We start from the raw sequence: 62,894 nt of genomic DNA on the forward strand, positions 1-62,894 counted from the left end.
GAGGCTCGACGAGGCCCTGGGCAACCTGGTCTAGTTGGGGGTGTCCCTGCTGACTGCGGGGGGGTTGGACTAGATGACCTTTGGAGGTCCCTTCCTGCCTAGACAATTCTATGATTCTAGTGCTTGACAACCCTTTTGGTGAAGGAATTTCTCCTAACATCCAATCTGAACCTTCCCTGGGGCAACTTGAGGCTCCTCAGACCCTCCTCATGTCTGCTGCCACCTCAGGAGAGAGTGAGCTGTGTCGCACCAGGCCCTGCTCCCAGCTGCTTGTCTCCACAGCCCCTGCTGGCTTCTCTCCCAGCAGGAGAGCAATGGGACGGGCAGGGAAGTTGTGTTTTGACTGGCAGAAGAAAAGACACTTTGCATCCATGTTCCTGTGGGAAACAGCTTGGTCAGGAAGGTTCTATGAAATGACCGAAGCCCCGAAGCCCTGAGAAGACTGATACCAGCTCCAAGACAAAGCAGAACGGCCCAGGATTTCTAGGAGAAGAATCCATGTAGCACAATTTATAAGTAGCATAATACAGGATTTAGAATACAACCTGTGGTTTCTAATCACCCAGACCCTCTGCAGATCGGGTCAGATCTTAATACACAGCTTGCAGTATTAATATAACAATCATAATTTAAAGTCATAAATGATGTAAAAGACGATGAGTGGCTCTGTCCTCAGAGGAAGCAGATCCTCAAACCAGGACACTGAAAATGCAGGATGGTTATGCCCACTATAAACTGAATAACTGGAAATATAACCAAAATAATTAGGAAATGTTGTCTTTGTTCTGTGTCACTCTCATACAGTGAAAGAGGAGTGGTATGCCAGAATCACCAAACTCAGAAAGATGGTAGACCAACTCTTCTGTAAAAAGTTTGGTGAGTACAGTATTATTATTTTCTTTTCTTTTATGGCTTCATATTTCTTGAAGGTTGCTTTCATTATTTCCTTTGAACATCTACATGAATGAGACCTTTGATCAGTTTGTTCAAATGTTGAAAATCATAGTAGTTGAGATGTACTGCTTATACAACAAGGTAAATTCAGAGTTAAAAAAATTTATAAATCTTATACGTACAGCTCTTCTAATTGTTCAGTTCCTTCCTATTTGGATTTCTTTTCTTTGATGCTGAATAAAACCATTTACTTATTTATATCCATTGCAGTATTATTAAAATTAGTATTATAACATTTCTGAGTGAATTTTTATGTTCTCCCCAATATTAAAAAAGAAAAGTTAACTTCATAAGAGCTAGAATAAAATGTTGCATGATGCTCTATTAAAAGCTTTGTATAAAATCACTGTATTATGCCCCAGTGAGGAACCCAGCAATCTTCAGTCAAGCATCGTGGCTGCTCGGTAGCACCGTGATACCATGTGGTGAATGTTTGTTGTTTTGATGTGCTGAGACTGGGAATCCGTTGGGTTTAGTTGCCCTGCATTGTCCCAGGTCCAAAGATCATGACTGCAACTGTCTGAAGATGTGGTAGCTTAGTTGGATTTTAGTTAAGGTTGATGGCCAAGTGGTTTGATGTGCAGTCTCTGGATGTGTTTTGTTCTATCAGCCGAGGCCATGGGGAGCACCGAGCCCAAAGCTGTTCCCTACCAGACGTTTGAGGCCCATCCTACTGACCTCTATGTTGAAGGGCTGCCAGAGAACATCCCCTTTAGGAGTCCCTCCTGGTATGGGATCCCTCGCCTTGAAAAAATCATTCAAGTGGGCAACAGAATAAAATTTGTAATCAAAAGGTAAGTGTTTGGTCTTAATGCCTAAAGTTGGTATTTGGTTGGGTTTGTTTTGTTTTGTTTTTTTTTAAAAAACTGGTATTTGGTTGGGTTGGGTTTGTTTTGTTTTTTTTTAAAAAAAAGGCCAAACACTGTCTAATCAAGCACTTGGTTTCACCAAACAAACACTGTCTAATCAAGCACTTGGTTTCATTAAGACATGAAGCTTTCGCTCTCTAGTTACCAAATAAGCAGATTAAATATTCTGCATTATGAAGTGGTTATTTGCAAGCCAGACAAGTCTTCTAAAAGATCTTTGTAGTATTTTCACAAGTGTCATTAAGACATGAAGCTTTCGCTCTCTAGTTACCAAATAAGCAGATTAAATATTCTGCATTATAAAGTGGTTATTTGCAATACAGATGAGTCTTTTAAAAGATCTTTGTAGTATTTTCACAAGTGTGAAATACAGAATAGAAAAATCCAGACTTTTCTAATTCATGTCATAAGTATGTAGTTCTTAATTTGTGTCAAGAATGGGTACATTTTTCGTTTTCTGGTTGCAGACCGGAGCTGCTCACTCTGACTTCACCCGAAGTGATTCAGCCCACGTCGAACACCCCAGGTAAGATGGGTGCTGTCTCCAGGTGGGAAGGGAAGGGCTTGGTGGGGACACAGATTTGGATCAATGTGACATTTTTCAAGGAGTAGTCACCCTTCCATGATGAGCGTGCCCACACGCTCTTCGTGAGGTCTGAAAAGGAGTAATTGATGATGAAGGTGGACGGCTCTCTGGGCTGTGGTGCAGTCCAGCTTTCTTTGGATCACCTGCACAGCCCGGGAGAACAGGAATTACTTTCCTGGCCAGAATCAAAGCTCTGGAGCCCCTCAGCCTTTCACAGCTGACTCTGGTGGGCTTTTTTCAGGCCTCTGGTGGGCTTTTTTCAGGCCTCTGGTGGTAAGGAATTGTAATGACTTCTTGGGAGCTTGAAGTGCCTTCAACACAGCAAGAGAATCCAGATTATTTTTTTTATTTCCTGAGACAATCAGATGTTCTAAATTGGTGTTAGATGCTTTCTTGCTATGGCAGTGTATGGTCCAGAGCATGAAGCTGCTGGTAGTAATAACACAAACCCAACCCAGGGCTTGCCAGGGTTTTTCCCCACACGCATTTCACCAGATAAATAAGCTGCAGCTTCAGGAAATAATTGTGTTGAGCTCTCAGCAGGAAAAAAAAAAGGAAAGAATATGATTTAATGGTCATGTAATCTTATGTCATCACAACGTACAGTGGGTTTTGCTTGGATATTAGGAAAATACTTGTATTCAGCAAGAGGGTAGCTCACTAGAAAAGGCTGTGTTCTATGTGGAGTGGAAAGAAAAGACAGGTGATTGGTTTGGTTTGTTACCAAAACTCCAGTTGTTGGGAAATTTGACAAAATAACTGACAATTTGACCATGAAGTAATGACAGCAGGTGCCAGTGACAGCAACAGTAGTAAAAACCCAGCTAATAAAATCCTCTTTCTGAAAGAACTGCCATGCAGTGGCCTTGATTCTTAAAACTCAGAGTATTTGAACCTTCAGAATAACTTTTTTTTTTTTTTTTTTTTTCCACTAGTTATATTCTTCAGTGGCTTTTAGGTGAGTCTGGTATTACCAGCACCCACAAAGCTCACCCAGGGTTTGGTGTCAATCAGGGAAACGCAACAAATGTCCTCTAAACCTCCCAATTTTAGAGCTCCGGGAAAACCATTTTCCCAGGCAAAGGCTGACTATCTCTTACTGCAGGTGCAGTACTTTATGGTGCTAGGGAATATTAGCAAACTTTAGATTTTAAGCAAAATGTCACTTGCAAAGGAATAATTCGGTGATCTCAACAGATAGCCTGCAAACAACGCTTTAATTTTTTAAACTATATTAGTCAGTCTAATTCCTTGCTAACGAGACTACAGCCTGTGAGTAAGTATGGACATACGTGGGTGTTAAATACCTGTGAAATCTATCAAATTAGTAAGCCAGATTGCAAAAATACGAACGCATCTTGCCTTGACAGTATAAGAAGCTAGAAATAAAGAAGGTCAGGTAATTTGTTAGTCAAAAAGATTATTTGGAAACAAAAACAATCTGTATAGTTTCCATCATGCATGCTTTCCATAACCCTGAATGGTATTAGCTCAGTAGCAGTTAATTGTTATTTGTGGGTTATGATGAAAAGTAATTGAGTTATGCTGTTTGTCAGAAAAGGAATGCTTTTTATTGCTGACAGTGTCCTTTGCTTTCTTCTCCACCTGAGCTACAAATTGTCTGCTCTGGCTGGCACTCCTATAATTTACTTTTATTTGTAATAGAGAAGAAGATTGAAGATGATTTTTTTTATGCTAATCAAAATGTTTAGCAAAGCACCCTCTACATTCCCATCTTCTGTTCTAAGGACTATTGTTCTTATGCATTATGGTTAATTAATTTCAACTTTGTGAGAGCCACTAGAAAAATTCCTTCCTGCTTCTAAAGGTTCTGAAGAACAGGTTCTCCCTCTTGGGGCAATGTTTGAAATTTGTAACTACATTTAAACAGATTTTCCATTATGCAGAGGGAATTACGTGTATCATTTCAGATGCCATTAATAATCGTTACTCGTTGTGTGTCCTTGTCTACTCAGATGTGATTTTGTTCATAGTTTACAAGTTCTTGTGTTGAAAAAAAAAATGTGTTTAAATGTACCTCTTTATCTAGAACTGCGTAATACTCTGACATACCCGTTTCTGCCTTTTGTGTTTGAATGTACCTCTTTATCTACAACTGGGTAATACTCTGACATACCCGTTTCTGCCTTTCAGTCAAAGAAGATTGGAACATCAGGATCACAAAGCTAAGAAAGCAGGTAGAAGAGATATTTAATACAAAGTTTGGTAAGTTACATGTTAAATGGAACTGTTTTATAACGTTGCTGTGTTTTAAAACATGTCTGAAAAAAGAATTTTAAATTTTACTATGCTTATTTAAACATCAGAAACGTGCTAGGTCAGATGTGGAAATGTTGGCTTCTCTCACTTACTTTTTACTGACTCTTCCCTGACATGAATGACTTTATAACAACATCCTTAGCTGGAGTTTTTCCAGCTGTGGGCCAGATGGTATATGCACAAAAGGCTTCTGGGTGAAGACAGTTCTTAGAAGAAAATATTAGGCATTGCAGACTTATGTGTTATCTGTAACAAGATGGACAGAGTTGCCATTTGCAATTATTCTACAGAAAATAATAGAAAATCTATTTAAATACTTCTCTTGGGCTTTTTAATTATCTCTGAGTAGCAGAGCTTCTGTCAGCCAAGCTTCTTAAAATCACTTGAGAGAAAAATACCACCCATTTGAGTGTATAAAATATCATTAAATCTCTTTTTTCAGCCCAAGCTCTGGGGCTTTCAGAGGCAGTGAAAGTTCCCTATCCTGTATTTGAGTCGAACCCTGAGTACTTGTACGTCGAGGGCTTGCCAGAAGGAATCCCCTTCCGTAGTCCCACCTGGTTTGGAATTCCACGCCTTGAAAGGATTGTCCGAGGGAGTGGCAAAATCAAGTTTGTTGTTAAAAAGTAGGTTTATAATTCAGTTATTTTTACCCTCAATTTTACGTGATTTTCTTCCCAACAACTATAGATTTTAAATGCTACTTAAATTCTGTTTCCGTGAAACAAGAAGAACATTTTGCACGTATGTTTTATCTCATAAAAGGATATGCCTTCTTTATTAGATTTATAGAGTTATATAAATTGTGTGTCTCATGCATCAAGGATCACGGGGGAAAATGGTTTTGTACCTGGAAGGGTTTTTTCCTTTTTTTTCCTCCTTTTTGTTTTCTTTTTGCTTGAAATAAACGCAGACGAAAATTAGAGTAGAAAATGTAGTTATATTTTCTAACTCTCTGTGGTTATAGTAGATGCAGAATCACACCAGATGCTTCTAGAAGAATTTTATTACAGAGATCTCATGTTTTGGGAATTTGAACTCTGCTGAATTCCAAGAAACTTGTAACATTTTGCTGTATTTTTTCTTACATGTGTAATTGATTGGATTTTATTCTCATCTTTTAGGCCTGAGCTTGTCACTTCCTATTTGCCCCCAGGACTGGCGAGTAAAATAAACACAAGAGGTAAACAATTAAGTATTATTTGCTGGTATCAATTGGTAATACTTGCTTTCTGCTCCCTTAGCAGACTGAGAGGTCTTTGTGGTTTAAAAATACAGGTGTTACAAACAAAGGGCATTACTTAAGATGAGCTAGCTTATGTAGCCTCTAAATCTGCTATTATTTGAAAGTTACTCAAAACATAAATTTACCTACTTTTTTTTTACTTAAGACTATTCCAATATAGAAAATGGAATTTACCCAATTTCTACAACTTTTATTTTGCTGTTAATGGCCTAAAATATATTTAACTTATAGCAGTGAACTAAATAAATTAACAATGAAATTTCTGAAGAAAATAATAAAAAAGGAAGTCATTTAAGTTTTAAGATGTCTATAATAAATTCAGAAGTTAATAGTTTTGTTATTTATTTACCAAAGCTTTTCCTCACACTTAGAGAGGACAAAGGCTTCTCTTCTGAGTTAGTGGAGTGAAAGTTTAAGTGAGATACCTGCCTGGTTTGAGAGTGTTCAACCTGCTTTTTAAGGCTGTGAGCATCACTGTGTTGCTCAGCATTTACAAAGCAGACTGTACTTAGTATAACTGACACAAGTGATTCAGGCTGTTGGAATTTTCAGAATCCAGCTGGTTCTTTTCCTTAGCTGTGTAGAATATACATTATAGAGGGTTTGTGCATTACAGCTTGTGTTATATTGACTTCCAGCAATGAGTCCAAAGAGTTCAAAAAGGTCACAAAGTCCTGCAGGCAATTCAAATGTTCCAGAGATTGAAGTTACTGTTGAAGAAGGTATGGAAGAAATATCATTAAATATTCTTCTACTGCTCTTCTGTTCTATTCTTCTAGTGTTTTCTTCTGTTCTTCTCAGTTTTCATAGCCCATAATTAACATATGCATGCACCTCATGTACCAAACTTGGTTTCATTTCAGAGCTCAGATACGTTTCAATATAGAAACAGTTTTATTTTTGTTTCTGTAGGTGATGGTTATGTAGAATGTGAGTGTTTGACAGTTTACTTGGGCCTCTTATTCCAGGCAGATGTGTGGGAACTGGTGTAGTCCTGACCAGAGAAATGACAGATGTGAGCAGTAGTTTCAAATGCTTAAATACAACCTTAGAAGAACTTCTTTAGGGGTTTTTTATTCTAGTCTCGATTGAGAATTTAAGTTTTCTCTGGTAATCAATTTTGAGGTGTTGTTTGTTTCATATGATGCCTTGCTTCTGCTCTCTGCATGTCCATATGTAATCTCTTTTTACAGGTCCTAATAAGTCACAAACAACAGATGTGCGAACTAATTCTCAAACCAATGGGTCCAATATAACTTTCAAGCCACGAGGAAGAGAGTTCTCTTTTGGTAAATATTGTGGGAATAAGCACACATGCAATTTACTAATGATGGTATTGAAATCTCTGATGGTTACATATCAGAGACATTTTGAGTTCGTGTTTTATTCTACAGTTAGTGAATGGCTGAAGTTGTTGTTTTCATGTACGTTCGGTTCTTCATCATGTAGAATAATCCTCATTGGAGAAATCCTGGATGCTGTGTGGAGGATGCTGTACAAATGCAGCACAGGTCCATTGCAGCTTATTAACTTGGATTCAGAATCTATCCCTTTAGTCTTTTGCCATGATGATATTTCATGGTGCTGCAGATCCTTGAAGGACTTCTCTGGTGCCCAGTACCACCAGAGTGCACGAACCCAGCTGAGATCTGATACTGGGCACGAGCTTAATAAGGGCTCCACAAACTTGAGATGCTGAGCATCACCCTGCAGAGGTGCCCGAGTGGAACAGAGGGACTAGGAAGGATCCGAACAAATATCACTAAGGAATGATTTACTGGAGAGAAGTTTGCAAGATCACCATTATAGACCTCACCAGTTCTAGAAAACCAGTAAAGGAAAAGCCAGACAGGACTGGAAGCCATGGAGCTGTGTTCATGAGCATTGGGCTGGAGCTTTTTAGCCGTGGAGGACCGGGCCTGTCTGTGCAGTGCTGCAGCACAGGAATCTCTGCATTGAAAGCTGGGTCAAATTTGCCACCCAAATTCCTCGTAGTCAGGGGAGATGAATGACTGTATTCAGAGTAACTGTGAGCAGTAACTGTGAGCAGTTCCTGAATCTCATGAAACCTTTTTTTCAGCATCCTTACAACTGTATTCAGAGTAACTGTGGGCAGTAACTGTAAGCAGTTCCTGAATCTCATGAAACCTTTTTTTCTGCATCCTTACATTCTGAGATTATTTGTTTATATTTATATAGGAGTTTGTTGTTACTTGCTTTTTTAGCATCCTTACATTCTGATATTATTTGCTTATATTTATATTGGAGTTTGTTGTTACTTGCTTTTTTGCATTTATCCCCCATGCTTGCTTTTTAGTGATGTGGTCATAAGAGATGAAACAAAGGAATTCTTTACTCCTACTGATGATATGGTCATAAGAAATGAAACAAAGGAATTCTTTACTCCTACTGAGCCAGTTTAGAATGAATATAAGATACTGATTTATAGAGTCATAGAATGGTAAGAGTTGGAAGGGACCTTGAAGATCATCTAGTTCCACCCCCCTGCCCTGGGCAGGGACACCTCCCACCAGACCAGGTTGCTCCAAACCCCCTCCAACCTGCCCTTGAACCCCTCCAGGGATGGGGCAGCCACAGCTTCTCTGGGCAACCTGGGCCAGGCTCTCACCACCCTCAGAATGAAAAATCTCTTCAAATATCTAATGTAAATCTCCCCTCTTTCAGTTTAAAATTTGGTATGACTGCTCCTTTTGGCTTGGGCAGTATTCGCATTCACAGTTGTGTACAGTTTTATTGCACTTGCTTGTTATTACTGGAGGTAGGCTTTTTTTAAGCTTTAGTTTGCACATTTTTTAAACTTTCAACTGAGTTTTTAGTTTTGTAAACCAGCTACAGACCACTCACTGCAGCCACAAGTAAACTGGTTTAAGAATTGCCACTGATCACTTTCAGACACAAAATAATTAGCTCGGTGGGTGTTTAATCTTACCCAGTGAAGCTGAAATCCTCCCAGAGCTTGTAGCTCTCGAGAGAGAGGTGGGTGTCCCAGGGCTACGTCACTGAACATAGGAAGAACTTTCTGCCTCTATTTTGGGTGCTGGTTCAGATGAGTCAATTTTATGTTGCCTGATATAGTAAATTTGGATCACTCTTGGATTAACTTCAGTTTTAATCACCCGTGCTTTATCTAGTAGCAGTATCTTTCAAAGCTTTAGGAAAATGAGGGTTGATGGGGACGTGTTCAGACTGCAGCCCAACGTTGCAGGGCTGTTTGCAGAGTGAAAGCCATTTTGCTCTACTGTCGTAGTAAATCGGTTATCAAGCATAATAATTTATTAAACATTTATTAGAATAGTCTTCGAGGACTGATTTATTATGCATGTCTTGATTTAATTCTTCCAATTTCTTCCTGGCAGAGGCGTGGAATGCCAAAATTACTGACTTAAAACAGAAAGTCGAAAATCTTTTTAATGAAAAATGCGGTAAGTTTATTAGTTCTTTTTTATTACGAAGTCTTTCTTAGGAACATGCAGTTAGATGTATAATAGATATATATGTTTATTCCAAAAGTCCTGCAGTCCTTGAGTACTCTAGAAATTCCTCGTTTGAGTTCATTCTCACGTCGGTTGCTTGCAATTCTGTGTCACGTTTCCACTAGTTATTTTATTTGGGTTGGGAAATGGAGAAGTTGTGGTTGGGTTACCGCTTCTTTAATGACTCGGAGACATAGTGACCCCACAGCCTGGCACAGTTTTTTGGGTTTTCTTAACTCTGCTTATGAATGGGAGTTTTTATGAATTCAGCCCCTGGCTGGCTCGATATGGTATGGGTGGTGTCTGGAGAGATGTTCTCCCAGCACCATGTTCTCCCTTCTGGTGCAGGCTGTTGGGAAGTTAATGAGCTTCTTCTGGTGCAGGCTGTTGGGAAGTTAATGACTTTTGGAAGTGGTGACTTCTTATTACTCTTCTGAGTGCAGTTTTTGGAACAAGAACACTAATGTCACCCACCCTCAGTGCTACTCTCTGGCAGAGACAGAGACAGAATACGGTGCCTGTGACAAAGCGGAGTACGAATGGGACAGCCTTGTGTGCAGACCAAGCTGGTGGCATGAGCTGGCTGCAAATTATTAATTTTCAACTGCGAATTATGATCAGATTTAGTGCAACAGAATGAGTTATGTTTGAGACTGTTAATTTTCTTCCTGCCTACTCACAGCTGTCACCAAAAAAGGCAAAGCCTGCTGGTTCCACCTAATCTACTATGTATGTGCCAGCTATTATATACTGTTTATCCCTGAGGTTTTCCTTTTTATATACACAACCGTTATGTAGCTGGGAGCTTATTTGTTTTGTTGTCTTTTCAGGGGAAGCTCTGGGGCTGACGAAACCAGTGAAGGTGCCATTTGCATTGTTTGAATCCTTCCCGGAGGTGTTCTACGTGGAGGGACTCCCCGACGGGGTGCCGTTCCGCCGACCTTCCACGTTTGGAATTCCAAGGCTAGAGAAGATCCTGAGAAACAAAGCTAAGATAAAATTCATTATTAAGAAGTAAGGCTTCCATATGTCTTTGATAATCTACTCTATGAGGGTTGAAAGGCAGACCAAAAAATGAAATTGTGTGGCCCAGTTGCTAGATTAATGTATAAAATACACACTATTTTTATTAAATGAGGTTATGGTTGGAAAGCTCTTGTAGAGGTGGAGCAAGATATGGTAATCTCTTTGTTCTGAAGGACACTCACAACCGTATTTGCGGGGAAGAGCAAGACCCAGTTTCTTACCCCATTTCAGTTATGACATCACTGGTTTAGTCCCTACTGCATGGAGCAGTTATGGGTTACTCATAAAACTTGCTGGCAGTGTACTAAGAGCTGAGAACTGGGGATTTATATATTTGGGGTTATAAGAATTTATTTTTCTCCTCTAGAATAGGTTTAGATACCTGTGTACCAGTGTAGAAACAGTGACAAGAGAAGTTGTGGAGCCTCTCAGCTGTTGCATTCCTGAATGACTGTTTGGCTGAGAGGATATCACTTAGTTCCTGTCTTTTAACAAATTAATATTAGAAAACTGCATTTTTTTTAATATTGATGAATGTGATTTTATTACTGTACATGAAATGTTCTAATCTGTTTGCAGGCCTGAGATGTTTGAGGCAGCTGTTAAGGAAAGTTCTGCTATGAGCCCCCAAAGTGAGTTTTGCAACTGCTTAACGTTCTAGATACCAGGATGAAATGTAAATCAGGAGAGCTGCATGGTGCTAATGAATTCCTGAAAGATTCATTCTACGTTGTGGTTTGTCTGTTTGTCTGCTTGTTTGCTTTTAAGTTGGGAAAAGTACTTGCCAGTTACAGTTTATATAGCTTTAGCAAAGGACTATTACATTTTTTAACTTACTCACAATAATCATGCCTCTAACATACTCTTTACTACCTTTTATCCAAGTGTAACAAGTAATGTGTGAGTCACAGAAGTAATTCAGGTAAATTATTTGCTCCTAATATGTAGCTCATCTAAATGACAAGTGCTCCACAGATCGGAGTGCAGATAGCCAGGAGAAAATTGTCACAGATTAAATGTTTTGAGTCATATTATTATCTGTGACTATGGGTTGGCAAAACTCTTCTGAGTTACTTGAACTCTGCTAGTTTGTGCCACTGGCCAGTGTGGCTCACAAATCCAACTGTAAGGGATTTCTTTTGTGAATGCACACAGTGAACACACGGATCAGTGGGTGTGACTGAATTAACTGCAAGTGCTGTCATTTATCTGTTAATAAAAATGCCAAAATACATGCTTCACATACTCTTTTTTGCCTTTTCATAACACCCTTTTTAGAAAACCAGCTAGGTAAAGATGAAGCTTGTCTTTAACCCAGCTCTCTTTCTCCTCTGGGGTTGGAAAGACAGAGTGGTGTGTACCCTCAATAAATATGTCTCATTGGAAGCTGCTCCTGTTTTCAATATGGAACTGGTTCTGCTTCGAAAACTTTGCAAATATCTGTTATTTTGAAATATTTTCTGTATATATGACATTCAGGATTTTCAGCTCTCTACAAATGTTTGTTTAAATTCATTCTCTTACTTTTAGGAAAGAATAATTCATCTAATATAGCCAATACAGCAAGCACCACAACAAACACAGTGGTGAACACAGCTGCAGGTGTTGAAGATCTTAACATCATTCAAGTAACTATACCAGGTGCGTATACTCTCTGCTTTCATCTCATTTTTGTGCCTATATTCTTCATTTTATTTGTTTGGTCTGATGTATTTTTTTCCTATCAGTCACACTGGTTCACTGAAATGGTTGTCACGCTGGTTGTACAGTCAACAAAGAGCATAAGTTAGCATGATAGTGAATCTTACGTTGGTCATGTAAATATTTTGAAGCTTCTCACTGACTTCTTAACAACCATCTCTTTTTGTATATTTGTACAATATTGTGTTGCTTCTAAAACTAGGAACAAAGTGCCATTTCAAAGCAGTCAGATATACCTACTAAAGATGCAGGGATAAGCAAGCTTGGGGGAGGATCTGTTTAATTCTGATGCTATTCTAACAATTTCTTCCAGATGATGAAAGCGAGCGACTGTCAAAAGTAGAAAAGGCCAGACAATTGAGAGAGCAAGTAAACGATCTTTTTAGCCGGAAATTTGGTAATTGCTTCTTACTCCCCATTTTTCCATGGGTGTGAATGCAAGTAATGTTGCTCATAGTGAAGTTACAGAATCATCACAGTGGGTGGGTGATATGTATGATCATTAAAATGACCAAGTTTGAGAATTATATATGAATGTTGTACTTTGACTTCAAAAAGAATCTTTCATAAGTGATGGAGGTTGTTTGGTGTTTTAAACAAAAAATCCCAAGAGTATAGGCTGCTTTAAGTTTTCCCTTCCTGTTTCTTTCTGGGTAAACACATATAAAATATTTATTTTGCTGGCAAACCATGATTCTTCTTAGGGCTTCATAGTCCTCACCTCTTGAAACCTGGGGCTAGAGTAATTCTTGAAATACAACTTAAAACTATATACAGCAAAAAGGTTCTTTACTTTTACTTTGTAATTGCGTTGTACAGCAATAGCAACCTGGGTTTCTGTACCTGGAAGTGCTTCACTGGTGCTGTGTTAAATTGTCTTTCGTGCACATTGCAGGAAATGCTTTCTTTTCCTTCATGTAGCTATTCTTTTAGATATCTGTTTTGAACCTTTTTTAGTGAAACAGGCTTTGGGTTCTTTATTTGATGAGCTGTCAGAGGCAGAGACTTGTATCTAACACTCTTGTAGTAACGTTCATGAGTGTAATCCATAACATCTAACACTATAATGGTTTACTTGTCAAGTGGATTTTCGTAGTTTCAGATCTTACAATTTGAGAACTTTTTCTTCAGTGTCATCATAAGTATGTAGACTTGAAAATAAACACGACCTCTCTCGTAGGTGAGGCCATTGGTATGAATTTCCCCGTGAAAGTGCCGTACAGGAAGATCACCATCAACCCCGGCTGCGTGGTGGTGGACGGGATGCCCCCCGGCGTGGCGTTCAAAGCTCCCAGTTACCTGGAAATCAGCTCAATGAGGAAGATTTTGGAATCGGCAGAGTTCATCAAATTTACTGTCATTCGGTAGGTGGATTAGATCGTGCAGTTGCAGTGAGGACAGCCCTGTAGCTCCAGTAAATTGAGATGCAAAAGGATATCTTGAGATAGTGGAAGATGTTGGCTCCTTTGGAAACCATATGTCAGGCCAAATGAAGCCCAGATGTTCATGGCACAACTAAAGATGGTACCCCTTTGGAGGACCTGACCAATTTAGTATGACAGAGGATGTATTATTAATACTACATATTACAGCAAGCTGTCTTTTGAGAGCCCTAAAGTCTTATGGGCCTTGCTCTCCATTTATCAGATCAAGCTTTGAGGCAGGTCCAGAGCTTGTTGGGTCTTGACAGTAACTAGTATGTTTATATTTATATTATAGTATTAAAATTAATATTTTTAAAGTACTTCAGTTGTGTTAAAATCCCTGAGTTAAGGTAAGCTCTTTGATAAATGGGGATTTTTCTGTAAAATGAGTTTATCAACAATATATAAAAATACAGTATTGTTTAGTTACAATAAAAGTGAATTTTATTTGTATGTGTATGTTTGCATAGATGTATATACACACACGTACATACAAAGTGTATTTGTATGCATGGAGCAGAATAGAATCATAGAATCATAGAATCATTCAGGTTGGAAGAGACCCTTGGGATCATCGAGTCCAACCATCTACCCTACTCCACATAGTCCTCCCCTACACTATGTCCCTCAGTACCCCATCTAAATGTCCCTTAAACACATCCAGGAATGGTGACTCAAACACCTCCCTGGGCAGCCTATTACTTTGGAATCATACTCAGGAGGAGTTCAGAAATTGAAAATAAAAATCTCAGTTTGTGTAGTTTCTCAAATCATAGACTGCTTCATAGGACTCTAAAAGCTTCAATTTATATTTAGATAAATTTTTAAAAATCTATTTTACTAAGGGGTCTGAATTCTCAACCCTTAATCATGAAGAGTTCTAACTGAGAGGACTTCTGCTTGATAGTTTTGCTTAATTGAGCTCTGAAGAAGAGGTTACACCCTTGTTAATTAGCTGTGACTGAGGGAAGGATTTAGATCTCTCTGTGTCTGTGTGAATTTTCAGGATGCTAGCGGAGAAACCACAGTGCCCAAGAGCTGCTGTGGTGGTTCCTTCTGGTTTCTTTGACTTTCTGTTTGTTTTATAGCATAAATTCTGTTATGAACCACTAGGTGAGGCTGCCTTGGGAGGGAGACCCCATGCTGTACAGTTTAGAATCAGTAATTTTTTTTTTATTTTTTTTTTTTTTTTTACAGACCATTTCCAGGACTTGTGATTAACAATCGTAAGTACTTATGAAACACTGATGGCAAATGTGTCTTTGTAACTTACCAAGATTCTTTTTCTACATTTTAGCTTAGTGGCAGAGGCGCCACAGTGGTTACATTCTGTCTATAACTGTCTCATTAAAATTCCCTGACTAAACATGCACGTGCAATTAAATTGAGAGCAGTGTGATAAATGTATGGAACACTATAAGATTAGCATTAACTTTGATGTGAAAATGCAAGATATTAATTCTGTATTTTTCAGCTGCAGAGTCCCAAAGAGATTTAGGACTGTGACTGAGCAGCAGACTTAGGTGGGGGTGCCTACATTTTAGGTTCAGATCCACCTCAGTAGCAGTTAATAAGCTAGAGCTTCCCAGTAGCTTCACAACCCTGTTCCTGTGAAAAAATCTGCGTCCTGCTGAAACTCTAACAGTTTAGAGAGGCTCCAGGACTTGTGATTAACAATCGTAAGTACTTATGAAACACTGATGGCAAATGTGTCTTTGTAACTTACCAAGATTCTTTTTCTACATTTTAGCTTAGTGGCAGAGGCGCCACAGTGGTTACATTCTGTCTATAACTGTCTCATTAAAATTCCCTGACTAAACATGCACGTGCAATTAAATTGAGAGCAGTGTGATAAATGTATGGAACACTATAAGATTAGCATTAACTTTGATGTGAAAATGCAAGATATTAATTCTGTATTTTTCAGCTGCAGAGTCCCAAAGAGATTTAGGACTGTGACTGAGCAGCAGACTTAGGTGGGGGTGCCTACATTTTAGGTTCAGATCCACCTCAGTAGCAGTTAATAAGCTAGAGCTTCCCAGTAGCTTCACAACCCTGTTCCTGTGAAAAAATCTGCGTCCTGCTGAAACTCTAACAGTTTAGAGAGGCAGAGTGTAATTACCTGAAGTGCCGTGGCCAATTTGGCCGTGTTAATGACATTGTTTGGGGAAGAAAAAAAAAAAAAAGTCTTAGTATTTTCAGTGCCTAAAATAATTGTGCCTTGGTTTTTTGGATCTTCTGTATAAGAGGAAAAACAAACTGCAGAACACTGTCATTAGTGTCCCTTGTGTCATGTTCTTTCTGAGCCAGTGTCAGATCAGAAATTCAGAGGCCAAATAACCTGCTGTTGTTGGTTTGGCCTTACACCCCTGAGCCGGAGCGACCCCGTGTTCATTCATTCACACCCAGCCACCAGTATGTTCCAGTTAACGTGCTGAGGTCTATCAACTGCCAGTGTGAAGTCTTCTCAGGAAGATATTAGAGCTGGTAACTCACGCTGACCTGCTCAGGAAAAACAAACTGCAGAACACTGTCATTAGTGTCCCTTGTGTCATGTTCTTTCTGAGCCAGTGTCAGATCAGAAATTCAGAGGCCAAATAACCTGCTGTTGTTGGTTTGGCCTTACACCCCTGAGCCGGAGCGACCCCGTGTTCATTCATTCACACCCAGCCACCAGTATGTTCCAGTTAACGTGCTGAGGTCTATCAACTGCCAGTGTGAAGTCTTCTCAGGAAGATATTAGAGCTGGTAACTCACGCTGACCTGCTCAGCAGTCCTAGGGCCACCTTCTTCGGTGGGAAAGAGATCCCTTTGTAAGAGGGATCCTTCCAGGCAGATAAATGTGTAGTAGCATTTCCAGAGAACAGAATTTGAAATGGAAGAACCTATTAAACTGTTGTCTGTCCAGCATAACCATCAACACGTGCTGGGACTGAGGCCAGCTAATACCCTCAGTAAGAACAGCACAGGTATCCCATCATCTTCCATCACTGGAGAGCAGATTGGTCATGGAATAGGTGGATTTTATGCAGTATCCACATCCATTAGTTATTATCAGAATGATCTGATATTGATAGATTGCAAGGTGAATGATTGGAAGGCTCTGAGCTTATTAGGTATGATGCTTTATTCTTGCTCTGAGGAACACAGGAGAGCTTGCAAGGAAATTTTTGGTGCTCGCAGCCAAGACAGGGCATGGTTTTTTCTCTAATAAAAGTATCGAACTGCAGCTGAGTCACAAGTTCATGAGACAAGTTCCAGGGTTTTCAGAGTCAGGAGGTAAGATTGCCCTTGTGTTACGTGTCGGGACCCTTTTCATTGTGAAGTTAAACAGCCATGGTGTCTCATCTTAGAGCTGATGGAGAAAACAGAAGCAGAGGCACCACCAGCAGCTCCAGCAGCAGCACCAGTGCTCCCAGGTGAGGCACGTGTCCTTGCAGAAGGGGCAGGGTGTGGAGTCCCCCACCTTGTTGGCAGCTGATATTAGTGGTCCCGTCCTGGGAACGCACTGCTCACGACGAGCCGTTTGATTTTGACAGATGGTGCACGACGCTGACTTTTCTATTAATTTATTAAATATTAATAAATTAATAGAAAGAGCCGCTGCTTCCTTCAGGCTGTGTCACTGGCGTGTTCCTTCATTTGAGTTTTTACAGATGATGAGCGAGCTGAAAAGAAGGATTAGTAGAGGCAATATATAAAGGCAATTCAGTATCCATCTATTGATGTCTGCTTAACTCACAGTGTGTGTGTGTGTCTGGGCCAGGTTCAGGCACCGTAGGTTTGCCCAGGTAACACATAAGGACCCAGAATGGGGTCCTGCTGGAATTTCTGCCCCCTGCACAGCTCCGTAACCCCAGCTAGGCTGGGTTCTGAAGGCAGAACTGAGCTTTTATGCTATGAGCAATTAAAGTAAGTGTAGTTGAGCAACTTCCTTTTGACCCAATACAGTTACCAAATGTTCCCAGACCTCTTAAAAATGCACGTCCCGAGTTGGTGTAGTGCAGGAAACGCTTTTGCAATTGACTGAATAAACTGTTACTCAAATAAACTGGGGAACTAAGGGAAAGCCCTTGATAAACATTTAAAGCGTAAGAGGCACTTTTATGATAGACATAAAGGAAACTATTGGCTCCTCTGTTTACATGGGAGGGGAGAAAAATGGTTGTTGATGGTCAATGACCTTACTTTAGTCTGTCTGTCCTTAACTTAAAAGGTTAAATGCCTTTCCCAGCATATGTCTGTCTATAATCCATCAGTAATGATAATACAAAAATCATTACGGAAATAAAACATACCTTTGCAATACCTTTGCCCTCTATTCTGCATCTTCCCATTCTCCCCCAAAATACACACGCTCACCATTGATGGTAGTACTAACCAGAAGTGGTGACTCCTTTTGAAATCCAGTTTTATATTTCATTGTTTTCAGTGGAGCTGGTCCAAACTTGGTATATTCTGTGCAAGTGCACGTTACGTTCTGCTTGGACTTGGTGATGTCTCCACAGGGAACCGTATTCGGAAGGGAAAGTGTTAGGTAGTGTAATACAATAAATGTTTGGGTATTTTTTATATTTTGCTGCAGACTCAATAAAAAGTTATGCACATTTATCTCACCCAAAGAAATTTGAGTCTGAACATAAGAGAAAAAAGAAGATGCCTTTTTCAGGGAAAACTTAATTCCCCTAATTTTTCTAAGATACTTATCTGATTGATATAATTGAAGCTATGCTCATATTCATTTGACTATGTTTTTTTCATTTAAGATCCAGCTGAACCAAGCCAAATAGAAGTATCTGCAGGAGGTAAGTGTTTTGTCTTAATTTATTATCAACAAATACTTTTAAGTCATTTTGAACAAAGTTGTATATTTTTTTTTGAAGGATGCGGGTCAATCAAAACAAAAAAAAGGGGCTCTTACTGGTTCCTGAGAAAATTTTCTGTGGGTATTAATATCATGCTGCATCATGTGAAAACTACTCTGCAGCAGAAGTTATTCAAATACATTTACAAAGGAGTTTTAGGAATTGTTGTTCTTGGTTGGTGAGTCATGACTATATATAGGCTTTTGAGTGATTGCTCATATCCTGAGCGATGCATCTAGTTTTTCAGCGCAGTGGTTTCCACAATTTATGCAAATGAGTGATTGCCATCATCAGGAAATTTAAATGCCATAGTGGCCTGAGTGTACTGTGAGGGTGTGTTGGGGCAGGGCAGTGTTGTTGCTCTTCCAAAACTTCAAGACAGGGAACTACTGGAGCGGGTCCAGCAGAGGCTATGAAGGTGATGAGGGCCTGGAGCATCTCTCTGCTGAGGAAAGGCTGAGAGTCCTGGGGATGTTCAGCCTGGAGAAAAATAGACTGAGGAGAGGATCCCATCAATGCTTGTCAATACCTAAAGGGCAGGTGGCAAGAGGATGGGGCCAGACTCTTCTCAGTGGTGCCCAGTGACAGGACAAGGGGCAATGGGCACAAACTGGAACATGGGAAATTCCATCTCAACTTGAGGAAAAACTTTATTTTGAGGGTGGCAGAGCCCTGGAACAGGCTGCCCAGAGAGGGTGTGGAGTCTCCTTCTCTGGAGACATTCAAACCCACCTGGACGTGTTCCTGTCCAACCTGCTCTGGGTGACCCTGCTCCAGCAGGGGGTTGCACGGGATGATCTCCAGAGGTCCCTTCCAACCTGACCATTCTGTGAACTTAAGCTCTGAAAGGCATCCAACTTTCCTACTGCCCAAGAATATACTTGAGTTGTATCTTTTTTCACATGTTGATGTCTGTGAGACCAGGGGGGCTGTAGGTCTTCTACCCCCCTGTACCTTTTACATTTGTTCTTGGAGTGTTAGGAGTTCTGAACTGACCCGAGAGTGGGGACCTGGTGTCTGCTCTGTGTCCCATAAGCCTGCCCCTGCTGAAGCCCAGCTGGGCAGTGTGGCCCTGGACGGGGCTGGGACAGGGGACCTGAGTGACTGGGACAGCTTGGTGGGTGCTGCCTTTGTGCCAGGTGGCCCTGAGAGGAGCTCCTTGATGTGGCAGTAGCAGCTTGATGGCACCATAGCCAACAGCACTGGGATGGAGGCTGCTGAGCATCAGCACTTGCCAGCTTAAAACGCTCAACTTGAGTTCTTTCCCTAATCCTGCTTAGATTCCCCCAAGAGAGAAAGGAACAGATCTCAGTGCTCCCGTTCTCCCATGTCCCTCTTCCAGGGCATTGCCTTTTCCAGTCTCCATTGCTTCCATTTCCCTGGCACGGAGACACGTCAGCTCAACCACAACTACTGTTGCAAGCTCAGTTACAGGTTCTTTCTCAGACTATGGATTAATCCCTGTTGCAATAAACTGTTGGAACAGTCAAGACGAAAAGAAAGCAAGTTTCAGAGTCACAGAAGGGCTGAGCTGCAAAGTGTAAGCTCACAGTTATTGAAAGCTGAAACGTCTTTCTGATACCAAAACCATGGGGAATCACCAGAATTGTTAGATGATGGAGGAGCGACAGTTGTTCCTGAATGCCTTCCTGTGGAGGAAATCTAGCTATGGGCCTTCAAAGTGATGGCTTTAAAGAAACAGAGAAATGTGGGTTTGTCATCCCAAACTGGATTCAGACCTAGTTACCGGAGGGCTGATCTCGAGAAAAGGCCTGCAATTGCTAAAGAACTCAAAATAGCTTCAGAATTAAGCTGGAAGGTATAAAACGATCGTGTGGTGAAGTGGCTTGGCTTTGCAGTGGTGAATTATCCTGGCCCCGAACCTCCCAAACAACTTCAGTGCAAAACCAATTTCCTTTCAACGTCATATTCTCTATTTATAAAAAGAACAAAATCAGGCTTCAGGTCATACAGGTAGTGCTGTACAGGCACGAGGTTTCTTTGATTTGCCTCCAAGCGTCCCTGCGAACAAGAAAAAGCCAAGTTTTGAAGTAATGAAGTCTCCTGGAAATGAAAAAAAACCCTATCAAAAGATGATGAATGCTTCAGCCAACAAGATACGATTTCTCTTTTTAAGCGTATTTTAATGGCTTTCTCTGCAATAGAGGGTACTGAAGAAAAAAAATTAGCTAAGGTCAAAATTTGTTTTGGACAGATTGAAATATAATAATGCAAAAGCCCTTCTACAGATGCAGAAGCAGTTCTACAGGTGGAAAATAAACATATCGGTGGCAGTTGCAAATGATAAATGAATACTTGTCATATTTTCATATTTTTTTACTGATTAAGTAAAACAATAACAACAAAATTGGTTGAGAAGTTTCCTTTTTCTTCATTCATTACTGCTTTTTCAACAGATATTAAAGAAACAGAAGAAAATTCTCAAATAAAGCAGGAACCAGACCCAACGTGGTAGACCTCATCGACACTGGGTAAAAGAGTTTAGTGTTTCTTTAAGTCAACACCTGTCAAGGAATAATATTTTTATATTTTCGGGTGGGGAGAAGAGGGCTGAGATACAGGAGGGAATGCCAGAAGGCGCCAGTCCTTTCCTTGTGAGTTATTTTATTTGTCTCAGTTCTCACCTAATAAAACACAGGGTGTTTTCACTACCTTATCCAAATACAAGGTAAAGCACCGTGTTCAAACTTGCAGTCCTAGGAAAATGTGGCCTATAAATAAAAATGGGTGATGGTAATTACATACCTCAGGGGCAGAGTAAACGAAAGCTTCGGGAATTAGTGTTTATGAAGAGCTCTGCCATGGTTGTGTGAAAGAACAACATTATTCTGGGTAAAAACCTCTGTATTTCCAGATTGTAATTGGGCCGGAAAGCTCTTCACTATGATTGCAATATTGTCTAAGCTTGGGAGGGATGCTTGGTAAAGTGATGACAGACCAACTTCCTTTACAAGTTTGTTGGTTTTTTTCTTTTCTGTTAACTTGTAATAAAAGCTTAGTTCAATTTACAATGCAAAAATGTCCACATTTTTCTCTTGTACTATTTTTGACTTCACTCGTTCCTACAATTGGTATTTTGGGGGAGGTGCAGAGCAGTGTTTAGAGATGCTGTCACGTGCCCAGATGTAAAAGGCTGACCCACACGGTCATGACTCTGTTTCATACAGAGAAAATGGCAATTTTAAGCTCTCACAGCTCTGTAGCACTTTTCACCGTTTCAGTTTTTTGACAATACTGTGAATATTTTCCTCATTGTGTAGTGTTTGATACTTCAGTGATTTGATTTGATTTCATTTGATTTGATTTCGTTGATATCAAGTCAGATTCATTTGTTTAGCGCACGCCAGCTGTCACCTCTCTAGCTTTAGTAAGAAAAAGACATGGTATTCATCCCAGAGAAGAAAACCATTCCAGTTCTGAGGGTGCAGACGGGAATTGGCCAACCCAAGCTCTGGATGTTCATTTCTGCTGGCCTGAGCAGCCCAGAGCGACGATGCCTTTGCCCCTCACATCAAGCAGTGGCCAGGGGCTCCCGGAGCCTGTGGGTCTCACCCTTGGCACCATCTGGCTTCCTGGGGACAAGGACAGCCTTGGTGGCCCTTTGTCCAGGCAGCATAAACTTTACCCAGGGCACAGAGGGCTTTCAGGGGCATCAGGATGGGACATTGAAGGGACAAATCCAGATATAATTTGGTGGAAGCCAACAGAGACTGATCTATCAACATCCCAGAATCTAAAGTACAAGCCATACCCATCCTAATAAATTGGTGATGTCTGCTTTGGAAATATTTGTCATAAAACTGAACGTGGCAGGAGAAAATAAAGCAAATGAAAAGGTTTGATTTGTCATAGGAAGCACTTTGGCCAGTGGAGGTACAAAAAGCCACAGCACTTGTCCATTGGAGGTCACAGAAATTTTGTCTGAGCAGTGGCTGTGCAATTTGGGGCTGCAGCAGTTGGGATTACTGGATGCTCTAGGCCATCCACTGAATTTATATTAAAGCCAATATTTGATCTAACTTCTCACAGACGCCGCATTTCATCTCATATTTATTGAGAGAAATATTCAGCTTCTGTGTGCTTTCTGAATCTAGGCCTAAAGAACTCAAAAAAGTGACGCAAACTGCTCCTGTTTGTAACAAGATACAGAGCTGCCATGAAACTAACTCACTTTTTAAATTTTTCTTATCTAGTCAGAAGCTTCCAGTTGAGAGAAGAGCCTGCCGGGACTGTCTTGAGCTGTGTAATATAACTGTATAAGAGAAGTACCTTCTATACAAATCCTTTTTGTACTTTTAGATAGAAATGTCTACTTTTTCAGCAGTTCTGTGAATTGACTTAAAGCAAAGAATGACTGTAGATTTGGAATGGCTGGTTTTACTTCGGAATATATTATAAGGACGAAATTGGATGCAGCAATGCCGGGGAGATGACAGGGATGAATATCCACAAAGACTTACCAGAGGCTGTCAACATTTCCCAAGAAAGCTGAATTTCACTGCACCTGAACGCGTCGCAGCTTCTGTAATGAAGAAAAATTCCTGCAGGTAGTTCAGTTTGTTAGTTTTACTTTGGGGGGGAGGGAGGGAGTGGAAATCATTGATTTTTGGTTCTTACTCCTTTAATGGCTTACTGGACAATAGTATCTGTATATTTGAACTAATTTTTCCGAGGATATCTATCACAATTCCTACGTTTTTCATAAATAAAAGATAAACTGGCTCACATGACCGTTAGTACGCGTTAATGAGATGGACTGTGAAATGGTCAGTATTTCGGTGTGTGGATTAGGAAACCAAACTCAATTAAACCCTGTTATAGTTTGTTCCGTTAATTCAATGTAGTTTAAGTGCATGTTTTACCGGAATATCACGTGGTTTATAACCGGTGGGTCTGGTCTTGCAGTCCTAACGCAGCCAAAACTCACATGGACCTCTGAGAGCTCTGCTCTTCCCTTCGTCTAGAACTAGTTGTGAAACGTACACTACGAGCTGCTGTGAGTCCTACTATGTCCAAAGTTACATCCTCTCTAGTCCTGGTGATGCCCCACATCATGTAAGAGACTCATGTACGCGTTTTTTTTTCCGAGTTTCACAAACTGTAAGAGCTGTGAAGTTCTGGCTTTATGGGAATGGCTATAGAGAAGATCCAGGTGATTGACTGTAAAGGCTTCTCTTTTATTGGCATGAGTTTGGGATGACAGCATCATGCACAAATGGGAAACCCGATTGCCTGATTAACAAATAAAGACTTTTCTGGTGGTTTTCATGACTGTCCATGCAGTATATGTTGACATGTTTTACAACAGATTGAGTCATAGCAGTAATTCTGCAGGCGGGTAGGACGTGCTGTAGCTGAGTTACTCCTTCCAGCGAAGGAAGGAAGTTCCTTCAGACAGGAATCCAGCTCTGGGTGAGTGAGGTTGTTGTATCTTCAAGGAAAATTGTTGAAGCCTTCAGTTGAGTTCCTTGGGAGCAACTTGAAATTCAGGAGGTGAATTGAGAGCAGCTCACACTCTGCCATCCCGGAGGCGAGGGGGAGCGGGAGGATGGGTGTCTGCCTTTTCACAATAGCTCCATGCAGTTCTGGGTGCTCCCACTTAAATATTGAGCCCTGGTGCTGTCGGTGTCAACAGGAGCAGGGTTAGCTCCACACGGAGTCGTTTTGAAAAGGCTCATCCCAGTTGTACCTCCCAGCTCTCCAGAGGGACACTGGTGGTGGCCGATGTAGAGCTGCCCTCCTGCCTCAGCCCCACGGGAAGGAGCCCCGTGACTTTACTTACCTGTTAACTCTCAGCTGTGCAGGGACTGTCCCAAATCATAACCACTGGTGTATTTCACTGCTGAGTCCTTCAACAGTCGTGCTCAGTCCCCCCATAAACACCTCCATAAATGGGTTGTTATCAGGGCAACAGCCCGTCTCGCGATTCCCGCTAGAACTGGTGAAATGGGGAAATGACTTAATGCAGCTTTTCCTGGCTTTTCAGCTGGCTCTTGACTTCCCCTTTTGAAAAAGCAGAAGGGTGGTCCATCCCTTCCTCGCCCTCAGATGGCTTTAGGAGGCACTTTTTGCCCAGCTGCCTGCCCAGCAAGGCCGTGTGTTGCTGATGGGAGTCGTTAGCGCTCTCATTTAATGAGGGTGAGGCATCATAGCAAAAGAACTCTGAAAACAAGTAATACCAGTCAAGTTTATAACAGCAGAGTGTGGACACCCTGAAGGGAAAACCAGTACAGTGGTTTTTACTGGAAGGACTGGGGTTAAGGTGGTGGTGTGTGACGTGTCCCTCCCACTGCTGGGCTGGCCGTGGGGCTCTTCTTGGTCTCAGAAGTTTTGAGTTGTAGCAGGTAGAGAGAAATTAAACTGACAAAATAATTGCACCGGTATTTATACCTTCCAAATATCGATTTTTATATTGAAAAGTTATCTATCTCTCTCTATAGTCCTAACAGGTAGCAGACTTTTAAGATGTTGACCTTGTATGAAAATTTCACTCATTTCCAAACTAGTAATAAATGAGGTGTGTCACTCTTCGGGTGTTTAGTGATAATGCCCTAAAAAGCCTTGTTGTACTAATAAACAAGTAAATAAATAAAATTGCAACAACTTATTGGAGCTCTGAATGCTTCTTTTTCGTTCCAGCAGAGCAGCTTTGTGGTGATGGAGCAGCAGAGCGGTGTCTATTCCCTGGGTGTTACTGAACTTTAAAGGCCCATCCTGCTCCTTTGGGCACTTCCTTTCCCTAAAACAGGAATTTTTGATGCCAGTGGTGCAGGATCCGGGGTGTCCATGGTGGAGCTGGGCGTTCCTGGGGTCTGGCTCTTCTCCAGTGGGTACCACTAGATGTCAGGTGAGGTCCAGCACCTCTCCTGCAGCTGCCAGCCAGTGGTTTTCCCTTGGGATTTGAAGTTTGCCACGTAACAAAGCTTGAATCCTTTCTCCTTCCTTTCTTCTCCCATCTGTGCCGTCAGCGGCAGGCGGCTAAGGAGGAGGGCAGGGTTTCAGGTTGGGGATTTTGCAACAGCTGTTGGAGCAGGTAGTGCTGTTCACTTGGCTCTGGATTGAGTTAAACTTAAATTTAAACTAAAAAATATATATATATAATTATACTTTGAACAGCATTAGGGTGGCATTTCTTTCCTCAGCTTTTGATTTCTAGGTTTTGGTACTGGTGTTGGGTGGAGCACCACAGAAAAGAGGGTAGTCCATTCGCCTGAGAACCTCCAGACCTCCAGCGCTTCCCCTTCAATAACCTCGACTGAAACCTGTCACCACAAGTCCCCTACGTGCCGGTCTCACCCCACAGCCATGGGGTGAGAAAGCAAGGTGTGCGTGGGTGCAAAGCATCACTGCCAGCTCTGGGGCTGGAGGCCAGCAGAAGGTCTCCATCTCACTCCAAAACCTGGTCCTGCATTCAGGTGTCAGCCTCGTCTCCTAAAACATGGATCAGCTCATGAATTCCATAAACTCCGCTTACTTAGCAGCTGGGTCTTTACTCCTCCAAGAGTTTTCTTCTAAAATTATGCTTCTTGCCACCCCGTTGGTGGCAATGCTGAGTGGTGGATCACCCCGAGCTACAGGTTGCATCCCTCTGAGGTGCCCCATGGCCAGCAGCGAGAGCTGAAAGCTCCGTTTCGTTTCTCGCATCACAAGATGAAGAATGAGGAAACGGGAAGAAACATGTGAATTGAGTGGTTTCCAGCAAGGCGCTGCTTTTCCTGCAGCAAGCTTTGAGTTCAGCACAAACATTCGTAATTATAAAATTAGCTTTCATGAGAAATCTCGTGGTGGTTCTGCAGAAGCAGCAGCGACGTGGTTATTAACGGAGCGGAATCCGGGCAGCCCTGGAGGAGTCTTTTTAATATTAACTGGTTGTGTCAGTTTGCCTTGCATACAGGGAAGTCCCCGTCTTAAAATGATAAGAAACCAAATTTAAATGACTGTGTTTCTGATCTCAGCACCTGCAAAGCACCGTGCCTGAGGTTCAGGAGGAAAGCTGTACTTGGTGTTTGAGTTTTTTGAATGCAGCCAGAGCGAGCTCTTGTCTCTGCAGCTGACAGGGACACGGGGGGCAGACCCTGTGTCACGTTTTGCTGGTGGTGGTCGGTGGGGAGAGCCTGTGGTAGCTCTGCTGGTGGTTTGGGGGTGCTGCCTGCCAGGAACGGGGGGACACAGGTGCTGTGAGGTGATGTCCTGCTGGGGACACCAGCCACACTGAGCACGGCCTGTTGGAGGGGACGTCATGGAGGGAGACGGGGATGAGGCTGAAGGCTCATGGCCGGCTCCTGCCGAGCATCCCATCAGGGGACAGCCCAGCACTGACACCCCTTGTAATCGAGGGTGCCCCTGGGGATCAGGGTGCTGCCAGGTGGCCCCTTTGCCTGCCAGCAGCGTGGGTTTGACACCCACAACCCCTCGTGTCCCTCAGCCCCTTGCGCTCAGCACTGGGGGTGGAGGAGGAGGAGGATGCCATTGCAGAGGGGCTTTGCAAGGGACCCTCCTGCTCTCCCAGTAGGAGGCAGAGGTTTATCTCCAGCCCACCTTGGGGTGTCCCCATGCCTGGTGTGCCCCATGGCCACCAGGTTCTGTGCCCGGGTGAGGCGGGGAGCAGAGCTGCGGTGCTGGGGCTGGCTCAGGTCCTTGGGCTGCTTTTGGTGGCAGATTTTGGGGAAGCTGCAGGTGACCAAAAGGAAACGGTGACGCAAGGGCAGGAGCTCTTGCACATGGAGCCTTTGGGCTGCTTTTGGTGGCAGATTTTGGGGAAGCTACAGGTAACCGAAAGGAAATGGTGATGCAAGGGCAGGAGCTCTTGCACATGGAGCCTGTGGCTGCCCCATCCTGCCTGGGACGTGTCCCCAGCTTCCCCACCTGCCCCGGGAGCGCAGGACGGTCCCCAGCCATGCAGAGGATGGTGCTGCCATCCCTGTGCTTCGTTCAGCCCATCCAGCTCTGCTCAGAGGGTGGAGACCCCTCTGGGTGCCATTGCCAAGGCACTTTGTCCTCGTCCCTCTGCAGAACGGGTGCTCCTGTTCCCCTGTGCCATCACGGGGGCAACCTCAGTGGTCAGAGGGGCCACTTGGCTATCGGGGCAACCGACCTGGCCGTGGTCCTTCACTGTCCTCTGATTTCAGAGGTGCCTCCGGAGCAGCCTCCCTGCTGCCCTCCTCCTCCTCCTCCTCCTCCCCAGCCCTGTGGCAACTGGAGGGGCCGGGCTGGAGACTCCCCAGCGGGAAACACCGACTCAATATAAACCACAGCGGGTAAACAATTAGGGGTGTGATTGCAGCGGGGCTTCCGCTTTCCCAGGGGCTTTAACGGGGAAGCGGAGCGGTGCGAGGGCAGAGGGGAGGAGAGGACACTGAGACACCCTCGGGGTGGCAGGAGAAGGGGCTGGAGGGGGACACCGGGGCCAGGAGCAGCCATGGGGGACGCCTTCATCCGGCACATCGAGCTGCTGGGCTACGAGAAGAGGTTTTTCCCCAGCCAGCACTACGTGAGTATGCAGAGACCTTCCCACAAGCTGAGTAGCAAGGGCTGGACGGGGTAAAAAGCCTGGCCAGCAAATTTCTGTAGATAAATGTGACCGAGGGCCCAAGAGCATCCTTTTTTGGGGAGATCATGGCTGGTGGCATGAGCTGGAGGCAGCCAGAGGCTGTGTGTCCTGAACACACAAGATTTTGGGGCACCTCCTTTACAGCCTGTTGGTTACTTTGCAGGCTTGGAAAGGGCTTTTCCCTCTTTGATTCCCACCCGTCTGCACGTTTCCATCCCCTCTCCATCCCTGATGAGCATCCCTGGTGCCCAGCTCGCTCACAGCCTGGGCAGAACTACTCACCTTGGGGTGTTGGAAGAAAAAAAAGGCAATTTATCTGGAACTGAAGCATCCAGGGGGCTCCTTGGGGGCTTCAGCTGCAGCAGGGTTGGGGGTCCCACTTGCCCAACCTTTGCTTTGCCCCTCAGGTCTACATGTTCCTGGTGAAGTGGAATGACCTCTCCGAAAAGCTCGTCTACCGCCGGTTTACTGAGATATATGAGTTTCACGTGAGTGCTCCCAGGGCAGGCACCGACCCCCAGCTCCAGGGCTCGGGGTGGGGAAAAAGAAGAGGGCGAATTCCAGCTGAAATTGCCCCAAAACAAACCCAGCTCAAAAGAGGTTCCTGGATTCCAGTGCTTCGATCTCCTTCACCCCGTGGTGGGGGCAGCCATGGGCTCTGTGCTCCCCTGGCAGATTTCTCCCAGTGTCGAGGCACGGAGTCCAGCCAACGTGTGCCGGTGGCAACGGGGCGAGTGCCAGGAAGGGGGGGGCAAGCCACGGGCAGGGCTGTGGGTGCCACGGGGGAACCCCCACCCCTCCATTGCCATCCTCATGGCCGTGCCTGGCTCTGCTCTGCAGAAAGCCCTGAAGGAGATGTTCCCCATTGAATCCGGCGACATCAACACGGAGAACCGGATCATCCCGCACTTGCCAGGTGAGGGGCAGGTGGTGAAAGAGAAGGTGGGGAGGGGGTGAAAGAGAAATTGCAGCTGGTTGGGAAATTCCCCGCCGGGGCCGAGCTCTGCCGCCTGCCCCCTCCGCAGGTGCTCGATGAGATTTCTGTTCCTTCCCCTCTGGGCTGGAAATCAAAACCCCAGAAAGGGCTGAGCAGCCGCCGTGGTTTCTTCCAACCCTCACCAGCCCCACAGACCCCATCCCTCCTCCCCAAAGGAGACACACGTCCAGCAGCATCACCTATAACTCCTGGCTGGTGCAGAGGGTCTGGCTTTGGGGACCCCAAGCTGATCTGACCCCTCCTTCGGTGACACCGTCACTGGGATTGGTTTTAGTGCCCTTATGGCAGCACAGATGCCATGTAAGAGGAGGTGATGCAATATGTCTTCAACGACAGAGAAATGAACTCCCGATCCCACGAGCTGACGGTTTGTCCCCAAGCAAGGTGCAGGTCAGCAAAATTCCCCTTTTTATTTAATTTCCTGCTTTAAAGGAGGCGGGAAGGAGCAAGGGAAGCGGCTGGGGGTTGGGGTCGGCACCTCTGGAGGGGGAATAGACCTGCACCACGCACCACTGCGGGTGCCATGGGGAGGGGGGGCTCCTCTTGGGGCCGGACTGACATGGGGGGGCCATGCCAGGACCCTTCCCACATGCTGCCACCCCCATGTTGGGGCTGTCTGAGGCATCCTGAGCCCGTTTGGGGAACTGAAATTGCTGGGGAGGAAGGAGGCAGGTGTCGGGCTGCCCTGGGGTGTGGGGGTGTCACTGGCTGCACACATGCACCCAATGTGGGGGTCAACACTGCTGTGGGGCTGGGCTGCCGGCAGCATTTTGGGGCCCTGGGGTATCCTGGACGTGTGCCATGGCCGGTGGGACGAGGGATGTGCCCATCTCCCCTGGGCACAGGGTAGTCCCCCCCAAACCCTCCCCCCTCTTCTCACAGCCCAGCAGCCGGGCTTAGGCTGAGCAGGGATGTGGGGGTTACCCCGTAACTGAAACGGGGTCAAAAGGGGTCTGTTCTGGACTTGCCCAAGCCAGGTGAGGGTCTGCAGGGGGACAAGTCTGGTGGCACTGGGCACCCGTGGCACCCGGGCTGGGCACTGAGCCACGCTGGCCTCCCCAGCCCCTCTGCTCTAACCAGGAACCCAGGGCTGCAGAATTTCTTCTGCAAAACAGCCATGGTCCCGCCAGCAGCTTCTCCCCAGCCTTTTCAGCAGCGTGCGTGGCCCCCCAAGTGCCTGCCAAGGCTTTGGGGGGAGCAGAGAGGGAAGAGAAGGGGCCATCATCCTGCAGAGCTTCGCCTTACAGGCACCATGCAGCACCCCGGAGGCAAATCTGCTTGATTTCGGGGCAAATTAATAATCCAGAGCAGCCTGCTTGGGAAAGTCGTAAAGCAAGGGCTCTCTCTCTGCTTTTTCTGAGTCCTTGCCCATCTCCCCCAGCCCCGAAGTGGTTTGACGGGCAGCGCTCGACCCAGAACAGGCAGGGCACGCTGGCCGAGTACTGCTACACCCTGGTCAACCTGCCCCACAAGATCTCCCGGTGCCTTCACGTGGTCAACTTCTTCAAGGTCCGTCCCGACGACACGAACCCCATCACGGACAGCCAGTGAGTCCCGCTGCCCATTTTTGGGGGAAAATCCTGCATCCCTGGCCCCTGGGCGCTGGCAGCAGCCCCCAGGGAAGCGGGGTGAGGGGTGGTCGGCATCGAGACACCTTCACTCTCACCCATCTAGGATCAGGAAGCCCGAGGTCTTCCTCCTGCCAAAGGATGCCAAGAAAAGCTCCACCGGTAAGATGCCTCAGAGGGATGCAAGTGGGTGGCTTTGTGGTGGCAAAAACTGGGGGGAGAGGGACAGGCATCCCACAGCAGATGCCCTGATGGAGAGCATGGTCTCTGTGCCAGAGCTACAGCTGGGAGGAAACCACAGCCTCGGGGGGAATGAGTCCCTGCCCTGGGATCCAGCTGGTTTGGGACCACAAGAGGCTGGGAGAGCACTTTGGGCTGTCCTGGGCTGCTCTTGGTCTGCCCTGAAATAGGGCATTTGTGTCCTGGGGGCCAGAAGCAGGAACATCTCTCCCTTCTCCCACGCAGACATCACAGGCCCCATCGTCCTGCAAACGTACCGAGCCATCGCCGACTACGAGAAGAGCTCCAGATCTGAGATGGCTCTAAATACTGGGGACTTGGTGGACGTCGTGGAGAAGAGCGAGACTGGTACGTGTCCATCCCTCTAGAGAGCCCCTGAGGGCCAGCACCCTCCTGGCCACTGTTTCAGCAGGGACAAGGGCTGCCCTTGCATCTCCCATGAGATGCAGCGTGGAGGTAGTTCTCCTGAAGGAGAGGAGAGGCTCAGAGCAAACGCAACCAGCAGCACCCACCCCCTCAGAGCTTCCTGCCCCCTTGGGACATGTTTCACATTCACATGGAGCCACATGACGGTCGCTTTTGGCCGGGGAGGGTGTGGGGCAATCCTAGAAAACCCTGCGAGCTCCCCGCCTGCCTCAGCCTGGGAGGTTTCCTGCCCTGGGGAGGAAGCAGCATGGACTGGCCGAGCTCCCTGGTTGCACCATGTGAGCAGAGACCAGCCCCGGCGCCATCCCTTCCCTCCGTGGACGCCTGTGCCTGCCCCAGCTGGGGGGGACAGACCCATGGTGTCCCCCAGGGTGGCCCCATGACACCTTCTGCTCTCACCCACGGCTGCTTTCCTTGCAGGCTGGTGGTTTTGCCAGTTGAGGAATAAACGGGGTTGGGTGCCAGCCGCCTACCTGGAGCCCATGGATGGTCCCGATGAGTCTGAAGAGCAGGAGCCCAACTACGCAGGTAAAATGTTGGGGTAATCTGGGGGGGCAGAGCACACAGCCGGCCACAGCTCCCCGCTGGGTTGGTCCACTGAGAGGCCCCCATCGGGCAGTCCACGCTGAGCAGGACCGCTGGGCAGGGAGATGTTGCTGTAGGAGCCGCAGCTCCCCGCTGGGTTGGTCCATTGAGAGGCCCCCATCAGGCAGTCCACGCTGAGCAGGACCGCTGGGCAGGGAGATGTTGCTGCAGGAGCTGCCAGGAGGGACAAATCTCATGGTTCAGTGCCTTACCCTCAACCTCAGGAGCTTCCCGTGACCTGCAACTCAGCATCAGCCTTGTTCTGGCTGATCAAACCTGGACATCTTTCATTCAGGGAGATGTTGCTGTAGGAGCTGCCAGGAGGGACAAATCTCATGGTTCAGTGCCTTACCCTCAACCTCAGGAGCTTCCCGTGACCTGCAACTCAGCATCAGCCTTGTTCTGGCTGATCAAACCTGGACATCTTTCATTCAGTGGGCATCCTGATCCAGCTGGGTCCATGCCAATCGCTGGGTTGGCAAAGGAGCTTTGTGCAGCTTCTGACCCAAGGCGCAGGCTTTCCCTCACGCTTGGCTTCTGCATTCTCTTTATCAGCCCCCCCATTTCGGTCATCACCCCACCATGAGAGCAGGGCCTTACCACAGGGAGCAAAGAAAGGACCCTGCAGATCTTCCCCCTGTACTGGGCACTGGTGAGGCCCCACCTTGAGGGCTGTGTCCAGTTTTGGGCCCCTCACCACAAAAAGGACATTGAGGTGCTGGAGTGGGTCCAGAGAAGGGCAACGGAGCTGGTGAGGGGTCTGGAGCACAAGTCTTGTGAGGAGAGGCTGAGGGAGCTGGGGGTGTTCAGCCTGGAGAAAAGGAGGCTGAGGGGAGACCTTATCGCTCTCTCCAACTCCCTGAAAGGAGGGTGTAGCCAGGGGGGGTCGGTCTCTTCTCCCAAGGAACAGGTGATGGGACAAGAGGAAACGGCCTCAAGTTGCCCCAGGAACGGTTCAGTTTGGAGATCAGGAACAATTTTTACACAGAAAGGGTTATCAAGCCTTGGAATGGGCTGCCCAGGGAAGGGGTTGAGGCACCATCCCTGGAGGTATTCAAAAAATGGGTTGACATAGTGCTTAGAGACACGGTTTGGTGATGGTTTTATCAGAGTTAGGTTGATGGTTGGGCTCAATGATCTTAAAGGTCCGTTCCAACCCGGACAGTTCAATGACTCTATGATTCTATTTGTGCAGATTTTTCTCCAGGCTTCATCTTTGTGGTTTTCAAAACACTGCAACAGACTTTCTTAGCACAACACTTCCTTCTTCCTCATTTAATCACTCAAATCATAAACATGCTCTTCACCAGAGATTGAAGCACTTCCAGTACTTCCACTGCTTGCTTCCACCAGCTTTCTCCTGGAGAGGGGTTGGGATGAGCCACAGGCACTGACAAGGATGGGGGAAGTCTGAATCCAGACTTGGAGACCTGAAGCACCCTAGGTCTTGCCTGAAATGTAGGATAGATGCTCTGGTGTGGCTGACCCCCATCCCTGGGGTGGTAGCATATGACCTGCTGTCCCAATTTTGTGTGCAGGTGAGAAATACATTGTCCAGAAAAGCTACACAGCTGTGGAGGAGGACGAGCTGACCCTCAAGGAGGGTGATACCATCGAAGTCATCCACAAGCTCCTTGATGGCTGGTGGGTCATCAGGTGAGAGATGCCAAGAACGGATGAGGCTGGTGGGACTCGGGCAGAGGGAAGGGATGGACCAGCGGTTCTCCACCCTGGGGCTGTGAAAGCCACGGGCTGCTTGGTGCTTCTGCCCAGCACTTCCTTCCGCAGGGCTGCAGATGTGAAACACTGCAGCTGGGGCTTCCTCTGCTGGGGCCTTCAGAGGCATCCAAGGAGGAGGCAATGGAAAAAAAAAATAAAAATCTGTTATTTAGCACTGCCCTTAAGTATTTGGCACATTTCGTTTTGCAAAGCCTCAACTTTCATCCCAACCTGGACCTGCCACGCAAACTCGGGCTTTCCCGAGGGGAACCCCAGCTGAGTGCACCCTCAGGAGAGTCATGGATTGTGTCCTCGCAGTGGGACACAACGTGGCTACAAACCCCGGGGGTCCTCCTGCCCCAGCCTTGCCCAGGCGAGCGGCACCGGGAGGATCTCCGGATGTTTGCAGGGGTGCAGGGCTGGAGGGGGGAACAGGAGAGGGACCAGGGAGTGTTTCTTGAGTGCATGGCGGGGTGTCCAGCAGAAGACCCTAAGACATCTTTCAGGAGCTCATCAACCCCCCCAAGGGAGATAATACAAGCTGGTGAGACCCTGAAAGCTGTGAGCCATTGCTGCCTGCTACCTACTTGCTTTTGGGACTCAAGCTACACTTTCAGGGAGAGCCACAGGCACGTAAGGTGCGGGGTGGGGGGACACAACTGAAGCCCCCATCGCTGCAAACCTCATGAGATGAAATAGCCCAGCCAGCAGCAGCCATCCTGCTGGGGACAGGGGTGAGGAGGTGGTGGTCACAGAGCCAAGACTGTGAGCCTCGTTGCTTTGTGTCTCATTGCAGGAAGGATGAAACCACGGGTTATTACCCCTCCATGTACCTGCAGAAAGCCGGGGAGGAGAACACCTCTGTGAAGAGTCAGCTGAGGAACCGGAGCGCTCCTCCACGAAGGTAGGAAAAGCCCCGGGGCAGGGCGGGGGGAAAGGAGGACTAAAGCTCTTCCATGAGGTAGGTGAAATGAAACCAGACAGTGCTTTGCTGTGTCCCTTGCTCACCCCGGGCGATCTTCACACCACCATGAGGTGGGTGAAATGAAACCAGACAGTGGTTTGCTGTGTCCCTTGCTCACCCCGGGCGATGGGGAACTGCCCAGGAAGGATGTGAGCAGGGCAAAGAGAGACCAGGAGGCAGATCCTGCAGCAAAAATAGCTCTGTGCTCCCCAACTTCCAGGGATGGAGAGGCACCCCAGCGTTTCTGACGCAGGGATGGATGGTCCTTGCTCCAGCAGGTCCCCCAGCCAGGCACAATTCCCCTTGTCCTTCTGCGAAGTTTCTTTTCTGGGCTAATCTCATTTAATTTTCAAATTGGCCTTTTTCTTATTTCCTAAGTGCGTCCACTGAATCTATGAGAGGCGAGGAGAGATTTGACTAATCAGAGCTGCCAAATGGCCTAATCTGATGGGAGGATTTGAGCTAATGGAAGGGATTTTATTTTGATTAAAAAGATAAAAAGCAATAATAACTCATTAATTCTGATGCAAAAAAAACTGCTGGGGAGGGCAGAGCTTGCCGCTATCTTTTCTTCCCTACAAGAAAACACGGCAGCCTTGCTCTAAAATCTCTCAAAATCCAGCTCTGCTGGAGCACAGATTGAGTCTGAGACAGTGTAAAATGACCCAAATCCACCTATTTGAGCGCTGTGATGCCTGCTGGTGAGTAGGAACTTCTAGGTGGAACATGAGGAGGAAATTCCTTTATTTTGAGGGTGGCAGAGCCCTGGAAGAGGCTGCCCAGGGAGGTGGTGGAGTCTCCTTCTTTGGAGACATTCAAACCCACCTGGACATGTTCCTGTGCGACCTGCTCTGGGTGAACCTGCTCTGGCAGGGGCAGTGAGGGGGGTGAGGTGGCCTATTTCAAGGACAGTGACCTGCCCCACCATGGTGGATGCTGTCCCTAGGCTGAGTCCTCCTGCAAGGGTGGTGACCTGCTGTTGTGGGCAAGAGCTTTACTTCGTGATGGACACGTGCTCAAACCAGTGAGACGCTGAAAGGTGGGTGGGCAAGGCAAGGGGCCAATGCCTTGAGCAGAGCAGGAGGACAATGCCATGGGATGGATGTCAGGAGCCACGCCGCTCAAGCCCTGGTAGTGAAAATGAAGTGGTGGCCTCTGTCTGCCTGCCTGGGGACGGTCCCTGATGCTGGGGGTTCCCCTGCAGCAGCGTCCCACCGCACAGCCCCAGGCTGCTCAGCCTTTCACTTCTCTCAGCAGTTCCTCTGCTGTGGGTTCCACACCGCACATCCAGGTGCACACCAGCACGTACCCAACTCCATTCCCCTGGCCCAGGAACTGATCCTTGGGCATTGTAGGGCCAAGCCAAACACCACACCAGGGATCTCAGTGTTGCAGCCAGCACAGATGTTGTATGTCCATCCATCCAAGAGCTATAGATCACTTCCAGGGCTTGCCTGAACTCTGTTGGATAAACCTCATGCCCATCTCGTGCTTCCAGCCTTATGCCCATCCACGTCGCCTTCCCCATCATGACTTTCCAGGCTTGTGCTCAGGCTTCCATATTTGCTTCCAAAGCACTGCTCCAACTGCCCCCATCACATCCCACCTTCAGCTGCTCTCGCTGGCCTGCATTGAGCTGCTGTCCTCCACTGGACAAAACCACAAAGCAGATACTGGGGTTTGGGTGAGGCAGAGGAGGAAGTGTAGGGTCCGGCTGCAGCAGGTCCATGACAGGCAGGGCTGGGGAAATCCTTGTCGGGAAAGTGTGAGGCGTGAGAGCTGCCGTCCCGGAAACCAAAAGTTTTGCTTCTGACTCACTGCAGATCCACCGTCCGAAACGCCAAGAGCATCCACAAGCAGGGCCGGAAGCAGATCAGCCAGGAGACCTACAGGAGGAACAGCAAGAGGTACCTCCAGAGCCGGAGGAACATGAAGGAAAAAATCCACAACAAGGCCAATGCCATCAGTAAGTCTCAGCAGGTCCTTTGTCCTAGACACAGGCTGAAGTTCTGCAGGGACGGCCCGTGCCCTCCAACACTGGTTGCTAGAGCAGGACAGCACATGGAGGTCACACCTTGCCCTTCCACTCTTTTTCTGTGGGGAAAACATGTGCAGGGAGATGTTTCTTTTCATTGAGGTTCCTTACCTCTGGTTAGAGGTTTGACAGAGAAGGAGCAGAATATGGTCCTGGTGGGAGGTCAACCCACATTTAGGACCCGTGCTTTCCTTAGTGCACCTAACCTCACCTGTGCTGCTGTTACCATTATCGTGTACTCTAGCTGTCAGCAAAGCACCTAGAGGGAAGTGTTGCTTGAAGAAGGAAGTTGTTATTGAGGTAGATACTTTAGATGTGGTAATCCCCATGCAGGACCCATGCCATTCCTGATGGAGAGCAGGTCCTCATGCAGACATAGAGCTGGGCTCCCACCTGAGAAGAGCTCCCAGCTGGGCACTGGTGGGCTTATCCCATCACTCCAACCTCTGGGAAGACCATCACATGCAGCTGAGACAGGAGGAGAAGCAGGAGCTTTGGTGGCCATTACATAGGAAGCTTTTGAATGTTCACATGAAGGTGTTAGGACCCATCTGTACATCTACTTTACCCACAGTTGAGAAAAATGAGCAAGAGGAGAACAAGCCCAAGGCTCAGCCCGCTGTTCCTCCCCGTCCCAGCAAAGACCTCATCCTGAACCGCTGCACCGAGAGCACCCGGAGAAAGATCCTGTGATGCCTCAGCCCCCCAGACCATCCAGCCCATGCTTTATCTCCACTAGCTCCTGTGCAGCCGGGGCTCAGAGACAGACTGTGGGATCCAGGTGGCTCTGGCAGCCATCACAGGCCCCAGGGGGCTGCTGGCCAGATTGGCACAACGCAGCGTCTATCTTCATCCACTGGCACCAGGAACCTGAGATGTTCTAATGACGCCATGAAGGGACCCAGCCCCGTTCTACCAGCTCTGGGGGGCGCTGAGGCCTCCACAGCCATTGGGGACCTCTCACCACTAGACTCCATTTTATCCCCTATTTGTATTTTGAATGATGTTCCGTTTTTCACCAATAAAGGAGAGACACTTTGTAGACATATTTTAAGGTCCACCTGGAGGGCTGGTCAGAGCAGACACCGGGGAACGACACGGCGGCAGGAAAGGCGTTTCTCCCTGGTGAAGGATTGGGCAAGGGTTTCTTGCGAAAGATGCCGGGGGGGAGGAAATTTTGTTGGGGGGGAAGAAAGGATGGCAACTTCCTCCTGGGAGGCAGCTGTGTCACTGCCTCTAGTGGAAAGTGAGAGCCAGGGTGTGGGGAGATGGTGTTTGCTGGGGTGGGATAGGAGCCATGAGGCAAGGTGGCCACCCCAAATGGCAGCAGAGTGTGAGGGGCATGGGGTGGGCGGCCCAGGGCCCATGGGGCTGCCAGGGCATGAGGGGTGAGCAGCCCTCCAAGGCTGTGGGTGCTGGTCCCTCCTGATGCCTCATGGGAAGCCAGTGGCCATCAAAGCAAGGCTGATGACTGACCATCACAGCATGGCCACTGACCATCACAGCATGGCCCATGGCCATGACAGTATGGCCGGTGGCCATCACGGTACTGCTGGTGGCCATCATGGCATGTCTAATGGTAATCACAGCATGGCTGATGGCCATCACAGTATGTCTAATGGTAATCACAGCATGGCTGATGGCCATCACAGTATGTCTGGTGGCCATCACAGCACAGCTGGTGCCTCTGGGACAGGGCTGCTTTTCAACAGGGAGAGTGATGTGCGGACTGTGCTTGGGTGCCACCACAGCCCTGGCACTGCCACGCCAGGTGGGTCCAGGTTCAGGCTGGAGACTTGGTCTGGGTCTAGGTCTGAGCTTGTGCTTGGGGCTAGGTCGGGGTCTGGGTTTGTGTCTGGGTGTAGTTGTGGGTATAGAATCATAGAACCATAGAATCCTTTTGGTTGGAAGAGACCTTTAGGATCATCAAGTCCAACTGTTGACCCAGCACTGCCAAGTTACCACCAAACCAGGTCCCTCAGCACCATGTCTGTCCATCTTTTAGATACCTCCAGAGATGGTACCTCCACCACTTCCCTAGGCAGCCTGCTCCAGTGTTTGATAACCTCTTAGGTGAATAAATTTTTCCTAATATCCATCCTAAACCTCACAGGTGCAACTTGAGGCCATTTCCTCTTGTCCCATCGCCTGTTCCTTGGGAGAAGAGACGGATCCCCCCTCACTAGAAGGGGATTGGGACTGGCTTTGGGACTAGTTCTGGGTCTGGGACTATGTTTGGGTCAGAGTCTAGGGCTAGATGTGGGTCTGCTTTTGGATTTGGGTCTGACCCTGGGTCTGGGAGTAGGTTTGGGCCTGGTTTTGGGCCTGGGTGTGACGGTGTAGGTTTGGGTCTGGGTTTAGATCTAGATCTGGGTCGGGGTCATGGTCAGGCTCAGGCTGGGCCCCGCCATCTGCCCAGCCCGGCGTAGCCCCTTTAAGGCCAGGCCGTGGCCGGCGGCTCGCGCAGCACGTCCCGGGCGCGTGCGCGGCGGGGGCGGCCCGCGCCGGGTCGCAGGTGAGAGGTCGGCAAGATGGCGGCGGCCTGAGGGGAGCGGGGCGGCGGCGATGTGGGGGCTGCTGAGGGGAGTGCGGCGGGCGGCGGCCGCCCTGGCCCTCCGCAGGGGCCTGGCTGAGGCGGCGGACCGGCGGAGCACCCGCCAGCTGAGGGAGGCCGAGGAGGCCGCCCCGATCTTCCAGTACGTGGGGAAGGCGGCCAAGCGAAAGGACCGCGTCTTCGTCTGGGGGTTTTCCTACTCGGGCGCCCTGGGCGTCCCCAGCTTCGTGAAGCCGGACGTGTGCTGGAAGAAGCCGCGGCGGATCCAACCCACGCCCTACAGGCTGGAGACGGAGGAGAAGGTGGGTGGCTTTGTTTTATCGCCACAGGGCGACCATGGCGCTGCTTCTCACACGGGGAGGGGCGGGGGGGGGCTGACCTGGGCAGGCTTCTTCCCTCAGCTTTGAAAGGCGTTAAGTAATCTCATTTAAGGACTTTGCCGCCATTCCTTTTTTTTTAAATATGCATATAATAATATAGCGGTATTCATCAGGATGATTTTTGGTATAACTACTGTAGCAGGCAGTTTGGAATATATGTATAAGCACATCTGTATTCTCTTATCTGAGGCATAAGAGAGTAAGAATGTGAAAAACATCTATTAGAGAAATAGGGCCTCACTTTCAGTGGCGTTCGGCTGCTTTCACGCTGATTAAACTGGAGGCTCTTGTTGCAAACCATGTTATTCTCTTGTCCACGTGTTTCAAATATAGTGCTCTGCTGTCCAGCTCAAAGAAGGTTAGAGCTGTTACACTGGGCTTTTGGGGGCCAAAAATTGAGTAAAATGGGTGAGTGTTATTCCCTGAATATTGCTTTGTGTGTTTTTTGTTTGATTTTGGTGTTTTGCTTTCTTTTTTTTTTTTTTTTTGTTGGTTTTTGGTTTTTTTTCTTGTAATCTTCTGCTGCTGCAGGTCAGCAAATAGGTCTTCCTGTTGGGTTTGAATGGGAATTGGAGTAACGTTGGACTTCACTCTTCAGTGATAAGCACAATGGTGTAGAGTGTTTCAGATCGTTTTTGCAAAGACCATAACACACCATGAATTTGAGCCGTATTTGGATATAGCTTAATGAAGGAGGAACGCTGATGAACAGTGTGGGGTGAAACTTGTTTTCTCTAAGCCGCATTTTAATAACTGAATGTTGTGGGCTTTGTTTGTCTTCAAAGATATCCTCTGCTGCCTGCGGTTATGGATTCACACTGCTGTCCTCTACAACCACAGACATCACCAAAGTGTGGGGCATGGGGCTGAACAAGGATTCCCAGCTCGGATTCCAGAGAAGCAGAAGAGATCGAAGTAAGGATTGAGGTGGTGTAGGGACTCTCAGGGGCACTACGGGGTACGTGTGATGTGAGAGGCTTTGGGTTAGAAGGCGTGAAAAATGTCCAGGAGGCTTTGATGTGGAGTGTGGGGCTTTGCTTTTTTGTTTTTAAAGAGGCCTTTTTTTGGAACTTAGCTGTGTTTGTGTGCTTTGTAATTAGTCAAGGTATGCATCCGTTCTGTGCACTGCACTTAAATTCTTGCCTGGATATAGTTAAAATCTAAGTAACAATTTATTCTACAGAAGTGTGTGTGTGTTGGTAAGGTGTTTGATTAGATGGTACCTCCACCACTTCCCTAGGCAGCCTGCTCCAGTGTTTGATAACCTCTTAGGTGAATAATTCATCCTAATATCCGTCCTAAACCTCCCTGGTGCAACTTGAGGCCATTTCCTCTTGTCCCATCGCCTGTTCCTTGGGGGAAGAGATGGATTCCCCCTCACTAGTAGAAGGGGACTGGGACTGGCTTTGGGACTAGTTCTGGGTCTTGTTGACCCAGCACTGCCAAGTTACCACCAAACCAGGTCCCTCAGCACCATGTCTGTCCATCTTTTAGATACCTCCAGAGATGGTACCTCCACCACTTCCCTAGGCAGCCTGCTCCAGTGTTTGATAACCTCTTAGGTGAATAATTCATCCTAATATCCGTCCTAAACCTCCCTGGTGCAACTTGAGGCCATTTCCTCTTGTCCCATCGCCTGTTCCTTGGGGGAAGAGATGGATTCCCCCTCACTAGTAGAAGGGGACTGGGACTGGCTTTGGGACTAGTTCTGGGTCTGTTGGACTATGTTTGGGTCAGAGTCTAGGGCTAGATGTGGGTCTGCTTTTGGATTTGGGTCTGACCCTGGGTCTGGGAGTAGGTTTGGGCCTGGTTTTGGGCCTGGGTGTGATGGTGTAGGTTTGGGTCTGGGTTTAGATCTAGATCTGGGTCGGGGTCATGGTCAGGCTCAGGCTGGGCCCCGCCATCTGCCCAGCCCGGCGTAGCCCCTTTAAGGCCAGGCCGTGGCCGGCGGCTCGCGCAGCACGTCCCGGGCGCGTGCGCGGCGGGGGCGGCCCGCGCCGGGTCGCAGGTGAGAGGTCGGCAAGATGGCGGCGGCCTGAGGGGAGCGGGGCGGCGGCGATGTGGGGGCTGCTGAGGGGAGTGCGGCGGGCGGCGGCCGCCCTGGCCCTCCGCAGGGGCCTGGCTGAGGCGGCGGACCGGCGGAGCACCCGCCAGCTGAGGGAGGCCGAGGAGGCCGCCCCGATCTTCCAGTACGTGGGGAAGGCGGCCAAGCGAAAGGACCGCGTCTTCGTCTGGGGGTTTTCCTACTCGGGCGCCCTGGGCGTCCCCAGCTTCGTGAAGCCGGACGTGTGCTGGAAGAAGCCGCGGCGGATCCAACCCACGCCCTACAGGCTGGAGACGGAGGAGAAGGTGGGTGGCTTTGTTTTATCGCCACAGGGCGACCATGGCGCTGCTTCTCACACGGGGAGGGGCGGGGGGGGGCTGACCTGGGCAGGCTTCTTCCCTCAGCTTTGAAAGGCGTTAAGTAATCTCATTTAAGGACTTTGCCGCCATTCCTTTTTTTTTAAATATGCATATAATAATATAGCGGTATTCATCAGGATGATTTTTGGTATAACTACTGTAGCAGGCAGTTTGGAATATATGTATAAGCACATCTGTATTCTCTTATCTGAGGCATAAGAGAGTAAGAATGTGAAAAACATCTATTAGAGAAATAGGGCCTCGCTTTCAGTGGCGTTTGGCTGCTTTCACCCTGATTAAACTGGAGGCTCTTGTTGCAAACCATGTTATTCTCTTGTCCGCGTATTTCAAATACAGTGCTCTGCTGTTCAGCTCAAAGGTTAGAGCTGTTACACTGGGCTTTTGGGGCCAAAAATTGAGTAAAATGGGGGAATGTTATTCCCTTAATATTGCTTTATGGGGTTTTCGTTTGATTTTGGTATTTTGCTTTCTGTTGTTTTTTGGTTTTTGGTTTTTTTTCTTGTAATCTTCTGCTGCTGCAGGTCAGCAAATAGGTCTTCCTGTTGGGTTTGAATGGGAATTGGAGTAACGTTGCATATCTATATTCTCTTATCTGAGGCATAAGACAGTAAGAATGTGAAAAACATCTATTAGAGAAATAGGGCCTCACTTTCAGTGGCGTTCGGCTGCTTTCACGCTGATTAAACTGGAGGCTCTTGTTGCAAACCATGTTATTCTCTTGTCCACGTGTTTCAAATATAGTGCTCTGCTGTCCAGCTCAAAGAAGGTTAGAGCTGTTACACTGGGCTTTTGGGGGCCAAAAATTGAGTAAAATGGGTGAGTGTTATTCCCTGAATATTGCTTTGTGTGTTTTTTGTTTGATTTTGGTGTTTTTTTTTTTTTTTTTAATCTGCTGCTGCAGGTCAGCAGATAGGTCTTCATGTTGGGTTTGAATGGGAATTGGAGTAACGTTGGACTTCACTTTACACCATTGTGCTTGTCACTGAAGAGTGTTTCAGATCGTTTTTGCAAAGACCATAACACACCATGAATTTGAGCCGTATTTGGATATAGCTTAATGAAGGAGGAACGCTGATGAACAGTGTGGGGTGAAACTTGTTTTCTCTAAGCCGCATTTTAATAACTGAATATTGTGGGCTTTGTTTGTCTTCAAAGATATCCTCTGCTGCCTGCGGTTATGGATTCACACTGCTGTCCTCTACAACCACAGACATCACCAAAGTGTGGGGCATGGGGCTGAACAAGGATTCCCAGCTCGGATTCCAGAGAAGCAGAAGAGATCGAAGTAAGGATTGAGGTGGTGTAGGGACTCACAGGGGCACTACGGGGTACGTGTGATGTAGGAAGCTTTGGGTTAGAAGGCATGAAAAATGTCCAGGAGGCTTTGATGCGGACTGTGGGGCTTTGCTTTTTTGTTTTTAAAGAAGCCTTTTTTTGGAACTTAGCTGTGTTTGTGTGCTTTGTAATTAGTCAAGGTATGCATCCGTTCTGTGCACTGCACTTAAATTCTTGCCTGGATATAGTTAAAATCTAAGTAACAATTTATTCTACAGAAGTGTGTGTGTGTTGGTAAGGTGTTTGATAGACAGTCTCTGTGTATGGTTTGATAGACAATGTCATGGGCTAGTTAATAAAACGATTTTGGCAACATGGTTCACTCCTGTTGCCTTTACGTCTGTAAACTAATAATTTCCTTTCCCACAGAGGTCTCTTTTTACAGTCAGTGGAATTTTGTGTGAAGTTGGGGGGGGGATATTTCAAAACTGAACTGCGTTTTGAAGGAAAACCATGTCATTCAGTTATTCTGTCTTATACCAGGCTCTCAGGCATGTTTAAGGTGATGATTTCAGTGCAGAACATTGCCACCTTCCACCTAAGACACACACAAAACCCACAAACTTTCTTTCCTTATAGATTGTTTGCCTTTAACTGTTTGAGAACACCGGTGCAGAACGTTGCCAGCTTCCACCTAAGAAACACACGAAACCCACAAACTTTCTTTCCTTATGGATTGTTTGCCTTTAACTGTTTGAGAACACCCCTCCATAAACAACTAGGGAAAACCATGTTAAAAGCAGTTTTTCTCTTTAGAGTGTATAAGAGCATAATCTAGTGCATCTGATAAGGGCAAAAGATTAAACTTTGTGAAGAAGCAAAAGAAAAATTGCAGTTACTGTGCAGAATGCTGCAGTTGCCAGTGGTGCTGCTGGTGTGCATTGCTGCTAACATGCTGTATAGATTTCCAAGAGTGTGTGTGCTTAAACAGCAGCTGCAAAAACAAGGGTCAACAGAAGCCTCCACTCCTGGTTTTAAAGGTTTCAGCTCTAATTCTGTCTTAATTCTGTAGCGCTGATGTCTCGGGAGTATCTTGTCATTTTCTTGTTTGTCATCTGATCTGCAGATTATTTTTGCCAGGGAATCCAGAAATAGGTTAAACAGTTTTGCAGTTCAAGCCCTTCTAATTGAGGGAGTGTTCAGTGTTTGGTAGGATCTGTTGACAATCCAGTGTGGATGAGTGGGAGTGATACTGCTCCGTATTTAACTTCCCACAGATAAGTTTCCTGTTGGATGTGCTGCTCGTTACTCAGTTTTACAAACTTAGTTTGGTATCTGCTAGTTCCAGCACTGTGTCCTTGTAGATCCTTCATTTCCAGGGGAATTGGCAACCTCCTGTCTTTTAGATGGTTCTATTTCATGCTCTAATTTCAGCTGTTTCTAAGTTAAGCTACTAATATTTTACTGTCACTTTCCTCTTCAGTAGCCAGCTTGTTGCCTCTTTTCTCCAAAATCCCTCAGATATGTGTGATGTTTACTACAGATCCCAGTAGCTTGTGTCACTCTGCTGGAAGGACGAGAGAGGAGAAGGTTTTTTGTGTTGTGACTTTCACATCTCTTTAGACAGATACAAACTTTGCTGCCCTTCGGTTCCTGCTGTATTTCATGTTTGCAAGCAGCCAGTGATGCACCTCCTCGCATCAAGTAGTGCCTTACTATAAAAGCGTGTGTGTAGATTTTCTGGGTTTTTATTTTCATTGAAGGCAGTGAGAACTAGTTAAAGCACTGCTATATGTGAGCAGAATGCTGCTTTCTGTCCTCTGGGATTTGATTTCACTTGTTACAGTGGCTTTCTTTGATATCAAAGCTTTTTATCTCCCCTTAACCTTTTCCCTAGTACTGATTTATGTTTTGCTGTTCTTTTTTTTTTTCCTTTTTTTTCCCAGTTGACTGTAACTGATTACGTATTCTTCAAGTTACTAAATCTTTTTTTTCCTACATAAATGTTAGATCTCTTATTCCCTGTGGAGCCAGGATAGCTAACGTTTCTTGCGTTCCTTTTTTTCTGAAAGGGCTTTTAATCTACTCTTCCTTAACTATGAATCCCTAAGATTTTTTTGTTCACCTTTCATGCTGTCTGTTTGCAGCTGCTGCTGTTGTACCTTGTTTGCAATATCCCCTGTTGCACTGAATACTTAGTTTGTGCTTGGTGTTAAGCTCTCTAGTTTAATCCAGCCTTATTCACCAAAATATTGAACATATGGCTGAAAGTCTCAGTGTCTCAGTTGTGGCCATCTGAAGCTGTAATAACATTCAGCTTCCAGGTGTGGTGGATTTTTGATTAGGCAGTAATTATTGGCTTCAACCGTCCATGTGGCTTTTAACTTCTCCCTCCACCCTGATGAAGCTCAGTCAACCCTTTTTAGTATCTTGGCTTTCTAAAATCATAGAATCATAGAATTGCCGAGGCCGGAAGGGACCTCCAAAGGTCATCTAGTCCGACCTTCCCGCAGTCAGCAGGGACACCCCCAACCAGACCAGGTTGCCCAGGGCCCCGTCAAGTCTCTCCTTGAATATCTCCAGGGATGGGGCCTCAACCACCTCCCTGGGCAACCTGTTCTAGTGCTCCACCACCCTCACAGTGAAGAAAATATATCTGCTTTTGTAACAAAATAGAAGTGAGTGTGTGTATGTACAACAGCATCAGCAAATATATGATGAATTTGTTTTGTGGAAGCTCCTAACGTTTTAAATTCCTCTCTTCCTTAAGCTAAGGGCTATGAATATGTCTTGGAACCGTCTCCAATTCCATTACCGCTGGAGAAGCCACAGCAGACTCGAGTCTTGCAGGTTTCCTGTGGGAGAGCCCATTCTCTGATCCTGACAGACAGCGAAGGAGGTACAGTATTGCTGGTGACAAGGGACACCTGACTCTGCTTTTATTCAAAGCTCTGGAACAAGGTTGTCTTCTCTCCTTTAGAGCTAGACCCTGGATGGGCTGTCTGTACTGTAGATGTGATGCAGGTAGCTGTGGGCCTGTGTGGGATTGCTCCTTGGAGGGAGAACCCTGAGCTGATAACTGCACTGAGCTCTGCTTGGCTCAGGCTGTAAATGTGTTGGAAGCTTTTTCACTACAAGTGTTGCAAAATATGGTTTGTTTATCTAGCCACAAGCCTCATTTAAGTGTAGCCTATTTGTCTTGTTCATTCAGACGTGTTTTTGAATTCAGTTTCGGTTGGCTTTGCCAATACTCCTGTGTTACTTTCTCCTTGAAGGCCCTGAGTGCTATGTTTATAAAAGCAATTAATTAATAGGCCTTTATAGAAGATCCTGTTTGTGAATTGGCTCTCCATGTCGCTGGGAATTCTCTGGTGCAGTGGCTTCGGTGCTGTGCTGGGAGATCCAGTGCTGCTTATCAGTGGGTGAGCTGGTTGGCTGGTTGATTTAACGCTCCTGTGGGAGCACAGATCTATTTCTGAGTCTCCTTGGCAACGGCAGGATGAACTAGGCAATTACTGAAAAACAGCCAATGGGCTCCAGGTACCGCTACCGTGCCTGCAACGGTATCGCTGGGATATTGTTGACTAAAATGGAATTTGAATTCACTTGAATTTAAGTGGACTTGGTTTGAAGAAAGCTTATGCCAATTTTTACAGTACTGTGCTCAACCTTTCGTACTGGGGATTGCATAACCATATTTTGTGTACCTGAAAAGAGGTTTTCAGGGGATTGGACAGTAATAAAACCAGTGCATTTTATCACTGTTTTTCAGTTTTCACCATGGGGAACAATTCTTATGGACAGTGTGGCCGGAAGGTTGTGGAAGATGAAACTTACAGGTGAGAATCCAAAGATCCTGAACTTCCTTAATGTTAAAAATGTAATACATGCAAACAATGCTGCAGAAAAAAAGCTGAAGATGGGAAAAATTTGGTAGTGTAAGGATGCCGTTTAAGGTTAAGGAGTATGAGAACAGGCTTTTGTGCTGCAGGCATCACATAAATGGCCTGGCTTTAAACCCAGGCTGGGCACGAGCGCTCTTACCTCATTCACAAGAGACAGAAAGGTGTCAGCATGTGACAGTTTTCACAGGGCATAGTGAGAAAACCCAGCCTTCATAAATTGCTTGAGGTAATTGGTGTTAGTCAGTCTTTCTCCCTTTAGCCTCTCGGAGTGCAAGTGCTATTTCTGAGAGTGTTAGAAATGCCATTTAATGATGAAAGAGGCATCCTTTTGTCAAATCTCTTTGCTGTAACTGCCTTTGAATCTGTAGTGCTTTTCCTTTCCAGGGCTTTTGCGGGCCACACCAAAGCATGTTCTCACAACTCTCTGTAAGATAGTAGCGATGTAAGTGGATACTGGGAATATGTTGAAAGTTACTGATTCACTGGCAGGGCCTAGAAGAGATCTTGTAGAGTTCAAGAAAATAGTTGTAATTTAGCTAGCTTTTTTTTTTTTTTTTGCATCGATACTGGAAGTTAGAGACAGAATTGTTAATAAGTCCTGTTTTTTGTGAAAGAATGACACGGATGTTAACATTACACTTTGTGCTCTGGGATATCTGGTTAATCTCTAGTTAAATGTAGTGTTTATATAGGTGCTGCAGTATTATCTTGTGTCTGTGCTCGTTCTGGACTAGGGAGCATGTTTGAGGACTGGTTCCACCCCCAGTTCCCACGAGGGAATACATGAGGTTATATTTTAAAAGTGATATTTCTCGACTTCTTAAATAAGAGAATGCAAAATTATTTTTCTTCTTTGTGCAGTAGTTTAACAGTGGAACTATGCTTCTTGAATATATAAGAGAACATGTGAAAGAATCTCTCTTCTTGTAACAGCAAAGTGGCTTTCAGTAAAGGCAGGTCTGCCTTCGTGTTTTTCGGTTGCAGTCCTCTGAAATCCTCTGTGTTGCCTTTTCTCTTCTCGGTGGCTGTTTGGTGGTGTCCAGTGAAAGCCATCTAATTCATCAGCTGAAGGAGTTTGACAGCAGAGTTGTCCAGGTAAGAGGATCATCTGAATTGAATTCTGAAGTTGGATTGAAAACTGGCTTCACAGCCAAGCTCAGAGGGTGGTAATCATTGGGCCGAAGTCTAGTTGAATGCCAGTAACTAGTGGTGTATTCCAGGGGTCAATACTGGGTCCAATCCCATTTAACATCTTCACTAAGGACCTGGATGATGGGGCAAGTTGGCAGATGTCATGAAACTGGGAGGAGTGGCTGGTACACCAGAGGGTGGTGCTGCCCTCCAGAGGCTGGAGAAGTGGGCTGACATGGACCTCATGAAGGTCAGCAAGGGGAGTCTTGCACTTGGGGAGGAACAAGCCCAAACTGGGACACAGGAGGTTCCCTGTGAACATCGAGAAATGCTTTTTTTAACCGTGACTGACACAGGTTGCCCAGAGAGGTTGTAGAGTCTCTCCCTCCATGGAGGTATTCAAAAGCCATCTGGGTGTGATCCTGGGCAACTGGCTGTAGGTTGCCTTACTTGAGCAGGGGGGGTTGGAGCAGATGACTTCCAGAGGTTCCTTCCAAACTCAACCAGTCTGTGATTCTGTAATGAGGAGAAAAAAAAACAACAAAAAAACAAAAACAAACTCAGTATGCAAATCATTCAGTTGAAGCTCTTGGAAATAATGAGGCCATCTACGGTTGCTTGTAAAAAGCTCAAGGTGGCCTTCACAGAGCAGATGCAACTGGCAGTGCAGGGTCTGAACTTTCTGAAGAACTTGATGGGAATGCCAGTGCAGCGTTTGCTGGCTTGACTTCTAGGTAACACCTGCGTGGCAGGGAGGTCATTCTGGGGCCTCATTTCTTCCTGGACTGATTTGTTCACTCTTACATCACTTGGGAACTGTTTTATTTTGAGTTTAATCTTCCCCATTTCGAAAGTGAGCTGTGAGTCCACTTAGAGTAGCCGTTGTTTCCCTAGGGCAGGTTTCTAGGAGAACAAGGGACTGCAGAGCAGTATCAATGCCACCAAGCCTGCACGTGGCTGCAGTTTTTCCAGACCCAGGAGCAGTTTGTTAGTACCTCTGTGGCACTGTAGCAGTACGCTGTGGGCAAACGTCGCTCCTGTTCCATACAGCATCCTAGAAAACAAGGGTTATTCATTCAAGTCCGAGTGATGGGACTGTGCTGTGGTACACCCTAATGATGTTTTGAATTAAGCTTGTAAACTTCTGTTTGGATTTTTCATTATTTTATTTTTTTTTCAAGGGCATTGAATAATTGGTACCTGTTTGTACTTTGATTATAGCAGCTATGTGCTTAATATTCTTGGTAGTCAATCCCTTTAACTTGTGGATTAAATCCCTTTAATCTTTGGCTAATTTTTAATGTCTGCTTTTGAAGATCTTGGCTTTAATTCATGCCAAGCCTGTGGCAGACATGATTGCTAGTTCAACATAAATGTCAATTTGAGAACAGATGTGTTCCTAGAGCACTTACATGGCAAGGAATCAATAGCAGTTTGTAGCTGGCATTGAGAGCCATGTGGTAGCACTCTGGGAAGGGAGATCTCATTGCTGGTTTATTGTTTTGCGCTGCTGAATCGAGCTTTCTGTTAACTAGGCCTTGGTTTAGATCTCAGAAAAAAAAAAAAAATCAACTGCAGCATCACTTTCCACAAAGAAAATTCTGCTGGTTTCTGTGCTGTATCGTGCTGTTCTTAGCCTTCCCTGTCTGCGGAGCTGTGTGATCTGGAGAGAAAGGTCAAAATCTGAGCTGACGGGCATGGTAGAGATTGATTGCTCAAGTTGTCTGCCAGTAATGCTTCATTAAATCGGTTCTGAACACGTGACCTTTCCTGACCAGCTCTGGCTTTTTGTTTGTTGCAGGTTGTGTGTGGGCAGGACCACAGTCTCTTCAGAACCAAGAAAGGCGCAGTCTATGCGTGCGGATGGGGAGCTGATGGGCAAACAGGTAGGAGCTCAGCTCTGCTTGTGTTTCAGTCGATTGATGAATGTGCAAGCTCTTCTGATTCAGAGCTTGGGGTGTGTATGTGTTGTGCGTGTGCAGACAGAAGGCGGCTGGTATGTTTCCAGCTGTGTGCAGATGTTCTCAATACTCTTGTGTCACCAAACTGAGACAAACCAGTTTGTTTTTAGGGGAGCTTTGGGATGCCACGCTGGCAGTCCAAGCGTGCAGTCTGAGGAAGATGTGTCTACTGTTTGAAGCTTCTGAGGGGCTGTGAAAGTATCACAGGAAGGTTAGCTTCCCTGTTCTGTGCGGGGTTTTCCCTCCTGGTTCTCCTGTCAGGATCTGTTTTGCTTCTTTCTTGCTCCTTTTGCAAGAAGACAAGACACTGCTGGTTTGTGACACTTCACCTCAGTTGGGCTATCTGCTTTCTCAGTTGATTACTGCTTTCTCAAACCCTTTGATCCATGCAGACAAGAGAGCTGAGGGCCTAGACTGTTTTCCAGGTGTGATTGTATAAAATTGTTTTGCTCTCTAGAGAGGTAGCCTGGGCTGGTAGAACTGGTGTTTGTGGCTGCCTGTCCATTGAAGCAGGTAGTTAAGAGATATGGACAGAAGGATTTATTGTGGAGGGAGAAAAATTCATCATATCTCTCTTTTCAGGTCTTGGACACTATGATATCACCAGCGTGCCTACTAAGCTCCGTGGTGACATTGCTGGAGTGAACATTATCCAGGTCTCCTCCTATGGGGACTGTTGCCTGGCTGTTTCAGATGAGGGAGACGTCTTTGGCTGGGGAAATTCAGAATACTTGCAGTTGGCATCTGTCACAGAAACAACACAGGTCAGTTGGCCCAGGGGCATGCTTTTACATGTTTGGGTTCTGCTGCTGTGCATAGAGTTTAAAATTACACACTTCTCCCTGCTCTGGGTTCTTTTGACAGCAGTATAAATCAATATAAACTAACGCCACTAGCAAGCTGGTTTTACCTATGCTTACAAACCCAATCTGTCAGAAATGGTTGTATAGCTGTAGGGCAGTGTGTTTCCCAGCTATTGATAGGCAAAGGCTTGTGTCACCTCATTTGGCATGTTTGTTAGTGTGTTATAAAGGAAGAGTACACCCCGTGTTCTCCTTTCCCCATCCCATGGACTCTGCACCAAATCGAGATCCAGCTGGAGTTCTTGTGCTGGTTTCAGGATGGGAATTAACATTTTGGCTGGCTAATCTAGAATTTCAGGTGGTCCTGCTTTGGGCATGGAGCTGGTCCAGATGACCTTTGGAAGTCCCTTCCAATCAACCCACATGTTGATGAATTTTTCACGAACAACCTTAGTAGGTTTATAGCTGAGTCTTAAACAAATCCCAGTGTCTCACAGATCAAAGTTTTTTGGAGCAAACTTATGTGGGGCAAAAATATAATGCTGACTGGACACTAAGCATTGTAGTACTGAGGTAATTAGGCAGCTGGTCTTCTCTTACAGTTAGTGTAGGAAATGGAGTCAGGGAATTAATTAAAACTCAAGCTATTCTTGGCAGAAGGCTAAGAGCAGACAATTCCATTAGTATGGCTTTAGTAAAATACATACCTTTGTTTCCCTCCTGATGTATCTTTAATGTAGGGCTAATTACTGAGACCTGTTAGGCCTAAAAACAGTGAGCAGGTGAAGTAGTACAGTAGTCTCCTGGCTGGCTGGAGGTCAGAGGGGTCTGAACTGGATGAATGGCACAAAGCAGGAGTTCTAGGTACAATATAGACAAAGGTGAGATTGTGGAATAGCAGAGTTGGATATTATCTGTGAAGTCCAAGGTCACTGTTTACACGTGTCAAGCCGTGTAGGTTTCTGTTGTGTTGAACAGCACCAAATAAGAGTGGTGTTTTTTTTTTCCACTATGTTAAAAAATGCCACTGCAGACCAGATTTTTAGTGATCTTGTCCATTGTGAAAACTTGCAAATAGGCTCACCTATTGACTTTCTGTTGTATCTGACACAGAGAGCCAGGGATATAAGCAGGCATTAAGCATTCCTGACTTTGTTGCCAGGCTTTCCAGTGGGTAACTTTTTCCACTTTGTCCACACTTATTGAATTTCCTTTAGTTTTTTTTAAACGTGGGACTTGCATTCATTCTGTTATTCAGGCAATAACGGTTGGCCGTATCCTGGATCAGTAATTCAGCGTGTGTAAGCTCTAACCAGAACTAGAGAACAGGCATCTAGTCTGCAGTTTACCTTGTCTCTAACAACTCTCATGCACCCTCACACAGGTGAATGTTCCCAGACATTTGCCGTTCAAGATTGGAAAGATAAAGGAGGCTGCATGTGGAGGGACTGGCAATGTTGTGCTGACGGGTGAGTTCGCTTTTACGGTTCTCCTCTTAGTGCAGTGCCATGCAGGAGGTGGATTTAACATCGTGGAGCGAGCATCTTGTTTAATGGAAGCAAGAAAGTTCTGTCTGTTACGAAGAAAGCCGGGAAACTGAGAACCCTGTGATTTCAGAATGTATTGGGGGGGTTATTTTCACCACTCGCAGAGCATCGCTTCTAGTGTGTGCTGTTGTGAAGACGAGAACAAGAGCATCGTTGCTGCTTGTGGTTCTGCTCACACGGGCTTTGTGTGGCCTATAATGAAGATGGATATAGGGAGGAAGTAAGGCAACACTTGAGAGAAAGAAGAGCCCTTCAGACTCAATATAAACCTGACATGTAAATAAATCTTGATAAACTAGGCTGGAAAGCAGAGAGTTCTGAAAAACAAACTCTGCAGCAGGCTTCGTAGTGAATGCTTTTTTGGATTGCCAGTGGCAGGGGAGCACAGCTTGGAAGTCACTGAGTAAAAGAATGAGGGAGAGGATTGTACTACGTTTGTGAAGGATCATCTCAAGGAAGATGTTCATATATATATATATCTATGATGCAGCTGTGGTGACAAGATGTTTGTGCTTTTAGTGTGAAGGAAGCAGAGCTATCAGACACAGCAACTTCCTCTGTCTTGTGTTGTCCAACTGCTGCCTTTCCCAGGCACCCAGTTGAAGGCAGGACGCCAGGCAGAGCCACTGGCCCACTGCTGGTTTGGCTGTGCCTCAAAGGAAAAAGCAGTGATGATAAAACACTCACCCCCTGTCCCATCAGTCAGTACGCTGAAGTATTTTATCCAGCCCACGCTGTGTTGGCATTATTTCCCTGTGAAGCTTGATCTGCTTGCACAGCTTAAGAGGGGGGAAAAAAAAAAGGGCCTTTGGATGGGAATGCATTGTTTGCAAATTTTAAATAATCAAAAGGTGCTAGACTGCTTGGGGAGAAAGGAAAATACCCCTTTGGATCTGATTAACTCTTGGTCATGGCATGAATTTCACAAGCACAGACTTTCTTACAGAATGTGTTCTTATTGTAATGCAGAAGAAGGAAATGTTTTTGTCTGGGGATATGGAATTCTTGGGAAAGGACCAAACCTAACAGAGACAGCAGTGCCAGAGATGATCCCACCCAGCCTTTTTGGCTGGTCAGACTTCAATCCGGATGTCCGTGTTGCTCACGTTCGCTGTGGCCTCAGCCAGTTTGCGGCACTGACAAGTAAGTTTCCAGTCCTACTGTCATGGAGAAGTCACATTGCAGTATATTTGGCAGTTAAAAGAAAAACAGAAAAAAGCACCCATCTCTTCCTAAACTTAAAGCACACTGGAATGCAACAGAAGGGGCTGGCAGCACATTTACAGGTGTTGGCATGGTTTCTAACATAGGTACTGTGCTAACTTAGGCTTTAATTGACAAAATGTTATTCTGCTGAAGCAAACAAAAAAAATTCTCTCAAATAGGAAGCCTGGGAAGGTTTTTTCATGTCCTCATACAGAATAAGTCAGTCAGTTGTACTTTAGAATAAGCAGGAATTTATGTGAAAAGCGAACAAAGTAAAGGTGAATCTAAACTGGAGCTGGATGGCAGAGTTTCTTGGCTCTTCTGGCCAACGGAGCGAGCAATCTGAGGTGGGAAGATCCACACATTTAACACGCAAAGGGTGCATGTTATATTAATATTCTGGTATGTACACCCTGTAGTTGATACCAGCCTTTAAAGGAAGCTTTGAATTGAAAGCCTTTTAAAAATGTGCAGCAGAGGGCAGCAACACAGAAAAACCATGTAATTGGTAGTGAAAGTAATAGTTTGCTAATGAAAAGTGCCAGGTGCTCGGTCCTTCTTGGAGAAGTGGTTGGTGTGTGTGACACTACCAGTCTGCTTACAGGGTGCTTGTAACTGGTCTCCCACTGGTATTCAGGAAGCTTTAGAAACTGCATTCCAATTTAAATTGTACTGATGTCATAGATTATGTTTTGGTTGTCTCTGCTGTGGGGTTAATCTGAACGCTTCTGAGATCTACATATTTTGCTGAGGAGCTTAAAAGTCTCCATCTCTGTTGAACACTGTCTTTTTTCTTTTCCCTAGTTGTCATTAGGAGGTCACTTATGTCAGGCAGCTGAATAACCAGTCCCCAGGTGGTGGTGTGGGACAGATTTCACTGCCTTGCTTACCTGTTTTGCTCTGCTGATAGCTGATGCGGGTCACCTTCTAATTGTCTAACTTCCAGCACAAATTATTCATTTCACTACAAACGATTCCCTGGAATCTCTTCAGTCACCTCTAATTGTCTACCTTCCAGCACAAATTATTCACTTCACTACAAACGATTCCCTGGAATCTCTTCTGCTGTGCTCTTTCTTCAAATAAAATTCCAAAGCAACAGCTGTAAGAGGGGGAAGCAGAGACTTGTGCCCAAAACTTGCTGCTTGTCCTGCTCATTAGGCATCATTTTCCCCAAGCACAAGTACATTTATTGTATTTGGAACTGAACTCGATGGCTTTCATTCTGCAGTGTATAACCCTTTATACACCCAGAAGCACTGTAGCCGCACTTGCAACATCACAAATAGAATTCTTCCCTTTTAATGACTCTACCCTATTTTTATTCTCTTTTTTTGCCCTGTATAGACAGAGGAGAACTGTTTGTATGGGGCAAGAATCTAAGAGGGTGCCTGGGAACGGGAAGGATGGAAGACCAGTATTTCCCATGGAGGGTAAGGATGGTAATATTAAGGCTGAGAGTGTATTCTTTAGCTAGTCTTTGTTTTCCTGAGGATAAGGAATATCATTTGCTGTGTAGTTTTGTTGAGTAATTTTGAAAGAACTGGAAGCCTGAGATAACTGTAGAACTGCTTCGTTTTCTTTGCATAGCCCACTTAGGCATAGGGGTATTCAGTAAAGTTGGTTTTTTTGTCTGCTATTTCAGTATTGATTTTACGTCCCAAAGCAACATCTGGTGCTGTGCCATCACATCAGAACAGTTCTATCTCCCTCCTGTCCACAGTCTTCTACCTGCTACCCCTTACTGCCTCTTCCCTCCCCTGCAAAGTAAACCACCAATATTGGTCATCTGTGACCCAAAAGACTTGCATTACACATCTAAATTAGGTGAATGTTTTGGTCGTGGTGGTCAGACTGTAGTGGCAGCAGGTCCACACGGCAGTGGGCTTCCTTCCCTGCTCCTCTTCCAAGTCAAGCAGCTATGGTGGTGGGTCACTGGACTGACTCTGTAGTTACTGCAGGAGGTCCTCAGCCACTGAACTGTTTTCATAGCTGTTTTGCAACACTTCCACTCCCTTCTCTCAGATGGCTCCAAGAGCCAGACGCTGTGGGTGTAGAAAGAGTCTTTGGCTCTGGAGTTGAGCACTCAGCCTAACAGATGTTCCCCCTCTCCACGAAGGCCAAGTAGGAGAGGAGGGAGGCAATCAGTTGGACCACCCTGGAGTCCCTTTCCATGTGTCTGAACTTGCAATGGATGTTTCTTTAGCATGCTTTCTTCTTTTAAAAATGAACAAAAAAAGACCAACTCTGGAGCGTTGCCTAAAATCACACTGCTTTGGCTGAGTGGAGTTTCTGAATTCACCAAGTGTGGCACATCCAAGTTTCCCCAAGTGTAGACATTGAGGTTTATGCTCCTTCAGACAGCCAACTCTTGTCTGACACTAGAATCATAGAGTGGTTTGGGTTGGAAGGAACCTTAAAGATCATCTCATTCCACCCTGCTCTGCCATGGGCAGACACCTCCCACCAGCCCAGGTTGCTCCAAGCCCCCTCCAACCTGCCCTTGAACCCCTCCAGGGATGGGGCAGCCACAGCTTCTCTGGGCAACCTGGGCCAGGCTCTCACCACCCTCACAGCAAAGAAGTTCTTCCTAATATCTAATCTCAATCTCCCCTCTTTCAGTTTAAATCCATTCCCCCTCATCCTGTTGCTCCACTCCCTCATAAAGAGTCCCTCCCCAGCTTTCCTGGAGTCCCCTTTAGGTACTGGAAGGGGCTCTAAGTTCTCCCCAATGACCTTATTGTCTCGCTACTTTGGCAAAGTACCAAAGCAAGGGCAGTTACCAGGATACTTGTCTGTCACCTCCTGCCCTAGGACTGGTCATCTGTCCTCTCCCTTAGCTTTAAGGAAAAACTTGCATGGGTTTTTGAGGGGGGCAAGGAAGCCTCCCTCAAGAGGCTTCTGCTTTCCTTGAGGTTGCAGTCAGCTTTAGGTGAAAAAGCTCTAACTTTAGCAGTGAGTGAGCTGCCGTAGGCCCAGCTGAGCTTTTGCCTTGTTCCCATCCTTGCTGATGAGAGCAGAGTCAAATCCTTGTGGTGCTCGGGCAGATCCTCTGCCTTCTCTCTGGATTGCTCTCTGTTTGGTTGTGCTGTTTCTGCTGCTGAACAGATGGGCTGAGGCTACAGTCCCCTCGCAGTGTGCTGGTGAGCCCTCTCTTGCTGTCCTTCCAAAGCTTTACGTGCCTCCGTGAAGGGAGATGGGGAATATTTCACAGCTCAATGCACAAGCGTGGCTGGTGCTGAATCTTGCTTTGTCTGGGTTTTCAAGATGGCACTTTCATTGGTGCAAGTCCCTGTGAAGCCAGCTGGTGTGTTTAGCAGAAGGAAGGTGAGAAATAGGAAATAGGAGGTGCAAAGAGCAAGCTTTGAGAACTAATCCCCTCCTGTGTGTCTGATCCAGGTGACTGTCCCCGGTGAGGTGGTGGATGTTGCATGTGGAGTGGATCATATGGTGAGCCTGGTTAAGTCTTTTACCTAGTAGTGCTGCTGGGCCTCGGCACTGTGCGGAGAAGATGTGGGGGACTTGGTGACGAGCTTCTGGGAAAGGAAGATTCATTCCATCAAGGCAAATGACTGAGCAGAGACAACCATAGCAGAGCCTGGGTCTGGTGTCACCTCTGCGTTGTTGAAACGCTCCGGTCTGGCTGCAGGAAGGAAGCACATTCCCTGAAGAGAGTGGAAATGCAAGGGAGTGATTTGGCCAGTTCGTGATGAGCTCCCAAAGAGTCTGAGGCCCAGCCTCAGCTGTAAGTCCCTCTTGTGCCTAAGGATGAAGAGCATCTCCCTCAGGGAAGACCACGAGGTGAAATCTATAGCACAGGACACTCGTTTATGGACACTGTCCCTGTCACCAGTTCTGTGGTGTCAGCGTTGGGCTGAGCCAAACTATTTCTCAAGGGAAAGTGTTGGTGGTTTTTTTTTGGTTTTTTTTAATATATATATAACTATTTTTTTATGTGGAAGAAAGAAGAGAGTGGAAATGCAAGGGAGTGATTTGGCCAGTTCGTGATGAGCTCCCAAAGAGTCTGAGGCCCAGCCTCAGCTGTAAGTCCCTCTTGTGCCTAAGGATGAAGAGCATCTCCCTCAGGGAAGACCACGAGGTGAAATCTATAGCACAGGACACTCGTTTATGGACACTGTCCCTGTCACCAGTTCTGTGGTGTCAGCGTTGGGCTGAGCCAAACTATTTCTCAAGGGAAAGTGTTGGTGGTTTTTTTTTGGTTTTTTTTAATATATATATAACTATTTTTTAAAAAAAAAACAAAGTCCTGCTGGCTGTAGGAGTCCAGCACAGCTGTCCTTGGTGCCCACCACCGAGGCCCTGTTCAGGTGGAAGCGGGATGCGCAGCCGGTGGCCCGGGGGCAGAGCTGTGCTTATCCCAGCCCGTGGCAGCCCCTCCTCCCAAGACTGAACGCCCAAGGAACACGTCTGTTACACTGGAAGAGTGAGAAATTGTTTTCGGGGGGAAAGCACTGTTAAATAAGACAGCGTGGAAGGATAAATCACAGGCTGTCTCGCTGCCCTTGCTGTGGAAGGACAGATTGATGGTGGCAGTAGCCAATCTCCTGTATTTATGGAGGCAGGCTGGAAACAAAGCTCCCTCTTTGCTACTTGCGGGTCAAGTACTTGCTCATCAAGCACTTCTGTCTTCACGTGCTGATCACAAACTGCTGCCTTTGATTTTTTCTGGGGAGTCCCTGTGCTCTTTCTGTCTTCAGGGGCATGGTGGCTCCCAGTTTGGAAGAACCCTTTAAGATGGGCCAGGCTTTTTGGCAGTGCCTGGTGGGGGAAGCAGAGCCTTGTTTCTTGGTACCTTCGTAGCAGAGAGGTTGTGGTGAGTGAGTTTAGGACGTGGGGAGCTGATGGAGATGGGACGCAGCAGCTGAAGGTGCCTGTAGCAGGCACTTAGCGAATCCCACACTGAAGTGTGGGGAAGCTGTCTGTTTTGAAATACTCCAGACATCAGGCAGAGCTGTATAATTTCTCTCTGTGTGGGATACTTCTACTGTGTAAATTATTTTGGCAAAATCCAAGCTGATATATTTTTAATAAAGTGATTATAAAGTCTTTATCGGTAGTAACGGGAATATTCTTGAGCTTGACTTCACACACGGACTGCTCTGTCTTGCACTCTGCATTTAAACTCGAGCAATTTGGGTAAAAGTGATGTGACAGAAAACCTCTTCTGTTGGCTGAGACACCTCTGCCCTGCAGGACTGAGCCCGTTGCAGGCAGGTACCATATCCACAGGCCCAGGGGACAACACGAGTGCATGTTTTGGCTCCGTTACCTGAAATTCTACATGAAATCTGTTGTGCAGTTGCCAGAACTCGGAGGGTAAACTTTGCCGTGATGAATTAAGTCTTTAAGATCTTTGCATAAAATGTAAGAAAGGTTAAACAAAGTAATAGACAGAAATACAGACGTAGAAACACAGAAATAGAGATATGTCTATGAGTTGTTAACGTTGCTGTGTAACTGGTGTTGCAGTGGTGGGGTGAGGCAGAACAAGCAGAAGGCTACTGTTAAATTGTGACAGACCTTCACTGCTGTGTTTCCAGAAGCATTAGCTTTAATTTAGACTTTATTCTATATGTGACTTGGGCAACTTGAGCAGGCCAAATGTGGCTTGTTGGCCTCATGGGAGTAGCTCTGCCCTTTTAACATGAGGACACTTGTTAAAGCATTGAAAACAAATAGAAAAAAAAAACCCCTATGGTAAGAGAAGTGTTACAAACAATTCCCTGGGGGGTGTTGCTGTTTGAGGGGGGCTGTCTGGGGGGGCTGGGGAGCACTGCAGGCTTTGAGCTGCTCTTGTTTGCAATTTTGTCCTGATGCCACTCGGGGCTGGGCCTTTTGGATGAGAATTAATGCCGTGTCGTACCTGGTTGTGTTGCAGTCTTGCTGTGCAATAAATTGCAAAATCTGCGTGTTAATTAGATGCCAGCAAGGTCTTTAGCCCTAAGTAGAAGCCGTTTTATGGCTTAATGCAGTGGGAGTGTTTGGCTGTGGGCATTCTCTACCTCGCTGTTTGGTGGGAACAAGGCAGAGAGCCTAAGGTCTGGCAAACACCAGCACTGACCCTTCTTTTGGTTAAAGGGGGGTGTGTGGGGGGGACACCTTTGGCCTGGTGCCCACCACTGCCCCTACATCAACAGGACAGGGGGAAAAAATATGACAGGAAGCTTGAGGGTCAAGATAAGGACAGGGAGGTCACTTCCCATTTACCTTTGTGGGCAAAAGACTTGGGGAAATTAATTTATTGTTGGTGAAACAGCAGGATAATGAGGAATAAGAACAAATCTAAAAACGCCTTTTCTCCCACCCCCTCTCTTCTTCCCTGGCTCAACCTTCCTCCTGAGTTTCCTACCTCCTCTGGTTCTTCTGTGGTGTCTGCGTGGTGGTTTCTGACATGTTCTCACTCCTCTCTCCCAGATGCTGTTGTGCAGCAGTTTTTCCCCCCTTCTTCTGTATGTTATCACAGAGATGTTATCACCATTGCTGGTGGGCTCAGCCTTAGCCACTGGTGGGTCTGTCTTGGAGCTGGATGGAACTGTCTCTGCCTGACATCGGGGCAGCTCCTGGTGTCTTCTTGCAGAAGTCACCCCCGCTACCAAAACCCTGCCACCCAGTACGAGTGGGTATTGCTGAAATGGTTTGATCCAAGAGATGGGACTAGAGCATGGCCAGAGCCATCACCGAGGCCGTGGCAGGAGTTGTTTCATTCTTCATAGCGTCTTGTACTATGGGCAAAGTTAGATGTGGCCTGAGAGGGAGCTGGCGATGGGCCTGGGGGCTGTGTATTTGTGTTTGTGTGTCCAGAGCCATCACCGAGGCTGTGGCAGCAGTTGTTTCGTTCTTTGTAGCATCTTGTACTATGGGCAAAGTTAGACATGGCCTGAGATGGAGCTGGGGGCTGTGTATTTGTGTTTGCTCAACAGTTTTGTGGAGGGGCCAGCGTGCAAAGTGGGCTCTGGTCCATAAAGATCACCAGGAGGAAAACCCTCTGGAAAAAGATCAAGTTTATTTTCCCACTTTGATCCCTTGGCCTTGTCTGCTCTCCTTGGGGGCTGCGCTGCTCTGGTTTGTGTGCTGGGAGCAGCTCAGGGTCCCGTGAAGGGCATCACCACCCCCCCAGCACACACAAACAGCACCCCCTGCTCCCTGTGGGTCCATCCCAGGGCTGGATGGGCTTCAACAGCACCTTGGAAATTCCCCACCCCAAAACACACACAAACAGCACCCCCTGCTCCCTAAGGGTCCATCCCAGGGCTGGATGGGCTTCAACAGCACCTTGGAAATTGGGGAATGCGGAGACAGGGAATGAGCTGGGTCCAAACATATTTGGAGTTTGGTGATGGGACTTTTGGATATAAGAAAACCCGAGAATGTGGATGAAACTGTCTGGGCCAGGCCCTAATTAACAGCTTTCCTGCGGCAGCGCCCTTCCCCGTGCTGCTCTGTATCTAGGAAATTACTAAAACAAATGTTTTCTTTAAGGAAAAAAGGCTCAGAAAATAGAAAAATAAATACATTCTTTCCCCTGCCATCTCTTACCTCTCAAAGGCAGGCACAGCCTGGGAGGTTGTGGTCCCCTGTGACCGATGGGCCAGGGTGGTGCAAGAGCCCTGCCTGGTGTAACGACCCCGGGTCGTTACGGGCACACGCTGGAAGGCAACTTTGCATCATTTTGTCCTTCAAAGTGCAGCAAATCAGCCAGCCCAAAATATACCTGCATCCCTAAATATACCTGCAGGGAGGGAGGGCGGGGGTGCAGGCCAGGGACGCGCACGGGGAGCAGCTCGAATTAGAACTAAAATAACCTACTTGATTTCGCATTGATTAGCAAGAGTAATTTGCCCTCCAAACAGCACCGCGCTGGCGGCTTTGGCTTAAAATAGCCTTGAAAGTGCTCCAGGACGAGCCGCTCGCGCCGAGCCCTGGTCACGTATAGCTCCAAGCGTGGGGGAGCAGGGCCCAGACACCTCACCAGCACCTGGGGGGCTGCAGGAGGGGAGGGAGGGAGGTCTGTGCCCAAATTCCCCCGTGCCAAGGGGCTTTCCACAACTCCCTCCAGCCCCTGGGCTCCAGGGACTGGGCTCATCCATGGGCAAACTGGGAACAGAGCGCGCGAAAGCCCATAAACCAGACTATTTTAGGCACCTGCTACATTACAGCAAACTCTTTTTCTCTGCAGGAGCCTTCAAAAACAAATGACTCAGAGAACTAATAATTAGCCCGAAGCATTCAAAATACTCCTGAAATGATGTTACTTCGTCATCAGTTATCAGGAGCTATTTTTGTAGTGTTATTTTTTTGCAAGGGGCTGGAGCCTCTTCCCCAGCCCCTCCCGCACAAGGGCATGTGTTTGGGCAGGTAAAGTTAAAAAAAAAAAAGCAAAGTAATGGTAAAAACCTCTTAGTGTGTGCAGTGCTTTTAGTTTAGTTCCAGTTTAACAGCCCAAGTCCTGAGTATTTACCCTAAGACACCAGTTGTGTTTGTGGGCAGCTGCGGGCAGAGCTGAGATTCTATGACAGTGTGCCTGTTGCTTTTAATTTGCTTACTTTTTTTAATGGATTAAATCCTGAAGGCAATGCTCCACATTAGCACTGCATCCCAGATTTGCAACCCCACACTAAATTCTTACGTGGATGCTCTTACACTTGACCGGAAGGGTCAAAAATGCTAAAAAGAAGATCGTTTTCTTGACCACAGTTTATGTAGACGAGCTGCTGCCCTTTAACCATTGATTATAAGTTGTTATAACTGTGATTGGGTGATGGTATGGCTCATTTAACTGTTTTTTGGGTTTTTGCTTGTGCACTTCAGCCAGGTTCCTCAGCTCCTCCTTGCCGAGATGTGCATGGCGATGGCACTGTTTATCACAGAATCTTCTAGGTTGGAAGGGACCTTAAAGATCATCTTGTCCAACCATCAACCTAATTTTGACAAAAATAAACACCCACACAACAAACAAGAAGCAACACCATCACTAAACCATATCTCCCAGCACTACATCAACCTGTCTTTTGAACACCTCCAGGGATGGTGCCTCAACCACCTCCCTGGGCAGCCCATTCCAATGCATGAGAACACTTTTGGTGAAAAAATTTTTCCTAATATCGAGCCTGAGCCTCCCTTGGCGCAACTTGAGGACA

General features: G+C 46.4%; 3 protein-coding genes across 9 annotated transcripts in view; all 3 read left to right on the plus strand.

Moving 5' to 3' along the window:
• The window catches only part of GTF2I (general transcription factor IIi), a 62,769-nt gene extending 39,429 nt beyond the window's left edge, over positions 1–23,340 (plus strand). For 4 of the 6 annotated variants that reach the window (XM_014953302.1, XM_014953304.1, XM_014953303.1 and 1 more), the window contains 19 exons: positions 805–876; positions 1,565–1,748; positions 2,291–2,349; positions 4,564–4,635; positions 5,132–5,315; positions 5,814–5,872; positions 6,574–6,657; positions 7,129–7,224; positions 9,313–9,378; positions 10,260–10,443; positions 11,035–11,087; positions 11,986–12,096; positions 12,470–12,553; positions 13,337–13,520; positions 14,778–14,806; positions 16,934–16,999; positions 18,347–18,385; positions 20,863–20,937; positions 22,660–23,340. In XM_014953302.1, coding sequence (XP_014808788.1) covers positions 805–876; positions 1,565–1,748; positions 2,291–2,349; positions 4,564–4,635; positions 5,132–5,315; positions 5,814–5,872; positions 6,574–6,657; positions 7,129–7,224; positions 9,313–9,378; positions 10,260–10,443; positions 11,035–11,087; positions 11,986–12,096; positions 12,470–12,553; positions 13,337–13,520; positions 14,778–14,806; positions 16,934–16,999; positions 18,347–18,385; positions 20,863–20,921 — 1,685 coding nt within the window. In that variant the 3' untranslated portion in view covers positions 20,922–20,937; positions 22,660–23,340. The remainder of the gene's footprint in view (positions 1–804; positions 877–1,564; positions 1,749–2,290; positions 2,350–4,563; positions 4,636–5,131; positions 5,316–5,813; positions 5,873–6,573; positions 6,658–7,128; positions 7,225–9,312; positions 9,379–10,259; positions 10,444–11,034; positions 11,088–11,985; positions 12,097–12,469; positions 12,554–13,336; positions 13,521–14,777; positions 14,807–16,933; positions 17,000–18,346; positions 18,386–20,862; positions 20,938–22,659) is intronic. The other 2 variants (XM_014953305.1, XM_014953306.1) reach the window with 1 other exon arrangement.
• Positions 23,341–27,805: 4,465 nt separating this feature from the next.
• On the plus strand, positions 27,806–37,594 carry NCF1 (neutrophil cytosolic factor 1). Its single transcript, XM_014953049.1, has 11 exons — positions 27,806–27,956; positions 28,424–28,504; positions 28,857–28,932; positions 30,395–30,560; positions 30,688–30,743; positions 31,047–31,169; positions 31,668–31,775; positions 33,371–33,488; positions 34,348–34,455; positions 36,339–36,481; positions 37,125–37,594. Exons 1-11 carry the CDS (start codon positions 27,885–27,887, stop codon positions 37,241–37,243), a joined length of 1,170 nt encoding a protein of 389 aa, XP_014808535.1. The 5' UTR covers positions 27,806–27,884; the 3' UTR covers positions 37,244–37,594.
• Positions 37,595–39,080: 1,486 nt separating this feature from the next.
• WBSCR16 (Williams-Beuren syndrome chromosome region 16) lies at positions 39,081–57,704 on the plus strand. Of its 2 annotated transcripts, XM_014953397.1 has the most exons (13): positions 39,081–39,343; positions 41,417–41,443; positions 41,783–41,833; positions 43,064–43,193; positions 45,954–46,082; positions 46,956–47,022; positions 48,132–48,183; positions 50,021–50,105; positions 50,763–50,944; positions 52,368–52,452; positions 53,500–53,673; positions 55,084–55,169; positions 57,136–57,704. In XM_014953397.1, the coding sequence occupies exons 1-13, from the start codon at positions 39,116–39,118 to the stop codon at positions 57,211–57,213; spliced, it is 1,374 nt and encodes a 457-aa protein (XP_014808883.1). In that variant the 5' UTR covers positions 39,081–39,115; the 3' UTR covers positions 57,214–57,704. The 2 variants fall into 2 exon arrangements, with proteins under 2 accessions (XP_014808883.1, XP_014808882.1); XM_014953396.1 differs by lacking the exons at positions 41,417–41,443; positions 41,783–41,833; positions 43,064–43,193 and adding an exon at positions 40,270–40,399 and having other exon boundaries at positions 39,081–39,406.
• Positions 57,705–62,894: the final 5,190 nt, after the last annotated feature.

The sequence above is a fragment of the Calidris pugnax genome, unplaced genomic scaffold (genome assembly GCF_001431845.1).
Source record: "Calidris pugnax isolate Ruff unplaced genomic scaffold, ASM143184v1 scaffold133, whole genome shotgun sequence".
Lineage (NCBI taxonomy): Eukaryota > Metazoa > Chordata > Aves > Charadriiformes > Scolopacidae > Calidris > Calidris pugnax.

Coding starts and splice junctions, on each gene's coding strand:
- NCF1 (XM_014953049.1), top strand. CDS start 27,885: ATGGGGGACGCCTTCATCCGGCACATCGAGCTGCTGGGCTACGAGAAG. Junction 30,561..30,687: donor AACCCCATCACGGACAGCCA/GTGAGTCCCGCT, acceptor TCACCCATCTAG/GATCAGGAAGCCCGAGGTCT. Junction 36,482..37,124: donor CAACAAGGCCAATGCCATCA/GTAAGTCTCAGC, acceptor CTTTACCCACAG/TTGAGAAAAATGAGCAAGAG.
- WBSCR16 (XM_014953397.1), top strand. CDS start 39,116: ATGTGGGGGCTGCTGAGGGGAGTGCGGCGGGCGGCGGCCGCCCTGGCC. Junction 41,834..43,063: donor GGCTGGAGACGGAGGAGAAG/GTGGGTGGCTTT, acceptor TTGTCTTCAAAG/ATATCCTCTGCTGCCTGCGG. Junction 46,083..46,955: donor CCTGACAGACAGCGAAGGAG/GTACAGTATTGC, acceptor ACTGTTTTTCAG/TTTTCACCATGGGGAACAAT.